At 34.6% G+C, this 60,948-nt stretch overlaps 5 protein-coding genes across 6 annotated transcripts; 2 read left to right on the top strand and 3 right to left on the bottom strand.

Annotated features, from left to right (window-relative positions):
* Positions 1–523: 523 nt before the first annotated feature.
* Positions 524–6,756, bottom strand: LOC146164662 (succinate--CoA ligase [GDP-forming] subunit beta, mitochondrial-like). The gene is made up of 9 exons (XM_083381263.1): positions 6,627–6,756; positions 5,488–5,632; positions 4,742–4,941; positions 4,159–4,311; positions 3,672–3,858; positions 2,939–3,100; positions 2,387–2,529; positions 1,278–1,398; positions 524–1,012 (listed from the first exon to the last, which is right to left on the bottom strand). Exons 1-9 carry the CDS (start codon positions 6,696–6,698, stop codon positions 900–902), a joined length of 1,296 nt encoding a protein of 431 aa, XP_083237389.1. The 5' UTR covers positions 6,699–6,756; the 3' UTR covers positions 524–899.
* Positions 6,757–7,201: 445 nt separating this feature from the next.
* LOC146164661 (protein C3orf33 homolog) lies at positions 7,202–11,090 on the top strand. 2 transcript variants are annotated; one of them, XM_083382584.1, is made up of 5 exons: positions 7,202–7,356; positions 9,637–9,696; positions 9,778–9,937; positions 10,065–10,243; positions 10,393–11,086. In XM_083382584.1, exons 1-5 carry the CDS (start codon positions 7,249–7,251, stop codon positions 10,687–10,689), a joined length of 804 nt encoding a protein of 267 aa, XP_083238710.1. In that variant the 5' UTR covers positions 7,202–7,248; the 3' UTR covers positions 10,690–11,086. The 2 variants fall into 2 exon arrangements, with proteins under 2 accessions (XP_083238710.1, XP_083238711.1); XM_083382585.1 differs by lacking the exon at positions 9,637–9,696 and having other exon boundaries at positions 7,234–7,356; positions 10,393–11,090.
* Positions 11,091–13,458: 2,368 nt separating this feature from the next.
* On the bottom strand, positions 13,459–20,154 carry LOC146164660 (cytochrome P450 2J4-like). The gene is made up of 9 exons (XM_083380786.1): positions 19,891–20,154; positions 19,666–19,820; positions 18,912–19,014; positions 16,452–16,561; positions 16,135–16,256; positions 15,714–15,829; positions 15,413–15,557; positions 14,572–14,735; positions 13,459–13,776 (listed from the first exon to the last, which is right to left on the bottom strand). Exons 1-9 carry the CDS (start codon positions 20,152–20,154, stop codon positions 13,459–13,461), a joined length of 1,497 nt encoding a protein of 498 aa, XP_083236912.1.
* An 8,934-nt stretch (positions 20,155–29,088) lies between these two features.
* On the top strand, positions 29,089–35,070 carry LOC146164659 (cytochrome P450 2J4-like). The gene is made up of 8 exons (XM_083380785.1): positions 29,089–29,361; positions 29,458–29,603; positions 30,259–30,361; positions 32,936–33,025; positions 33,492–33,605; positions 33,770–33,914; positions 34,214–34,377; positions 34,753–35,070. The coding sequence occupies exons 1-8, from the start codon at positions 29,089–29,091 to the stop codon at positions 35,068–35,070; spliced, it is 1,353 nt and encodes a 450-aa protein (XP_083236911.1).
* Positions 35,071–40,542: 5,472 nt separating this feature from the next.
* On the bottom strand, positions 40,543–50,679 carry LOC146164658 (cytochrome P450 2H1-like). The gene is made up of 9 exons (XM_083381695.1): positions 49,974–50,679; positions 49,442–49,587; positions 47,122–47,224; positions 46,868–46,977; positions 46,471–46,592; positions 45,428–45,543; positions 44,436–44,580; positions 44,197–44,360; positions 40,543–41,482 (listed from the first exon to the last, which is right to left on the bottom strand). The coding sequence occupies exons 1-9, from the start codon at positions 50,241–50,243 to the stop codon at positions 41,162–41,164; spliced, it is 1,497 nt and encodes a 498-aa protein (XP_083237821.1). The 5' UTR covers positions 50,244–50,679; the 3' UTR covers positions 40,543–41,161.
* Between the last annotated feature and the right edge of the window lie 10,269 nt (positions 50,680–60,948).

Genomic DNA, 60,948 nt, shown 5'->3' with positions numbered 1-60,948 from the left:
TTCCAAGTTAATACATTCTAAAGCTAAATTTCATATCGCTTTTAAACTATATCGTCACAGGACAATATGTACATTCGTTTTTTGAGACAAACCTTACAACCAAATACGCCGTAAGCAGAGCTTACAAAGCCACAAAATTAATTAAAAAAATCTTGATTTTTATATCACACAAAATAGCAGCTATTTGACAGAATGACCTTTCTATGCGGCCGAATCTTTAATTATTCCCTGTCACCAATTTAATTTCTACCGTGACACCATATTAAACTTTTAAAAGACAAGTTTTTAAAGTATTATGACGCAAAGATTTACCTAACACACTTCGTTACGGCAGTGCCAAAACCTATAATCCTATATATTCAATATATATATAGGATTTATATGCACTGCTTACAACACGTATGCCATAAATATTAAACCACAAATCCTCGAGTATCATCAAATTACTGCTTGTTTATAAAGTTTCCTGACGTACTTAATAAATAACAAGATTATTTTTAAAGATCAAAAACGTGTGCAAAAATACAGTCAAACGTCTTTATATTTGTGCCGCAAAAAGCAACAATACAATATAAGCATAACGATTAAGAAACTTAATATTAGCCATTGGCACAGATAAAACTGAAACTGAACGTTTGGCAACCATAATGCTAGGACTAAAATAGCGGCACGATTTTGACATTATAAACGCGTTTGCTTAAAAATTAAAATAATTCGAGAAAATAGTAAAAATCTTAGTACACATGTTGCCTTTGTTTTTGCTTTTTTAGTCGCAGTGTTTTTTTTTCAGAACATTTGCTAACCAGCACTATTTTAAGTTTTACACCAGGTTCGAAAAAGGAACATTTGTAGATAAAAAAAATACGCAGTTTAAAGAAAAAATAAACTCTAATTGTCTGTTAACTGGAAATGCTAGCCACCACTTTTTTGGCCGCGTCGCCAAAGTCATCTGCCGAGGTAATGGGAAGTTTCGATTCCTTGAGAATGTTTTTCGCGTCTTCAACGTTCATCCCTGTTAAGTATATAATAACGTATATAAACAATGTTTTAGGATTCACAGTTTCTTGTAAGTGTTCACATAACTAATGATTTATGCAGTGCGATTATTGGAAATAAACGAATTTTACATTATGTTTTATCTATCATTGACCTCATGTGTTTTTTACACAAAGGTTAAGTAAAAGATGAAATTTTGTCATTTTCAGAGTATTTTTATCGTTTTTGTGTTGCACATGAGTGCTAATCATCTTGTTGGAAAATAAAATATTATACTATACCTTCCAAGCGAACCACAAGCGGAAACTTGATGTCAAGTTCCCTTCCAGCTTTTACAATTCCATTTGCAATAGTTTTACAATCAACGATTCCTCCGAAAATGTTCACCAAAATTGCTTTTACCTAATATTTTTTAGATTTTTAGAACACACAATAACTAGTAAACAAACAAATAAATTAAAAAAACAGTAAAATTAGTACTATATTAATGTTGGACATCCCCAATTGCGATAGAACAGTGCATCCCAAACTTTTTGAATGTGACCCAAATTTAAATTTTGTAATTAGCTGCAATATAATTCCGTCATCAAATATACTTTACCAGTGTTGTAATGACTTGACTTAAGTGTACTTAAGTCACTGTTTTTAAATGATTGACTTGACTTAAGTCATTGGGGGAAAATGGCAATGACTTGACTTAAGTCTTACGGAGAAATGACTTTATTTTTCTATAAAATTGAGCTATTCATCCCAATTTTTGCACATAAAACAATTTACTTGCTATATCTTGCGTTTTTTTTCTTAATGTAAAAAAATTGTAGTATAACGTTTTACTTTTATGACAAGAACTAGACTTGGAGTTGACTTGCTATTATTATGACTTGACTTAGTCAACTGATGATTTAGACTGGGACTTGACTAGTTATTTATTCAAAAAGACTTGACTTGAACCTAAGTTATTTCACAAATGCCTTGACTTGGACTTGAAACGACTTGTTTACAACACTGTACTTTACCGGTAAACTTAAACGTGATTTATTAAAAGAGGTGACTTGTAAGCCCCCAAAACTGCTTGTGAGGTATAGTCAAGTGATGTAGGGTATAGTCAAGTGATGCTACGATTTTAGATTATGTTGGGAAGAAACGACCTTGCAAGTATTTGAACAGTCCGTTTTTCGGGAGATTAAATTTAACATTTTGCGACCCATTGTTTTTCCACTGGCGACCAATACTTTGGAAACCACTACGATAGACATTAACATGTTATTGTAAGGATACTTTTCATTATTTTGAAACTACATCAATATGCATAAAAATGGGCTGCTGGTGTACAGTACATTTATTTAAAAAAAAACTACTTAAGCAGCCAACCCGAACTAAAAAATCATACTTTAGGATCTGAAAGGACAATCTTAAAGGCGTGAAAGACTTGATCTTCCTGGACACCACCCCCAAGATCAAGGAAGTTGGCAGGAGTTCCCCCACAATGCTGGATGATGTCCATGGTTGCCATTGCCAACCCAGCCCCATTTACTGCGAAAAAAAAATATTAATCCTGTGTAACTTTTATCCATGTTAATGCTTTTTTTCACAGAAGAAACATGAATATTTAGAGTAGAGTAAGGCAGTGGTCTCCAACCTGTCGGTCGCAACCTCGTGTAGGGTGGCCTACACCTTTTATGGGGTCGACAACACTCACCAATTGCTGCAGTTTTAGTGATTTCATTGCACTTTAAACGGGTGCAATAACAAACCAAACTGAGATGGCAGGTATATTTGTATATGCTGATTTTAATTCATTCAAATATTCAAATTCAAATTCAAAAAAAGGGGGGGTTAAAAAGGTTGGAGACTACTGGAGTAAGGTATATATAAAACAATATAAATTTTTTTATAACCTTTTGTACATTTGTACAGTTATGTACCATTATAATTTATTTACCTAAACAAGCAATATTTCCATCCATTGCAATGTAGCTCAAACCATTTTCGCTGGCGTCCACCTCACGCAAGTCACTCTCACTATTGTCTTCCATGTCAAAGATTGACTTTTGGCGGAAAGAAGCATTATCGTCAAAGTTCAGCTTGGCATCAAAACAGACAACTAAAAAATAAAACATGCAGATAAAAGTCCGCCTTAAAATCTTAAGGCTCGTTCATCATAAAATAAATTATGACTTGTGATTTTAAACAGTCTAATGAATAAGACTTATATTTGTATTTAGTTGTTTTTTTCAAAGTATCTTAAATACATTACACAAATTCAAATTCTATTTTAAAACAACTACTTTGAGAAACAAAGAGTTTCAAACACAATTTAATTACTTTATCGTCTATATTCCACATTTCTAATTAGTTTGTCTTTTGTTAAAGACATTTTTAATTCTTTATTTTGATCTAAACTGTTCATCTTTTCATGCTAATTAGCAGAGCTATATGGCTCAAGGTTTACACAGATATCACATATAAAGTTTGTAGACTGTCAGTTCCAAATTTAACCCATTTTTTTTTTACAAAACCAAACAAATGAGCCTTTTTTGTTCACTTTACTTTTGTAATTTCAGCAGTTCATATATATCATTATCAGCATTTCAAAGTTTCATATATATCAGCATTTTCAAAGTTGACACGATTTGTACATTTTTTCTGTATATAAAATAGTAGAAAGTACAAACCTTTGCCCTCGCCCGTTTCTCCAAAGGGATTAATTTCCACTTGTGTGGCATCAACACTTATGAAGAGCTCATATAATTTCTTGATTTCTTCTGCCGCAGCTCTTTGCTTTTCGCCATCAAACTGTAGATTCTTTGCCATTTCCATTGCTTGTGAATCTTTAATTCCTGAGTTTATGTCAATTGGTTCCTAAGGATAATCAATTACAATTCTGTTAGAAATGTGTTAACCAATTTCTGACAAAAGTACTTTCCATTAAATTAGATTTGAAGTTTATTTGTTTGCATTTTTGAAACAACAGTATGTAAATATAAAAAATAGGACAGTTTTATTTAAATAGAGTTACATAATCTATTAAGTTTGTTTAAATAAACATTACATTTAGGTGATATTAAGTTCTAAAATAATATTTCTCTCTTTAAAAAGGTAAATCTCTGCACACCGGAGTGTAAAATCTGTGTTTAAATAGCTGACCACACACTTTTCAACCTTGAAAATTAAATGCGGTGTTTTTTCAGCAACTTCTTCAATGTCCATCCCTCCAGCTGGACTCCCCACCATCACTGGACCATTATAACCGCGGTCCATCAGGATTGCAAAGTATGTTTCCCTTGCTATGGTGTAAGCTTCAGCAATCATTACCTTGTAAAATGCAAAGTACGATACCTTAACTAATAAATTGGGTAAAACATATGTTTAATTTACCTAGTGGCCAGCATTCATTCACTAATTTTCAAAGAAGGAAGATTTATTTTTCTGTACACACAATAAATTCATGCAAAAAAACAAATATCATGTTGAAATAAAAAAAGGTCATTTGAGATTTTTCAAAACAATAAACATGGAGATTTTATGTCAGTATAACAAATCGTATACATCAAAGAAACTTTTTTGTAAATGTTTAAAAAATATGGGATGTCGGCAATTCGAAAAGCAAATGGCATTTGCAAAGTAATGGTTTACAAACTTGCCAAAGACAAAGTCAGTATTAAAAACTTGTCTGTCGTGAATTAACTTAAAGCAGTTTTAGGATTAAGTTGTAAGAAGTTAAGTACTTAATTATTAGACATACTTTATTGACTTTAACACCCTCCTTGGGGGTCTGCTTGGTGATAAGGTTATAGCCCAGCATGCCCTTTGTAAGATCCTGAACTTTTGTTGGGTCAGAAGTGAGGTGTACCCCACTTTTGAGGCCACTTGTAAAATGGCCGTGGCCCCTTCCTCCAGCTAAAATCATGGCTTTCAAGACGAGCTCCTTGGCACTGGTGTTCACTGTAAGAAAAATATTGACATTAAATGTTAGCGAAGTGGTTTCAAATTATTTCAATGTAACATTAAAAATGACCAAAAAAAGAGTAATTAGTTAGTCTTAATAGTCATGGCAAATTAGACCCATTACACAGAAAGCAAAATTAATTGCAAATAAACAAAGCTACTATTTGCATAATAAAGCTTTCACAAAAGGTTTTGATTTTATACCAAATAATGTTATTAGTATGTTTATACAAGCAAAATAGATGAAACTCAAATGTTTACTAGGTTATTACTCTAGGGTTAGAAGTTTAGTTACCCCCCAGTGCCATGTTACCCTACTTTTTTATTTTATTTTTTGATAAACCGTCCATTTAAGGTACAAATCATTGCGGGAGAATAGGACCAGTATTGAAACTACTACTTACCAATATCATGGGACATATCAAGTTGCGATAGACAATAACAATCTAACATTCCAACTCATTTTAAAAATATTTGCCAAATACATCAATATCCCTAAATATTGGTTATTAATATGACTTTTTAGTGAAAAAAAAGTCCTACTCAAGTCTTGTGCTGCGTCTAGTGCTTGACTGGGGTTGTCTGCCACATGAAACCTCTGAACATTGACATTGTAATCTTTCATCAGTTTTTTACTTTGGTATTCTTGGAGGTTCAGATGTCTGCAAGGTACGTGGCTTGCAATTGCCTGGAATGGTAGTATAAAAATATTTCTATTTCTAATTGTATACAACAGAGGATCTCAAACTTTTTTTAAAACGGTGGCCCAGCAATTTTTTGAATTGCTCAGGGTCCCTTAAAAATATTCAGTTTTGAAACTGTGACCGTACAGCCCACAGTGTCAGCGCAGTAAGCTGTAAAAATGTAATTCTTATTAGCTGCACAACGCAACACTATGACGTCACAATGGACGGTTCAACTCAAAGCGTACAATAAAGTGAATGAATAACTATTTTTTTGCACATAAAGCTTTCTTAAAAAAATAAATGTGGCAGGACCAGCACCATATCTTGTGCAATTTCACATTACGTTGTCTCCAGATTCCATTAAAGCTTTTTTCTAATTTTCAAAAATCATTTATCAAATGTTGTTTGTACTATAACAGCGGTCTTCAACCTTTATTAACAAGCGACCCCAATTTGAATAAAATGAATTACAATTTACGTTGCGACCCCATTTTGTGTCAGATACAGATACAAATATTTCATTTATTGCTGTTACAAAGAAGCTCAAGCAAAATGCGTAAATTATACATAATTCCAGAGAACTGTGGCTACACATGTGCACTATGTGCATTACTTCCAAGTGATTACGATGTTACATTTGTAATATTATGTTCATTGCGCTGAATCCAGCTTCACAAAGCCATTTGGTTAAAAACAGAATGAGTATTTTAATAATATAATTAAAATTGGGGGGTGCATGATGGGTTACATCAAATTGACTAAGCAGCTCTTCAGAGACTAAAAGAGCTAAAACACAGAAGAAACGAAAGCTTGTCTCACCTACGCAAACCCTCACGTTTATTAGTGTGACGTCATCATAAACAAAATACATTAATCGTACTAAAACAGTAGAAATATAATAAGTTATGGCGATCCCACAAAAATTTTAGGCGACCCCATTTGGAGTCGCGACCCACAGGTTGGAGACCACTGTACTATAATATGCACATTACTCACCAAATTACTACCACTTAATAAGGAACAACATTTGGAGGTAGACTTTACAACACATCTAACAGCAGCAGACATAATTATTTATTAAGTTAATCAATGTAAACTGAAATTTTAACGCAAGACTACTAAACCTAGGATGAATACAAAGCACGTTAAAACCACAAATAAATCAACCTCACATACATTTAACGAAATTGGAATCGAGTAATAAATATGCTTTAACAGCACTAGTATGAAGCTAAAATAAATATTACTTTCGTGTTGTAGTGTACGTGACATTATAGCTAACTTAAATAAAAAACGAAAGGCATGACCTAGTCTCTCATGCAAATCATTAAATGTATTGAGGCATATCGAACTAACAGACATAAAATGGAGTCGATTATACTAAAAAAATATAATATGATAAAATTTGCCCAAATTGATGGAATAGAAAATGTATTGAAGAAGGTTTTAAGCCAAAAGTTTTTATTTGTTTTATTCTTTATAACTTCATAACCAACATAATGCAACTAAAATATAAACCTCTGCGAAAGGGTGTGACATTTTTGAAATCAACGTGGGGGTTTACCCAAATCTCCTATTTTATGATTTTATTTATTACATTTCTAAAAAAAATTGGAAAATGAAAGAGGATGAGATAACTTCTATCAACCAAGAGGAATCTCTTGTTCACCAAGACAACTATTCAAGTCCAACCGCGTTTATAGACAAACATCTGCGAACTGTGCAAGTATACGCTATTTTTTGCTTTTCTGTACCCTAATTTTTAATTTACTAATTTCAAAATAGCTTTCTGATTTTTATACCTTTTCGTTTATTTAATAGATTATTACTTTGAGCTGTGTTGTAATGGCCATTCTTTAAATACCTCACATGACCTATTAATTTTATTTGATTAGACCTAAATTAATAATTATGGTATACAAAATATATATATAATACTTTTTGATTAACGACAAACAAAAATGATTTAAACTATTGCTCTTCACATTAAATATCTGCAGTCTTAAAAAGGAAACTTAATGTCATTTGGGCGCTGGTCTAGAATCCTACCACAACGCAAATTATTTTAGTTAAGGTGCAGGTTAGTGATTTGGGTTAGGGTGGGTTATGCAATAGTATTAAATATGGATATAATAATACCTGACCCACTTATACCCAAACACTTACCTACACCTTTACTAATATGGTGTGTTGATTTAATAACTGTGGTAGGATTCTAGACCAGCGCCGTCATTAGGGATGTTCAAAGTAGAATATCGAATCCAATTCTGCCGTTTATTTCGGGTAATTGGAACCGATATAATTTAATGTTTTACCGCCGATGGTTGCATTGTACCAACGCGTGTGGTAAGTTGGCCTGTTGCTACTTTAAATGTAACCTGGTAGTGCAGTGTCAGCATTTTTTCGGGCGACTAATTACTTCGCGTCTCGCGATAACGTTTGTCTAATAATCAAGTGTCAATCAAGCATTATTTAGCGAGCGACTAACGTGAAATGTCCGGGGCGGAGTTCGCAATTTCCCTACAGGCATTAAGTTGCAAAAGTAACATTAAGTTAACCCTATTTATTTATATACTAGTATTTATATATAACAGGTGGATATGTCACGTGTTTTGTTTGCTCACACTAAAAGCATGGTTGCTACTTCCTTGTAATAAAATCTATCTCAATACTAGAACGGTTTATATTTAATGTTTTACCATAAGTTTAAATATCCTACTCATTATTTATGTAATTTATTTTGCAATGAATTACTTCACATTTATTTTTTTATGGAGATTAAACTGCTGAATAATTTTATAGTAGATAGTAAGTCCCCTTTAATAGTTATATACACTTGGTTATATGTGCAGTAGAAATCGCTCAGGGTGACATCTACAGGAACTGTGAAAGTGTTCACTATAGGCAAAGTGTTACTATAGAGCAGTGGTCTCCAACCTTTTTAACAAGCAACCCCAATTTCAATAAAATTAAAACAGAATTTACATTGCGACCCCATTTTTTCAGATGGGAATAAATTATATATAGGCTATAATAATGCTGGAACTAAGTAACACAAGCGAATATGTATAAATTATACACATTTCCATAGAACAGTGGCTATATAGGTGTACCAAAATGATTTATTTTAGGTAGTTTTATTTAAATTATGAATTTATATTTAGCACACAAAATAAAGCAAAAAAAACAATTTGTTTCAACACCAAGTGCGATGGTTGCGCCAGCATATTGCCCACCAGTTTTTGAAAACGCGGCTCCACTTTGCATAAGTCATGCTATACTTCCAAGGGATTTACAACGTTTCGTTTTTAATATGCTCAGTGGGCTAAATTTTGTTTAACAAAGCCATGTGGTTGAAAACGGAAAGAGTTAACTCACAAAATTGGACAGAGTTGGGTAAGTTAGTTGCATAAAAGTCCAAAAGTAAATAGTTATTTGCTGAATTCTTTGTAACCTAGCAGCTATTAAGAGCTGAAAACACCTATTTTTTTTATTTTGCCCACTTGGGGTCACGACTCGGTTGGAGACCACTGCTATAGAGTATAAACCTGGATATAATCACTACACTGCAATGATTGGAGAAAACAGCAAGTAGCAAAGTCAAGCATTTAATAGTTTTGTAAACGACTACTCTATATTTTTAAGCCAGCAAGTCACATTTCAAATATAGACAGTAGATAAACAAATAGATATTTATATGTTTTGAGCCCAAGGGACAGAAGAGTGGGGTCATTTATACACACTGTCACTATAGGCAAAGTCATCTCTACTTTTCATAGGCAATTCATCACTCTACCCCAAATCACCATAGGCGAATTCTACTACATTTTATTTTTTATTTTATAATAGTGCACTATATGGTTTTAGTATTCCATTATCATGGTATGTTTTGAATGTAAAGTGTATTATATTTTTAAAAACAAAAATTCCCCTACAAAATTAGTACTTTATTTCCTAATTACGTATGACAAATATGTTTACTAAATGGTATCTTCTTGCAACACAGAATATTCCATATGCTCTTCTTGGTGTCGGATGTTTACTTATTGGAAGGAAGTTAAAAGTGGTAAATTAAAATGTATTTTTGCATTTAAAATCCCTATGAAGATAACTACTCTTCAAGATGATTTTTGATTTCTAAATAAAGCTGACACGTTTCAAGTCTGTTAATGGGATTCCTGATGAATTTATAAAAAGACAAGTTTCATTGCGTGGATGTATCACCAGAGTGTCAACTGACTCTACCATTTATGTGAGACATATACCAATCATTTCTTTCAAAAAATTCAAATCAATTGCTTTGGAAGGTAGTAATATACTTTTTTTTTATTTTTAAAAATCTGTTTAATTCTGGGTTTGAGTTTAATTTAGAATAATTATAACAGGTGTTAAAATAGTTCATGTTTTTATGTTAACTACATGCTTTTGTTGTAGGAAATGACACAAAGTCAATACCACTGCGACTGGCTGGGATACGAGTAGACAAAGAAAACAGTGGTAAAGTTAAAAGAGAATTGGAAAGGCAATTACATCAATTGGTTTGGTTCAAACTTTTGCACAACGAATTAAACGTTTCCAGTAAAAGCTTGCATTGTTTACTTTACAAACGCAAGGTATGTTTTTTCCATCTTTTCATTCATTAAATTTTATTTCGAGCATGTATTTTTCTTTCTTTTGTGACATGGTATAGGTAAAATTTAGATTGTTTTCCTGCCTGAAAATCCTATTTTTTTTTAATTCATTAACTGTTGATATCTTTCAGTGGCCTTTCAACAAATGCATCAACTTTGAATTATTGAAAAATGGTTTGGTGGAATACGAACCATTTAATGACAACCTAAAAACTTCATCTTCTGTAAAGCTCACACAAAGACTTGTAAAAGCACAAGAGCATGCCATGAAAAAACGTTTGGGTATTTGGTATGAACCAACCAAGCTTCAAGATTATTCTTTGTCTGCCAAGGAAAATCTAACCCATTTACACATGAAGCAATTAAGCTACCTTTCAAGCCTTAAACAATATTTTAAGATTTGTTTAAGTTGGTTTAAGCGAAAGTAACGATGTATACTTAAATTAATTATTTATCTTGTTATTTGCCCCTATCTTTAAAACTCTTGAATCACCATTGCGTCTTCAGTATATTTTAAATACAAGTCAAATACTCACGTTATTAAAAACACTGAGGTTAGATAGGGATGATTAATAAATTCATGTGCAAAATTTTTTGAAATTTTGTTCACTCATATCATGTCGAAATGTAATCTCATCAGCTGCGTTACATCATTATTTATATACGTGTACAGCACAATTTGATAAACGAGAAAGCTTTTTTGACCCCTAAGGTTGGTCAGATCAGAAAAGAAGTAGTCATGGCCCACATTTTGTAAACTAAAAGCCCAATTCTTACAAAATACGAAAATAAATTAGCGAAAGTTGTGACTAAACGATTTAAATTAAAGGAACTCGCTCTTAGTGTTCACTCGACGAAATACTCGTTGCCCAGGTTAAAAAGGATATTTTCCAGTTTTATAGTTTTGAACTGCCAATGAAAACAAATCCATTTTGACCTACTGGCGTTTTTTCGGCGATTTAAAGTTAAACTATTGCCACCCAATCCGTCAGAAATCAGTGCAGTTCTAAGCAAAAAGGTCTACGACAATCAGTGCTTTCAAAGGATCGAAAAAGTCCGACTTTTAGACTTTGAGGTCTTGGACAACGCACTAATTTGCATTAACAAATGTGCATAAGAAGATTAAGTTTAAAAATACTTGACCCAACCAAACCCAAACGCTAACCAGCGCCCTAACCCAAATAATGTGTGATAATTTAATAATTATAACGCTTCAGGTCCCAATACCTCAATTTGTGACGTAATAATCTTAAATACAATGGACGAGAAACTATCCGAGTTTGAGCTTTTTTCCCCAGCATTTAAAGAATTATTAAAATAACGCACATTATTTGGGTTAGGATTCGGGTTAGCGTTAGGGTTTAGGTGGGTCAAGTGTTATTAATCCTATCTCATATTTTTTGTTATCTTTTCTGAACTTTTGAATAAAAATAATGAATATTTTTAATTTATCTTTGCCGGGAGTTTACCTAAAGGTCCAAATCAGTGCATTGCCAGGACCTCAAGGTATAAAAGTCTAGACTTTTCTGCCATTGGATGCCCTGATTGTCGTAGACCTTTTTGCTTAGAAATGCACTGATTTCTAACGGATCGGGTGCTATTGCAATGAAGTAACATTTTCGAACACTACTGATTTTGCATGGGAGATTTTTCCTATTTACTGACTCTGAAAATTGTTAAACATTTTCCATGTAATTAGCTGAAGCCGCGTAATATTGCAGACGATTAAAAAAATATAAATGTAAAAATGTTACAGGTAGCCATAATAATTTCCTTTGAATCAAACGCGATAACTTGTATGGTTAAACAAAATGTTAAAGGGAGCTTCAAGTGACTATTTCACAATATGTTTCACAATTACGGTGAAATAAGTTTGCTTGGGCGAAACCGCGTAAAAAACATACTTAACATGCAACTAAATGGTGGTTTTACGCACAAAGTTATTATCAACTTACAGGAATAGCCTAAGATCCATGCACAGTGCTAACAGTCCAACATAATAACTTCTGTCCGTTACATTATTTTAGTTGAATGAGCCAGTATCATTTATAATTATAATATCATTGCTTAACTTAAGATGCCCTACAGATGTTTCACTACTTTGTATTGTCCAAAGAGATTTCCAGTTGGGTAAATAATCGTCTTGGTACCGTACACTCATTAAGGTAGCCTAGACCAGTGGTCTCCAACCTTTTTAATAGGCGACCCCCTTTTAAATAAAATTAAATCAAAATTTGCATTGCGAGACTATTTTGTTTTTTTAGATGCGAAAAAAATATATTTTAATAAATTCTGGAACTACTTAACAGCGAGTATGCGTAAATTATAGACAAATCTAAAGAACTGTGGCTACACATGTGCACCACAATAATTGTATTTAGGAAGTTTTACCCACACGAACGAACATTAAAAATTGCGAAAAAACGCGGTTTTCACTGAAAAAAAACGCGGTTTCACTTTGCATCAGGATTACCGCATGTCTTGATGTCATGCTCTAGTTGCGAGCGATTACGATGTTTCATTTTAATGTGTTCATTGCGCTGAATTCCTCGTCACAGAGCCATAAAACGGAAAAGAGTAGGCAACTCACAAAATTGGACAGAGTCGGGTACGTTGATGCGATCGAAAAAAGTAAACATTTGCTGTAACCTTTGAAACCTATAGCAGCTCCTAAGAGCTAAAAACAAAAGCTTTTGTCTGCACTGTACAGTCACGTTTATCCCATAAAGATACACCCCTCAGTTTGTTGCGCCCTAAAATGCATTAAAACCAAAAGCTTCGTTTCCCTCGGCTTGTATGACTCAAATGTTAACGCTATTTGCTGATATTGTAAGTTTAACACTTTTAAACACGTTTAGCTAAGCGGTGCATGTATTTCTACAATTGGTTCACTGCATTTAATAGAGATCCGGTCAACTAACACGGGATGTGTTTTTTCTGGCAAGGCTTATGCAAGAAATCTCAGTCAATCCAAGAACAATGAGCTGCAACTTCGCTAAGACAATTAAAAGCCACGTTTACACTATGGGCAAAATTGACCTAGATATAACGCTTCTTTACAAAGATATAATTGTAAGTCAAGAGGTTTCACGTACTGTAATTTATTGATTTGTCTAGAGACTTTATCAGCATAATTAGTTGCATACAGCTTTAATTCCTTTAGTAAATTTAACTGTAGTTGTTCACAAAAGAAATGTTTATCTTTCTTTTGCCACAACCAAATAAGGCAGTGGTAGAAACAAATTACCGCTGACTCCGTCAATAATTTCTGGCAAACAGTCACTGTTCGGATCGGGCTGAAATTCAAACTTCTGGACGAGAGAAACTATGAAAATAAAGATTTCCATCCGGGCAAGTTGCTCTCCGAGACAGTGACGTGGTCCAACCGAAAATGGGATCACGTGTTTTGATTTGACAAAATGACCCTTTTCGTCTAGATGGCGTCCTGGATTGAACTTGTCAGGTTCATCAAAAACCTTTGGATTGTTGTGCACCGCCCATAGGTTGGTAGCTATCTGTGAAAGCATTAGCGCACAAACATTCACTTTTTACTGTTATTTTTTCGGATATAAAGGTACAATAGGTCAGATAAATACTCACATTAGCCATTAATTAGGTAATACACTAGTGCAACTGCACTACATGCCAAATGTAAAAAGTTAAACCTCAAAGTTAATTTTAAGCATTTAAATTAGAACATTTATCAGGTTTACACCAATTGCAGTTTGTCAAAGCAAATCGCCACTTAGGCCTATTATAAATATTGAAGTGAAACATTTGGTAAACATCAGCATACTCGAATGAAACCTATGTTGCAGACATGTTTTCTATCAAGTGGATTCTTGTTTGCGGTCAAACTACATTATCAGTCTCAAACAGTGTTTCTTAACCTTTTTAGCGCTCGTAGCCTTTGAGCTTTTATCAAATTTTGTCGTACCCCATGTCTAGAACGATCGACGGAAGTAAATAAAATTGTAATGATGAGAATTAAACTTAGTGTATTTATACCTTAAGTGTTAAATGCTTGCATTAAATACAGTCTCGTAAGTTTAACAATATTTACAACACACAAACAATCAGTCAATTTACTAATGCCTTTTGTGTTGTTACTTTTAGTAAAATACGAATTCTTCACAAAAATGCCTAAATAGCGCATAATTTCACACTGCGTGTCGTTCCCCCTCCACCAAAGGGTGCACGTGCCTCTGGTTAAGAACCCTTCGTCTAAAACCTTATTACCATTTGTTCGGTAGAAACTACAAGCCTTGCATTTTTCACCAAATACACAGAGTAACACCACTAAAGTTTACCCTTGTATTTTTAGGAATAAAGTAGCCATTAATAGTTGAATCTTCGTTTGTCTTGTGAAGAAGGTTCAAGGGGGCCAATGTACGAAATCGATAAAGCTCTTCGATGAAAGCAGAAGTGTAAGGCATATTTTGTTTGTCAGCCATCGTACCATTTCTGTATAATCCTGCAAAAATACGCGTAAATTTAAAGCAACGGACAGTGAAAATAAATTGATGTGAAAATAACATAACAATTATAGGCTATAATGAAGTGCCATAGCAACACAAAATGTTTTACACACCATATTATGAAAATGCCCTTTCAAACGGTTTCCACATGAGTGTTCTGATCACTATATTTTACATTTTATCATTCTTGGTTGATAGCCTTATTTCCGTATTTGTGTTATTCAAAAACTACTTTTTTATTTTATGTTAGTATATTTTTGCTGTATAACGTATACGTTAAAACTATAGGGCTATTATTTTTTGACTTGATAAAAAAGTCAAAAAACGGTGATTTTGAATTATTTTCCAACGACAATTTAATTCAACGACATTTTAACCATATTATATCTTGTTTGGAGCAATATACGATATACGCGAGCAGACAGAAGTGTAGGCCTAAATTATCTCTGATTTGAACAATAGTATTCAGCAGTATTTGCTGTCTTTTTTCGCTTGTGATTTGCAATTGTCCCATGTCCTATTATCCTACTTCGATAACATGCGAGGTCTTTGTTAATTTTATGCATTTCTGAAATGTCAAAATTTTGTCGAAAACATATAGTTTTAGGTTAAAATTTCAATTATTTAGCTCGAAAAATGATCGCCCGATAGTTAGAATACATATGCAACGCACCGATAACCCTTGTGATTTCTTCAAATATTTTTGTTTGAGTTTCTGGATAATGCAACAAGACTAAAATCGCCCAACGAAGCGTACTTGTTGATGTTTCTGTTCCGGCAACAAACAGTTCCCGAACAAAATGCAACAGTTGCTTGTCCTGTTTACACATTTTTTGTCATATATCCTACTATCTAAGATTAAAAAATTAAGCCTGGAAATTTTTTAGATTATAAACTTAGTTAGGTTAACTACACGAAATGCATATAACAACTCTATTGGTCAACAGAAATTTGAACTTTCATGCTGTGTTTACCGTAAAATGTCCATCTCCCTTTTCACCCATATTCTCAATAAAGGCATCAATGAAATCCCTCAAATTGTTTGGATCGAAAGTAGCCTTGTGATGGGCAACAATTTTTTTTAGAACCTCTAAAATGTAAGAAATCCATCGCTACAAACTATAATTTCATTCTTTAATAATAAACATCTTAAGGCTTATGTGGAGGTTTTAAAAAAAAATTGTGAGAATAGTTATAGGCCTAATTAAATGTAAATGGTTAAAGTAACACAATTTAGAATTTATAAGATAACATACTCAAATTGGTAAAGGCATTTAAATCACTAATGCCGCAGGTTTTTCAGTAACGAAACGTAGTGTGTTCTCTATACAAAAATCTGTCCGAATGTAAAGGGTTTTTAGTTATTAAACAAACTAAGCTTGTAACTTCGGTTACCTTGTACGGTATTCAAGTCTGAAACAAATCTGTTTACTGCTGAATAAAACAGAGGAATCTTCATCAAATCAGGTTCAAATATCATCAATCTAATCATTCGACTCTGTGTGAGATCGTTAAACCTTTATTACAAAAAACAATTTGGTGAGGAATTTTTAACTTGACGTACAAAGCAGTGTGCATCGCAGTTTCTTACCTCATTTTTGTCACAGATATTTTATAAATTAATAATTACGAAAACTAAAACTATATCAATTTTGTACATGTTTTTACAGCTTAGTTTACACAGGAATAAATAAAACAACAACGTTTTATACCCAAAACCCAAATGTTTAACGACTTTGGCAAATTCCTCGTCGCTGTAATCGTAACGTTTTCCGAAGGCAACACTGCATATGTTGTTGGACACAGCGTTTGTAAGTTGATTCTGTAGGTTGTATAATTTATTACCATTCATCCACAAAAAAACAATAGGCCCTCAGATTAAAATGTGTGACCTGCGGTGAGGGGATGATCAGGGGCATGAAAAAAATAGCCTTAAAGTTACGTCAAATCGTTTCGCCAGGAGTTACTTTCAAAACGTGATGCATTTTGTATATCAAAAATACGTCAAACAATAAAAAGTGCCCTTGAATATAGTTTAAGTTGCCCGTACTTGAGAGCAGTGGTTCTTAACCTTTTTAGCCTACGGACCGGTAAAATTTAAAAACAAATTTTGCGGACCGGTGGACCTTCAAAAATCATAATCAACCCAAAATGTAATTACGACAAAAGTATGCAACTTTAAAGCATATTGGAAACTTCAATTCTATGAGCAATTTGCTGCTTTCTTTTTGATATCATACGTGTTATACGTGGTTCTATTGAAGTTTTTCACAGACAACTGGTCTTGAAGTTTAAGACTTGAACGAGTTGTAGCCTACTTTTAAACAGTTGGGCACATGTGACGTATGACAAAGTCCAAAGTAGATCGTTAACTCTAAGTTACGTCACAATCCTGCAAAGTACGGAACTGTCCAAGTTGTAAATTTGAGGTTTAAGCCTTTAACATGTTGCATTTGCAATTGAGATGTAAAATTGTAACATCTTTGGCGGACCGGCACGAAAGTTGACGCGGATCGCCGGTTGAGAACCTCTGCTTTAGAGGGTGCTATGAGACGCACGACGCCTTCATGCTATTCCGATTTAAAATGAGGTAAAACAATTTTAAAACATATATACCGTAGTTTTGAAGTAAAAAAATACAGTTTCAAGGGCTATACGTGCTTCCCTGGCAGAATTGGACAACTAGATTTATTTTAGCTTTTAAAAATTAAATTAGAATTAAAATTAGAGCATTTTAGTTTTTCTAAATTAGATTAGAATTAGAATTAGATCGTTTTGAGTTTTCTCAAATTAGATTAGAATTAGAATCACATTTAATTATTTACAAACAATTTAATTTAATCGCAATTTGTTCTTATAAGACCGTGAATGGAAGTTATGGGTGTGCTAATTTTTATGCCTTTTATTGTTTTTTAGACTGTAAAAATACATACAAGACGTTCCAACCAAAAAAAAAAAATTAATTTTGTGTTTAAGCTGAAAAACTAAAAATGCCGTTGGACAAAGTAGCATTTTTGGTAAAATCCGAATTAGATTAGAATTAGAATTAGACCATTTAAGCAATTCACAAATTAGATTAGAATTAGAATTAGCCGCATTTTGCTCTAATTTAATGAATTAGAAAACTAGAATTATCTAGTTGTCCAAGTCTGTTCCCTGGAATTGCTCCTGCCAGCGTGGATTTTGCCCCTGTCCCGCGCGACCCACAAATACTAAATAATGTGTATAAGTATAATACCGAAGCTTTTGGCGATCCTATTTTCATTGAACTTTTTGTAGGTGTACAACAGGGTAGCCAGTAAGGACTTTTTAAGCCAAATTTGAAAATTAATGTTTTTTTTTAACCTCTTTGGATTTTTTCAAAAAAAAATCCATATGAAATTTGGCTTTTTTCGTTTTGTTGAAAAATGTTATGAGTGTTATGTTAAGAAGATATCAAACTAACGCAAAAAGAGAAAAAAATTACAAAAAGAGAAAAATTGCCAAAAAAGTTTACAAAAAGAGAAAAAAATTGGCAAGAAAAATTTACAAAAAAGGAAAAAAATTAAGAAAATTTGCCACAAAAAGAGAAATTCAATGTACCAGCATTATGACCATTTATTGCATTTTTTATTTATTTAAGGAAAAACATAGGCTTGTTAGAGTTGGTAGTAGATTTGGCTTTTTTGGGCCTTTTTTAGAGTTATTTTGGCTTTTTTTATTTTTTTTTATCTTGCAACCCTGGTGTACAAACGTACGACATTGATCCTTATATGGTAATTCGTTTTAAACGATTGGTTTCCCACTTTATATAATATTTTTGTCAAGTTTATTAGGTTATGGTCAGATGATAGTTTACAGCGATCTATAATTTTGCCCACCGTCAGATGTAGGCGGTCTATTTAATTTTTTCTATAGGACACTTTTTAGGCTCTGCACCACCGGCTGATAAACGTTTTCCTAACATGGCTATACCGTGTAAACAAAAAATCTTATGCAACCTTTTCTTATTACTCTATTGTAAAAATGTACATTTGTGAGATCCATAAAATCTATTACCCTATTTTCGACACGATACACATCTTGGTTAAGCAAAAGATCACGTAGGCTACCCTCAAAATACCTAAAATAATACGGCTAGCTAAACCATTGCGACACGTGTATACGTTGTTAAAACATAAACTGTTACTTACCAGAATGTTGAATGGCTTTCCGTTTTGTTTTTGAAATTGTTGGCACAAATAGTCTACTTCTTCTATAACTCGGTCTTCCATACTCTTTTTACCGACTCCAAACCTAGAGCAATACTACAAGGTATTAATAGCCGGTAATACGATATATTATGTGTTAGCCCTCATTTTTTTAAAAACCGCTTTGCGGGTTGCCAACCTTTTGATTGTTATTTACCATTTTTTCCCTACTATCAATTCACATGAGCGGCATAAACTTTTAATCACTTTTAGTCCATGAAGTATGGTAACTTGGACGTATTTGTGAGTTATATCAAACGCGTATGACAAATTGTTGTTAAATAAACCCACACAGAACAATAAAATTAAAGCAAATTATGTTAACAATAATACTAATCCTTGTAACATTGATTTCTAGTTATCTCTGTTGCAGTATTTTTAACTATTGGTTATTATTTTTTAGAAACAGCAATGTGTTTTTTATTATCGTTGGGGTTAATGATGCTGCGGTTGGCGCATGTACCATATATTAAAAATATATATACACAATAATATGGGCAAGCCTAAATGTTGTTGTCTAACTGTGTCCTTTTTTGTACGTGTGCCTAGGACATAAAGCACCCTACCCTGGTATTAAACAAATCTGAATAAACTGCCACTTAATTAGGGTCTGGTCCTCTTTTAGGTATATAAGACAACATATCAATTGTTCGTTGACGAAATGTGAAATTAACAGATCAATTTTAAGTTAGCTTACCCACGTAAGGTCGTTATTCCAAACCTCCTTTGGGATTTCCAAGAAGAGTTGTAATCTGAAAAAACGAGACCGTGCGAATCGGTGATTTTTTCAAAGAGCGGAAATCTTGGTCGTCCTGAAAATTTCTCTTTTTGTTTCACCAAACCCTGTTGAACGTACAAATTTAAACCAATGGTATAAGTTAAGTTTAATCAAAATTTACTTGAACTAAATTACCCCGATAATAGTTTCGTAATCATTGAGAACCACCCAGTCGTTTCGCCCCATTCTGACAGAGAATATTGGGCCGTATTTCTCACTCCATTCTCGAAAGCGCCGTTCTGGAAATCTGCCCATTCGATGAAGTACTCCGAGAAAGGGAATTCCCCTCGGACCTGGTGGGAATCCACGGGGTCTCTTGTACCATTGGTACGACAACAGAAACGCTACAAGAGCGATAATAACCTGTGTAAGCGAAAATTCGGCCCAACAGAAACCGAATACATCCATTTCCGGAATATGCTGCGCCCTATACACAAAACATTCGTAGGGCATACTTCACGCGGAAAGGAATTTGTTCTCAAAATAATGGTTAACTATAATTTCATTTATGTCTGGTTTTGTAAAATGTCATAGCAGTGCCGTAAAGGCGTAAGCACTTTTACAAAAGCATAACTGTCACTATTGGTGCCGTGCTAATTTTAATTAAGGTCGTTTGCGAAAGAGTTGAAGTCTTAGTCGCCAAAAATAACAGATTAGTATTTACAAAGCAAACACTAAACCTACCAGAAAGCAAGCAAACCAAAGTCACATTCTGTTGTCAAATCTTGGCTTTGCGCAATTTGGTCAGGTTATAAACACACAACATTATAATATAAGCGAGCACAAAACATCGATTCGCCATATCAAATTTTCTGACTATAGCTGTACTGTTTGCAAGTCGAAAGTTTTTCATTGCGACATGCGGGGGTTTGACATAATTGGTTGGATTGTAAGATTTCTATACATAGTTTGTTAAATATTAACGAAGTTAGGCACAGCAGGGTTCTTTGTTTAACCTGCAACTATTTACTTTTTATACAGTTAATTCTTAAATTATGCAATAATTTGGTCAATTGTTTAGTTTATTTTTTTTTTCACATCGTTCGTAATTTTGTTGGTAAACATTATGTAAATCGTAACAATTTTGCAATAAATTAATCAACACAAGTTTTTGATCAGCCATATTTTCAAAGTCAATACTAGTCAATGGCATCTTATGGACCATAGTGTAAATACTTGATCGTTCAATAATGTATTTATGTCACATGTGCAAACACAAATCCACCCGTTCATTTCCACATAATCGTGACTTTGCAAATATTTTGAAGAATTGTAAAAAAATCTGCAAACTGCAACGACTTTAAATGATTTAGCCATCCTGTCTCTTAATTCTAAAATATCCAGCAGGTTGTTGGTCTTTAAAAATCTTGGAATCTATATATTCCAGTGTAATATAACGGCTACGCAAGTTGTTGTCTTCTGCAATATTAAATAGACCTAAATCTAAGAGGCTTCCGCATTTTGCACTGTAGAAATACTCTTGTTTTGTGATTAACGAATGATTTTTAAATACCTGATTTTTCTAAAACTGTTGCAAACGTCATGTTAGCAAATAGAACTTGAATACGCCACCCAGCAGCCAACACTGTTTGAGAGCCAATGCTCTTCAAACAGTGATTCTTAAGCCCTTTTTATGTTGCGCAGCCTTTTTTAATGGTCATGTGCCTTCAGACTACTTATGAAAAGAAGATAACCACGCAATTCGGTGTTTTTCCTTTGCAAATCAATAGGACATTTAAAGTTACGCTTTTATCGATAAAATTGGCTAAAGTTTAATTAATTTAGAAGGTTATAGCTCATTGATCGTGCTGGATTTATGGGCTTTATCAAGCTAATTATGACAAACATGTTGTAAGGGCCATTGATAGCACAACTATCAAGCTGCCATTTTACTCAAATGCTAAACCTGATTTGTGAACACTTTTTATTAATGCCAGCCGTTATTTTGCAGCGCAGCGCCAAGGTAACAAATTTTTGCGGGACATTATGAGTGGAGTGTCTAGTTATGCGTCTCAGGTCTGCACACTGCACAGACGCCCAATCGGAATACACTTAAAAAAGGTTCTTCTAGAATCTAGAGTCTAGACCAGGGGTGGGCAAATGTATTCAATGGAAGAGCCATTTGCAGAAAATACAAGCACCAAAGAGCCTCAAAATTATTTCAATACAAAAACGGTAAATAATGCCAGGCCAGCTACAACAATAACAGAATTGTAATATAACAAAACGGTAATAATCAACACAATAATAACGGTAATAGCAAAATAACGCGCACAATATTTATTAATATCAGTCTTTTGTTAACCACCTATTCGAATTCTATGCCCAGTGTTACGTCATAAACGAAATGCTGGCCTAAATGAAGAAAAGAAAAAGAGAGAAACGTTCATAAACGGTACTCTTGGTAACCTTTAAATTTTTGTGAAATTTTACGATTCGACTAGAAGAGCAACAAAAAACATGCCAGAGAGCCGCATACGGCTCGCGAGCCGCAGTCTGCCCACCCCTGGTCTAGACGGTTCTCTTCAACAAAACTTCACAAAGATATCCTTTATTTTTGGTGATGCAGTGTTCCTTCTACGAAAATTTTCTCCTCCGCGCAAATATTGTTTGTACTGCGCAAAATATTTTAAGGCTGAGTTGGCAGCGGCCCGCGGCTGATCAATGTTTTTTGTATGTGGTCGAGTCGTAAAAAATTTAGATATGATTTTACAAAGCGTGACGTCATGAAATAAATATTCTCAAGATACTTGATCTGCAACTGCAATCGGGTTTACATACGCTCAATGATATGGCAACAAAGCGGTCGCGCGAAAAAGCGTCCGAATATTTGGGTTAAATTGACAAAACGTCCAATATAGCAAGATAGGATATGTGATGGATTTAGCACACAATCACGAATCGCGAACTATTTGCTCATTTGCATTTTTCAAGATGATTTTGTCAATTTGTGAAATCACGTAAAAAATGCGGTTGTGTTAAAACGGTATCATGACATGTATATATTTTACAAATTTTTTCGACTCTTTTTCTGTAGGTTTGTTTTACTGTCAGGGTGGAACGAAGTAATAAATAAAAAGTTAGAATACTTCGTTTTTTTGATGGGGAGGAATTAGGCTTGTAAGGGAAGAATATGAAAACAAAATTGAGAAACACTCGATTAGAGTATAATCCCCTAATCCAGTGGTTCTCAAATTAGACAAAACGAATTTACAGCAAAAGATGTATTAAGTCACAAATCGTCAATGCGGATTTGATTTGTTTACTTGCTTTTAGCTACAAACTGCAACGAAAAAATGGCCAATGTGTAAAGCTCAAACTGTTGTGGCAAAAAAGTGAAGGTATTTTATTTTCAATTTGAGATTCATGTAAGTGCGCAAAAGTCAAATTTTACTGCGAAATTTGTCTGCTGTGGCAAATTGCGCACCCTTACAGGGAACATTGGTGATACGCTTTAAATGTTTCAATTAGAAGGACGAGCAAGTTTGCACTCGAGTGATAGGTTTTCTAAAATCAACGAATTTCATTTTGAATTTATACTTTACAATAGCAAACAATAATAATAGTACAATGGGATGGTTTCCACCACTAGGGGTCGCGCGGACCGACTCAGATGAAGTCGCATTTTTTTACAATGGCGATAGGTCTGAGACTGGCACTATTTGGTCGATAATTCAGTTATTAGGGCCGTTGGCGACATTTTGACCGGTTTAACTGGTAAGTTTATCCCTGTAGTCACTATCAGACCATTTTTTTTCAATTTTTATCGCAAAGAAGTATGTGAACATTGCTTTTTCCAGTCATCAAACTATCCTGGCAATAAATTGTTGTAATTTACGCCTTTCCCACTCCCCGAATCAAAGACTGAATTGTTATTTAAGTTAGTTTACGATTTTAGCTTGTTATCACACTCAGAAAATCTTTCACGAGAAATTTGTTTGGCAAGGTGGCTGTGGTATGTTTTGGGGTAAGCTTCTAGTTATTGGTCCAGAAAGTGCATTAAACTAGCATGCATTTACCAAGTGAAAGGGTTTACCATAATGAAGTTAGATATATTGGTCAATTTTTACTAATAATGTTGTTTATAATTTTCTGAAGTTAGTGAGAATTTTGTGTAAACTTCTAGAAAATACTTGTTTGGTAATATTAAACCTGCTATGCATTCTCTTCCTGGGTTAACAATTTATGGAACTAAAGAAACTGGTACTGGAATACAATTTAAGCAGATGCTGCTTTCCAAGTGATCTAACAGGTAAAAGTTTATTTTCTACCTCTAGTTCTCCCTGATTATATTAGTTTGTTATATGCAGTTTTTTTAAGTTATGGGATTCTTTAACGGTGTTTGATTTAGTTGAAATAAATAATAATCTATAATTCAAAAAATACACTTGTTTAGTTGCTATACTGTTTTATTTGTAGCAAATAATCATTATCTTATAAAAATTATTTATACCGTTTTTATAGGTTTGGAATCAAAACAGACAAATCTGGAAATATAATTTCTACAAGGGAAGATTCAAACAAGCCTGCATTAAAAAACTCTTTTAATCATGTTCTTGATGTCATATACTACAGTTCACACCTAACAAAAAGTCAACAGTTTTGCTTGTTTTATTAAACTTCATAATATGCATTTATTTTTTGTATGATACTAAGTGAAACAAAATTATACAGTTGTTTTAAACGCTGCGAATTAAATTGATGCTTTACAAACCTGAAGTACACAAAAAACCACAAGTAAAAAACATTCTACTAAATTTCATATTAAAATCAGTACAATATTATTCTAGTGATTTGACTACTATTTGAAGAATGAAAAGATTCATTGTAGTTGTGACTTGTTTGTAACATTGGAAACTGACAAACTTCTTTCATTGTCCTGGCGTTGTTCGACAAATATACGGTTTCTTTGTCAAGATGTAAGATTTCAGTTCTGTAGCTAAAATATTCTTCGGAATTCAGCAAGTGCCTGATTTTTCAGCCAAATGCACAAGCCTGCTTGATAGTGTCTGCTCTAGGGCTCCAGGCTATATTTATTCAATTTTGGTAAAACCACACGAGGTCACTTGTAAGAAAGGTTATAATAAGATAACATTTACAAAATTACACCCATTTCAAAACAGTACAAATAGTTAGTTGTTTTAAAAGGATGTGGATCACTCGAATATTTTCCTAAGATGTGAGGTATCTTGTACGAAAAGGTGTTAAATTAATGTTGAGTACAAAAGAAATATCTGGTGAAAAATTTAAGTTAATTCACAAGCAATACAATATCCTTTAGAATACTATACAGAAGATATATTTTCGAATTAAAAATGACTGTTAAAAAGTGTGAATGAACTTGCAAAATGCAAAGGTTAAAAAACAGCAGTACCACAAAAAACTACAATATTCCCTCATAAAAATGCTTATTTCAGCTTTGTTCGCAACTAGCTGGCCTTAAATATTCTAATTACATTTTATTTATAATTTAAAGTTGACGCAAATGCTTCCTGGTTTTAACCGAAACCCTATTTTAAGTACAAAATTAAAGTTGTAACAGTACATGTTTAACAACTTCTCGCTACCAGCATTTGACGAAATTGCGAATAAAAACTGATTATAGGTATTAATTAAAGTTAACTTTAAACGAATAATTAGCTTCATAATAGATTCTACAAAAACAAAGCGCGAAAACACGTAATTGAAAACCCCGGATTACCATTGTAAAAGATAGGCGCTCGCAACTGTTCATCTGACTCACGCAACGCCTCTAGTGGTGGAAACCATCCCATTCGTAGCGAAACTTTTGTTTTGCCTAGAATTCTAGATCTTTGAAGTCACAATGTAATCATAGCATTATAATTATGAAGTCACATCTTATGATAACATTATCAAGCGTGTTATTGTCGGTACAATGAAAACAATCGCCTTAACAATGAACAATAATCACTATCTTTCAAAATTATTATATTAAACGGAGTTAATGTTAGCATGTCCAATAAATCCACACAACACTTAACGAAAATGAGCTTGGGTTTATTTTACTTTTGAAAGCACAGCAAATGTAATGAGACACGCAAATTTAAACCATTATTGGTGGCGACCAAGATTCGCGAAAAAAAGTTCAGATTAAGTGGCAGTGCGCCAGCCCGAAATTACAGTGGCGCCGTGAATGTATTTGAAAAATGTCACGTTTTTGCGGTGCTCGAAGCTCGCGTATAAAGTGTTTTGTTTCCATCTATTTCAATGTTTCTGTAACTTGGGAACGCTTCTGCAATGAAAAACAAAACATGTAAAGGCTGAGACAACCATGGTTCGTACTGCTTTTCATGCAGGCATATAGTAGTCACTGCACATCACAATTGCAACTTGCTTCGCTTTGTTACGTGTTACTCTTGACCAGTGGTTTTCAACCTTTTATGCTTCGTGGCCCCCTTCTCAACCCTCGTGCCTCCCTGCTTATAAAATAACTAGCTTTGCATTTACGTGTTTTCACTTGTTTTACTTCTCCACGTCAGGAAAAAACAACAATTAAACGAAGTCTAACGAATAAACTTACTTACTTTCTAATAAATTGACAAATCAGTTAATTTACTTTAAATTAACGTAGTTAGTAGTCATTGCAATGCTCATTCTTGTACTCCGCTAAGGTTTTTTTTAATCGACTTAAGGTTTTTTTTTATTTCGACTGTTTTGTTTTGGGTCATTTCGTTTTATTCACGCAAGATCAGAAAATCCAGCATCGCAAAGGTAGTTATAGCGGCGAACAAAACGCACATTACGACGGCCTTCTTGCTGAGTAGTGAGTACGAATCTCGAATAGACACAAACAAATGGAGCTTTTACTTTTGTTATTATGTGGCAGCTTGATTGCAGTCATGAAAGTTAAAGTCTGTGTTTTATAACGCCTGACATTTTCACGCCAATCAAAGGTTTGGGTTCGAGGAGGACCACGGTTGAGGAACCCTGCTCTTGGCAGTTGACAAAGAACGCTAAGAGTAAATAACGTACTTGGTCTCTTTCTAGTTGGCTACCCAAGCTTAAACAGTAGGCTACATTTTAGAAAGTTTTAAAATATAGGCAAGCGATAAAGCGAACTGGCAGATATGAAAGACAAAAATAAATTAAAAAACGATTTTTACATTATGCTGATGGGTATTAAGCTTTGGGTTAAAAATAAAATTGTTAGTTATACTATAAAACTGCTTTTTTATTCTAAGCGTTTGCTGATACCATGGCGCATTGATTTAAGTGATTCAATAAATGAGCTTAGCAAACTTACTTTGGCACGAAGTTGCGAGATCATAAGTTCTAGGTTTTTCATAAAGTGAGAATATCTTGCAGTGAAACCTTTAGTTTTAAGGTAAATCCAAAAAAATAAAGTTTGAGTAGATATGGTGTTTAGCAAGTTTTAAAGTCAACATAACGGTTGCTACTTCTGCATGGCCACGATATCGAGATGGAAACAACACATAAGGTTCTATTATCCTGATCCTGACATTAGTTCCGCCATTGCGGAGGTGCCACTTTGCACAGAATTGCGATTTATGTTTTTTTCGGCCTTGGTTGAGATTTATGTTTTCAAAACAAAGCAGCTGTCTTGGCTTATCTGCTCGGTAAACATGGATTTCTTCATCCTAAGACCAAGGTTAAATTTTACCGAAAAAGAAAATACAGAGAGATCGCTGTATAGTTAAAAAAAATTAATTTTGTCTCTGGACTAAAATATAAGACCTTCTCCAAGAAATTGATGTTCCCCCATAAAAACCTAAAAAGTAGCTTTCGTTGATCGATAGCTCAAACAGAGTTTGTACTGCTTCATTTTGAAGTTACGAGGAGCATCGTAAAAGAAATGTTGACCAACTATCAAGCTCTTGCGTTTGGAATGTGCATACACGTAAAGTTACTCTTCAGAAATTTACATCCATGCGCGGAAAAGTTTTAGTAAAAGATCAGACATTAGTCAAGATCAAGGTAAACGGTTTATCAACACCTCAACGTATTCAAAAAAAGTACCAACTGTTTCAGAAAATCTGTGATTTGAAAATCAGTAGTTAATCACAAGTAAATTGAAGAATATTCTACAGTTCCAAGTGCGAAGTCAATTTAAAAAATTTAAGTTCATTCAAGGGAAAAAGACAAAAATTGCTCACGCGTGTTTCATTACACTGAAATAAATAGGTTTTTATTGTTTTCAAAACCACTAAAGTCGTTGCATTTTTTTTCAATTTTTACAGTATTATGCAAAGTCACGGTTATGTAGTTGAGTTGACGAATGGCTGGATTTGTGTTGGCACATATAAAATCAAGTCAGACATTATTGAACGATTAGGTATTAACATTATAGTGCATAAGAGCCAGTCACTGGTATTGGCTTTGGAAATTTTACTGATGGACAATTTATGTTGTTAAGTTTGAAAGTAAGAAAACACAATACTGAAACAGTTTATCATCTAAAAATCAATCGCATAAAACATATGCGTTTGTTTGGCAGAAAACACGGATGTAATTTGTTATAAAATTAAAATACAAATTAAATTAAATTATTGTAGTACAAGCTGGAATTGTGCAAAAGGATGGCAAAAGTATTTTCCAGAGAGCAAAATCGTTATACTAAAATTTAACGCGATTTGCATCATTTCAACGAATACCAACTAATTGCATAATATAGTCATCCAATCAATTTTTTTTGACGCGCCGCAATACAAACGTTTTAACTTGCAAACCGTCGGTCTGGAAATTTGGTATAGTGGTTTAATTATTTTATGTTTTCTGTGCGCTTATATCAAAGCTAAGACTTGAGAAAACAATGTGACTTCGTAAACTTTGTTTTTTTGATTTATTGTTTGCTTAATTTGTAATTGGTAATTTTGAACTGTTTTGCAAATAGCAAATAATAGACTTGAACTGTTTTGCACATAAATTTAGACTTAGATTAGTTTGTTAAAATCGTTTACAGAACTGCAAAATAAATTGGACTGCAAAAATATTGGCAATTATGCTTCCATAAAAGCGTTTTTCTGCAGCAAATGCTTTACTTTTTTGTAAAAGCTATAAGTAAGCTAGAGGTATAAAAAAACAATTTTTTAATTGTCGTGCGTTTCACAGCATCCTTTAAAATACGAACAACTTTAACTATTCAACAGGACTACTGAAAATTTGTTTATTGAATATTATGTACCGGTAGATAAATAAGGTGGACTGCTGTTACGATTTTACAAAACGAAACAAGCAAAAATGTGATTATGTAATAATCATTACGAGTACCAATTATTTTCCGCATGAAATAAGATACAATTACACACGGGTAATAAGACCACAAATGTTTTGTGTAGGTCATAGGGCGCAGCATATTCAGGAATGGATGTTTTCGGTTTCAGCTGGGCCGAATTTTCGCTTACACAGGTTGTTATCGCTCTTGTAGCGTTTCTGTTGTCGTACCAATGGTACAAGAGACCCCGTGGATTCCCACCCGGTCCGAGGGGAATTCCCTTTCTCGGAGTACTTCATCGAATGGGCAGATTTCCGGAACGGCGCTTTCGAGAATGGAGTGAGAAATACGGCCCAATATTTTCGGTCAGAATGGGGCGAAACGACTGGGTGGTTCTCAATGATTACGAAACTATTGTCGAGGTAATTTGGGTTGAATATATATTAGTAGTAAACTTTCTACATTACACGTAAAAGGTTTCACGTAAAAACACCAGTGTAAATTTGTACGTTCAACAGGGTTTGGTGAAGCAAAAGGATAAATTTTCAGGACGACCAAGATTTCCGCTCTTTGAAAAAATCACCGATTCGCACGGTCTCGTTTTTTCAGATTACAACTCTTCTTGGAAAACCCAAAGGAGGTTTGGAATAACAACCTTACGCCGGTAAGCCAACTTAAAATTGATCTGTAAATTGCACATTTCGTCAACGATAAACTGGAATTCTGTTCCTTCAACGATAAACTGGAATTGTGTTTACAGTATACCTAAAACAGCACCTGGTTTTAATTAAGGGAAAGTTTCTTTATTTGTTAATACCTCGGGTAAGGTGTTTTATAGCCTGCTAACCACATGTACAAAATTGTGCACAATTAGACAAGCACTTTTAGGCCTGTCCATATTACGAAAATTCATGTGTTCATATTTTTTCAATGTATGGCGCACACGTGAACAGCGGCATCACTAACCCGAAAGGTAATGAACAATCTATGGCTGCTGGTAAAGTTAATAATATGTCAACTAATTACTTAAAAAAAGCTACAACAAGAATTTATGTAACTTAGAACTAGAAAGCACTATTACTGAAATTCATATTAATCCAAACATAATTTGTTTTGTTTTGTTGTTCTGTGTGGATTTATTTAACAATTCGTCATGTGAAGTAATAGTACGGTAGGCCTAGGCTACGAATGATACATGACATTCAAAGGGTTGGCGCGGCGCCAAGCGGTTGTTAAAAAATGAGCGCTAACAGTCACATTGTAGGAATTACTGGCTGTCAATACAGTATTCAGTAGAGTATAGCCTATTCTTGTTTTAGGTTTGGATTCGGTAGAAAGATTATGGAAGAACAAGTTATAGAAGAAGGAGACAATTTGTGCGAACAATTAAAAAAACAAAACGGAAAGCCATTCAACATACTGGTAAATAACACTTTATGTTTCAAAAACATAAACAGTGTCACAATGGTCTAGCTAGCCCAGGGGTTCTTAAACTGGGGTCCATGGACCCCTTGGGGGTTCGTGAACTAGTTTTAGGGGGTCCATAAAAGCCTAATTAAAATATTGGTCTACATTTAAGGACCGGAATCAGCAGATCTATGAAGTCTATTTGTCTTGTGACGTAAATTTATGACGTAATTTTTGAATTATTTTTGGCCCACCGTGGTCCATGAGAAGCAAAAAAAATGTTTAGGGGTCCGCGGTAAAAAAAGTTTAAGAACCCCTGAGCTAGACGAATTGTTTTAAGCTTTAAGGAGTATGAAGGGTACGTGGTCTTTGGCTTAACCAAGATGTGTATCGTGTTCAAAAATATGGTAATACAGGTTCCTTAAAAACTTATTTAAGTTTAAAGTATATTTCGACAATATAATATAAAAGAAAAAGTGGCGTGATATGTTTTGTCAACACGTTAGCCATGTCAGGAAAATGTTTATCATCCAGTGATTCGGGTAGTTCTAGGAAAAATTAGGTTTGTCTCACGGTGTGCAAAATTATAAATCGCTGTTAAATATTATATGACCCTTAATTCAATGAAAATTGACAAGAATACATTTAAGGTGAGAAACTATTCGATTTGAAACGAATTACCTTATTTTGGTTAAGTACACGTTTATCGCGAGTTGTAAATGTTATAATTCTCATAGCGTTGGATAATTAAGAGTTCCTAATTTATGTGTCCGGGTAGCCTAATCTGTATGTCTTGACCTCAACCAATTTGCCTTGCTTTAATTGTATGAAAACACATTGTGTGTAATCTAATTTGTGCACAGTAAAAAAACAACAACAAAAAACATGATTGTTATTTTACAAAATATGCCTTTGAAGTATTGGACTTTGCCTGCTGCTGTTAGCTTTAAAATTCACGTAGTTATAGGTTCATTTATCCCTTTGGTTAAACTTGATGTTGTGATGCAATGCCGGAATAAGTATAAGTTCCCGCTAATAGTGGTTTTCAACCTATTGAAATGACCGGTGAAAAATCTGTAAGCAGATCAGTGTGTCCCAGTGCTTCAACTTTTTCAGGTTTGGTCACCCCTAGCCACTATCTCCAGATTTCATTCACCCCTGTCTCATGATATGATAAAACTATCTCGTCTATAAAGGCCTATAACAACACAAAAACACCCTAAATATCCGCCCTGCTCGCAAGCTATTATCCTTTTCTGACCGTTCACCCTTATTCACCCCTGCAGAAATTTTATTCACCCTGGGGTAAACCATTCATCTGATTAAGAAACACTGGTGAGTCCAACAAATGTACGCGTGTCATTTGCACGTCTCACTCGTGTCAAACAAATGTACGCGGATTACACCGCTGGACAAACTAATGCGTATCGATTAGCTTCGGCGCACCTGAAGTACAAGTCATAGTCTTCAGCTTTGTATTAACCAGTACATTAGGGCTGCGTTCAACTAACGAATATTTTTTTATTTAGGTAACAAGTAATTCAAGTAAATGTTGGGAACGACAATTAGGCTTAAAAACATCGATATTATTAAAACGTACACATATACAATCATAACCAATGAGCAAATATTTATTTCTTTTTAAAGTAACTTTGTGCAAACAGATTCTGTCAATCAAAATGAAGACCTGAGCTTAGATGTGAGCAATTCAGCTGCACTGAAGCATTAAAATTATAGGACCTCAATTTAAACTAATCCAAAAAATTATCGAAATAAAAACATTCATTCTGATATTTAAAATGTTACGTGGCTAAGCTGTCTCCCACTAAATAAACGCTTAAATTTCACGCTGACAAAAAGCCTTAATGTCATGCTAACTTTCAAATAACGCACAACTTAAATTTGCACTGGTAGTGCAATATTGCATTGAAGTTCCAAAAGTTATTATCGCCAAAATACATATATTGAAGATTTAGAAAATAGTAAATTAACATTTAAAGGTAACTAGATTTTCAACCTTGAAATATTGTCTTATGTACTTTTTAGTTTTACAGGTTTTAAATAATAGACCTTCTAATGCAATAAAAAATATTGACAAACTAACTGTGTCCCGTAGGGCATATAGCCCCTAAAACTGTATTATTTTTAAATGACAATTTAACAAATATGTATGTTATGTTTACAAAATGTTTTACCTCATTTTGTTTAACTTGGATTAACACGAACAGTTGTCGTGCATCCTTTAAAATACGGACAACTCAAACTATTCAAGAGCACTTTTTTGGTGTATTTTATAAAAAAGACGTCGCGTAAAGTAACTCACGCCCTCGCGATTTGAGGTTGCTTTATGATGTCCTTCCTGATTTTTATTCATGCCCCCCCCCAAACAAAATCCCTGATACACCCCTGGCCGTAGGCCACGTGTTTTTAATCTAAGGGCCGCGAACTATACTCGTCCCTGGCGTAACTTACAAAATACTATACTATTATTTTCTTTTCGTAGAAAAATTGTTTTAAAATATTTTTTTGTGGATGAATTGTTTTAAAACTATTTTTTGTGGATACGTTTTTATATTCAACACCTTTCAGAGTCAACTGAAAAACGCTGTGTCCAACAACACAAGCAGTGTTGTCTTCGGACAACGTTACGAGTACAGCGACAAGGAATTTGACAAAGCGGTTAAAAATTCGGATTTTGGGTACAACAAGTTATCGTTTAATTTATTTCTGTGAAAACTATGTTGTGAAAACATGTCAAAAAATGATAAAATTTTTCTTTAATAAAGGTTTAGCGATCCCAAACAGAGTCGAATAACTAGATTAATAACGTTTGAACCGGCTTTGATGAAGATTCCTCTGTTTTATTCAGCAGTAAACAGATTTGTGTCAGATTTGCATTCCGTAGAAGGTAACTATAGTTGCAAGCTTAATTTGTTTGCTTACCGAAACGCTTTACTTCGGATAAATGCTATATATATAGAGACCATACGTTTCAATACTGACAAACCTGCTGCATAAGCAATTCAAATGCCTTTATAAATTTGACTATAGTCCAACAAAGTATCAAGTTTTGTTAGTCTACCAATTACAATAATTAAAAAAAATGAACTACCATTTGTAGTGATGATTTTCTTACCTTTTAGAGGTCCTAAAAAAAATTATTGCCCAACACAAGGCTACATTTGATCCAAACAATTTGAGGGATTTCATTGATGCTTTCATTGAGAAAATGGGTGAAAAAGGAGATGAACAGTTTACGGTAAACACAGCATAAAAGTTCAAATTTCCGTTGACCCACGATGAGTTGGTTGTTATATACATTTTATGTGGTTAAACAAAAAAAGTTTATAATCGAAACAATTTGCTTTAACCTTAAATTCTTAATCTTATGTAGTAGGATATATGACAAACAATGTCTAACAGGACAAGCAAGTGCTGCATTTTGTTCGGGAACTTTTTGTTGCTGGAACAGTTGCATCATCAAGTGTGCTAGGTTGGGCGATTTTAGTCTTGTTGCATTATCCGGAAACTCAAACAACAATATTTAAAGAAATCGCAAGGGTTATTGGTGCGTTGCTTATGTATTATAAATCTTTGCATTATATCATGTTTTTAAGTGTGCCGTGTCTGTTCATTTTAAGTTACAAAATACTGAAGACAAGTGCACTGTTTTTTGAGATTGAGTTAAATAACACAAATACGCCTATAAACCAAGATTGCTAAAAGCAAAATAAAATAGTCATCATAATATAAACATTTTAACTGCTTTATTTTTGTGTATTGTGCCTTGCCAACCTATTGCTTGCCGTTTTCTCATCAACTTTATCGTTACTGCACATTACTTAATTTTACCCCTATTTTTTGCAGGATTATACAGAAATGGTACGATGGCTGACAAACAAAATATGCCTTACACTTCTGCTTTCATCGAAGAGCTTTATCGATTTCGTACATTGGCCCCTTTAAACATTCTTCACAAAACAAACGAGGACACGACTATTAATGGATACTTTATTCCTAAAAATACTAGGGTAAGCAATAAGCATCATCAATATCAAACGTACGTCTTTGTTTCTGAAATGCAAGACTTGTAAGGTTTCTCGTTGATAATGTTGTTTAAACGCAATCACCCGTGTCCTTCAAATATTCAACTTGATGCAAAATATGTCTGTAATGTTTACCCTTATTGCACTTTATTAATATTATATAAGTATCGATTGGATAGCCTGATAAAAATCTTCTGATTTAAATGGTTAAAATATAAAGGGCTTAAATTTTCAATTTGCAATGCTGTACAGTTGCACTAGCATATTACCTTAATGGCTACTGTGAGAAATTATATTACACCTAAAGCTAATTAAAAATAATATATTAAAGTGAATTTATACGCGCTAATGCTTTCACAGATATCTACCAACCTATGGGCGGTGCACAACAATCCAAAGGTTTTTGATGAACCCGGAAAATTCAACCCAGGACGCCATTTAGACGAAAAGGGTCATTTCGTCAAATCGAAACAAGTGATTCCATTTTCGGTTGGACCGCGCCACTGTATCGCAGAGCAACTTGCGCGGATGGAAATCTTTATTTTTCTAGTTTCTATCGTCCAGAAGTTTGATTTTCAGCCCGATCCTAACAGTGACTGTTTGCCGGAAATTGTTGACGGAGTTGTTGGTAATTTGTTTCTCCCGTTGCCTTATTTGGTTGTGGCAAAAGAAAGATAAACATTTCGTTGGTGAACAACTGCTGTAAAATATACTAAAATAAGCAAAGTGTATGTAAATATTTATGCTTGTAAAATCCTTAAATAAATATTATACAATACCGTAAAACTCTCCAACTTAGAATTATATTTGCACAATGTAGCGTTTTGAAAGTTTTCATAAAAATCGTATATTTTAAAGGAGCATTTCAGAAAAATAATTGGTACAAGTTCGGCCCATAGTGTTAACATGGCCTTTGCCTTACGGGGAGATTGCAAAAAAATACGTAAACTGCTTAGCGAGACGAGGTAAATTTGTTGAATTCACAATAAGAATAGCGTAAATATTTTGAGTCATTAAAAGAAAAAGGAAGGTTTGGCGTTTCCTAAATTTTAGGTCATAATAATCTGCAAAAGTATACGTTACGTAAACACATTACAGGTTGCTGTAAATGGATTTTATTACCCCATTTAAATTGAGGGTACTCCTGTAACGTCTTAAACAACATTAAATAATATCAGTCACACGGCGATGGTTTAAAAAGCAAATTGCAATAGCGATTTATCACTTTCAAGGGGGTCGAGGGTGTTCGCAACATTGAACCAAGCTTTTTGATGGACATAAACCATGCAGTTGTTTACTAGTTCGCTTAAGCAAACTTATACGGGAACTGCATAACATAGTTTCAAATACTACTTTAAAATTCCCCTTAGCATTTTGTTTAACCAAGCAAAATATCGCGTTTGATTCTAGAAAATTATTTTCCATGTAGCCACATGTAACTTTGTCACAATCACATTTCTTATAATTGTAAACTATATCACGCGGCTTCAGCTATTTCCACAGGGAATGTACAACAGCTGTGAAAGTTAACAGGACACATCATATTGTTTTACCAGGCAAAATGAGTAGTGTTCGCAAAATATTGCTTCATTGCAATAATAACCGAGAAAAATGTCAGGCATAAATGAATTTTTTAATGAATTAAAAAGTAACGAAGTGGGAAATATACTGACCTTGTCAAAGACGTAATGCCCAACGTTTTCATTATTTCAAACATTAAAGGCACATATTATCTCATGGGATATTCCTTAGATTTAATCATATGTGGTGGTAAACCATGTTTTGAATACGCTACCGGCCACATGCCGAGCGATGTATATCGCTTTGTGTCGCATTCCGCAATATTTAACCTTCACGTTTTCTTTGCGGCAAAATCGTAGAAACGGGAAATTGCATAATTTTAAACTACCGTGAAGTGGAGAAAAAAGCCATTCGATTATCATATCAAAAAAATGTATTTGGTGTACAATATCTCAAAATACATGTATTATTATAACCTTTAAAATAAAAGCAGTTGATTGACGTGGTCGGTTGAAAATTAAGCATATACGGAATTACACTAGACAGAAGGTGTTTTACAAACGCACAATTTGTTTGTGGGAAACTTGTTACACATTATGTAATGTCTTTGGAATTTCAAACTCCACTGGAGGTACTCTTTTTTGCGAGTTTGTCTATGTGCAAAATAATCCTCTGATAAAAACATTTTGGTGCTCTAACAATAGACCCAAGATTACTGACTGACAGTTTTTAGAATTTGCATTGGTCTGGTATTGACCAAGCACGTTACCAAATTGAAACTGACTGGTATATTAATCTATCCATAATCATTTTTGAGGTCGTTGTTTTACAAAACAACTGTGTATCTTATTTCTCGTTTAAATTTTTACCCCTGAACAGTACGAAACGTCGGTTTAACTTAAAAACCTATCTTACACAACAATATATTTTAACGGATTATTATGGCTGACAAAGAAATATTTTTGGGGATTTAGTGCACTGCGTTGCCTCGATTAGCTTAATAGAATCATTCTCTTGCAATAATTAGATTTCAAGCTGTAATATACTGCTGAAAAAAGCTATCTAGCTCTATCCACCAATTTGTTTTTCTCCACAAATAACCCTTTATTTGTGAATTAAAACGTTTTTACCCGCTTTCGAGTATAGCCCTAATTTTCTGTCATTGTATCAATTGTTTTGCAAAATAATTAAAGCTTATAGTCCAGCGCTTCTCAACTGGTGCGCCATGGAAGGCTGCCAGGTGCGCCGCGAGCAAAATAAAAAATAATTTAATATATATAAAACATGATTTTACTTTCCTATTAGGCTTAGCCTATTGATTCCACAGTACTTTCAAGTGGAAAACAGAATAAGACCTATAAAGCAACAATATATGACCTACAAAGCAATAATCAGCAGCGACCTAATAACGCCTATTACCACGACAGACTAAAATATAAAATAGTCTAGATAAGACCTATACATGTCGAAATAAGTCCAAAATTAATCGGAATATGACTAAACTGGACAAAATAAGACCTAGACTGTGGGAAAGGGTATGGGATGATTGGGGACACCTGTCTGGCATTTTGGGCGCCGCTGTTTTGGCCCTGGATTGTTTGCCCCTGTTTGGGCTAATGGGCGGGTAGTTTGTAGTGTTAGCAATTGGGTGAGGTTTGAAAATATTTGGGGAGTTAGTGATAGTTATGGCTGGGGTTTGGGGTTATATAAAAAGTTGTATAGGCCTTATTTTGGCCATTTAGGTCTGATTCCGATTTAGTCATTATTGCGACTATTAGGTATTAGTCCTATTTTCGCCTTATTCCTAACAGTCTTTTGTTCCGAAGTTGATATTGTTTTTATTTTGGTCTCAAGGGTGAAGTCCCTTTAAAGATATGCATCTATAAAGCCTATATAACAAAAAATGCAAGCAATTTAAAAGAAATACAGGTAAACCTAAAAAAATTCGCGCTCACTTCGCTCGAAAGTGCGGCGCCAGTTTTTCAAATGTCTCTAGATGCGCCCCAAGTGAAGAGAAAACATACATACTCCCAAAATGTTATTCAGACGCACGGAAGTTAATAGGAGGACGTTTTATAGCGGTCTCATGCCTAATAAACTTTTCCACTGCATATTTAATTATATACACTTAAAGCTTCAGCGATAGTGATGTATTGTTGACAAAAACAATACACACACATTTTATTTTGAGATTTTTGATTCTTTACATTGCCACAGACAATCTAAAAACCGATAGAAAAAAATGTTAGTGATAATAAAATTTTTAAGTTCCAAAAGTTTACGGCAGATAAATTAACTTGATTTTATTTTTATTATTTATATTACAGCAGAAAACAAAAAAGTCACTTTCGACAGGGTACTATTACTTTTCAAACATAAGCATTCGTAATATTTTTGTTTTTTACATACAAGAGGAATGCTTCACCTACTATTCTTCGTTTCCATCTAGATATTTCTCATTGAGATCTGAAACAAACACTTGTTTAACAAACTTTGAATTGCAGACAAGGTAAAGCGTGACATTGTTATTTGAGTAACATATTTGTAAATTCAATATAAAAAAAACAGAGAATACCAAAGTCATCATTTTCGGCGAAATCTTCCATTATTTCAGGAATCAGTTATTGGCTTAAAAAGTAAAAAAGGATGTTAAAAATAGGCCTAATATTGGTGCCACGCCATAATACAGCTGGTTAAGAACATTGATTGGCGAAATAAGTTGGTCAAATCAGGATTGTAGTGCAAACATGCAAGGCTTAAGTCTGTCCTGCGGTAAAATTGCAGTGAGATTTAACACAAAAACTAAATAATACATTTGTAGAGTTTCAATAAAACTAAATCTTACAACAGTATACAAAGCAGTTTCCCTTACTCGGAGCGGCGTCGATAATAATGGCGTCAGTAATAAACACGACGACGAGAGGATGGCGAGACATCGGTTTCCACCAAAAGTAAAACGGCACACAAGAGAGACAAAAGAGTCAACTTGTTCATGGTAGCTGATTTAGTTCCTAAAAAACAGGCAAGACACAGGATATCGCTCCTTATAAAAAAGTATCAAATGCAACTTAATGACTATAGAATTAAATAGAGGACTAGAACGTAGGCTAATCATTTTAAGTAACTTTAAATAATGTCAAACTAACTCTAACGAAATACCTTTTTTTATCAATCAGTAGCACTTTGCCGGGTTATTATTGTAAGACGGCTATCGATGGACTTATACTCTGTTTAAATACTATTTTGGAAGCTGGCAATTTTCAATTCACTTAGATTCGTTATAGTGGGAACGGAAACAGGTCGTGCTGCTAAGCAATCAAATGTTTCGCTGTAAAAGAAACAATTTTGGTGCATTTGCCCGATTCTATGGTGATCCCAACGCCATCAACAGTTGGGAAAATGTCGCCCCATGCACTTAAACTGCCATACGAACTGCAATCACATATTTCCTGAGATAATGGTCAGTCAAGCGATGCCCATACGGCGCAGAACAAGTTTAACGACTCTATCCCACGCTACTAACAATTGTTTGGTTGGTGTGAATTTTGCAGATTTTACGAGGCGGCTCGCAAAATTCTGCATTGTGTTTTTTGTATGGCTTAGGCAGTTTTAAAGTTTGGCAACTTAGCGTATTTTTTATGTGTGCGCGATTGTTTTCCCTGGTTTTGTTATAAAACGAAGCGGTCATTTTTTTAAACATACAAACGTTAAATAAAGGGCGTTTTTAAACTACACATTATATTAGATAATAATATTTTTATACTAACGATGCAATTTATCCAGCCTTAACTTTTTTCTCCACTTTACTGTGACCACTCCATATCCTAACGCCTAAACGTGACTCCTTCGAAATAGAAACTTCAGACAAATTTATCTGGTCAAAGCGCAAATCAATAACATTTTCACATCATTCTAATGTACCCTTTGGATAATTGTAAACAACACATATCAACCAAATAATTTAACAATTACACCGTATATGTTTTTTTTTTTTTTTTTTTTATCACCTGTTTGCTACGTCATGTTTTGACTCGTATCAAATAAAGGCACTTAAATATTTATAGTATATATAAATGCATGTGACCACTGATTAACTTTCGCAGACAAGTGCTACTTTGTGGTTCTAAAGTTTACCTTATTTACCATCAGGGCGCAACACGACAGGGTGGTGAATGTTGGGAGTAATTTCCCTAAACTTGCTTCTTTGGTGTGCTGCCTTAATATACCACTTGATTAAGATTTTGGGTAGGGGCGGGAATAAAGAAAAACCACAATGCCCAACTCGGCTATCATTTCAACTTTTTTGGCAAAGAGTATACTGGAGCAGGGTGTTCCGGTGTTTTCTTTACTTCTACTATGGCTACCTGCATTTTTCGCTAACCTATTTAAATATCCCTGCATCAGTTTTATCAGCACGAAAATATATACCGTCATATATTTTTCGATTTATGTTTACCTTACATCGTCCAATATAAACCACATTTATAACGTTCGTTATATGCGCAGAACGCTATATGAGGCTAAATTCTTGTAGCGAAACGCGGCTCCTATTTCAGCCTCTTAAACAACAACACACAGTTTGAATTTGAAACTTGTTGTTGAACTGAAGAAAGAATCAAAGAAGCTGGCACAATACGGGAAGGAGACGGTTTCAACAAACTATTTGGGGAACCGGGGAATGTGAAGCAAACAGCGTCAGTACATAACATTTCAAACGCCTAAATAAAACAAGCAATTTAACAAACAATGCTTCATTATGACGTCACACGCATACACTTACCAAGAGTTAAGGCAAATGCAGTCAACAAAGAGCAAATTTACACTCTTTTAAAGTTCACAAGAAAAGGCACTGCAAAACAAGAGCAGCGTAAATACTACATAAAGGATGTTATTATATACACAAGGCAAATAATGCTGGGCGAACTGACTACTTGTGTCATCGTAGAAACATTAGCAAAGGTTACATTTACATAATATAGACATATTACCAGGGCTGCAAACTCATATTATTCACAACGCAACTCACCAAGAATAATCTTTCGAGTGATAAATTCGTCCTGCTACACAAAAAACAGCAATACAAACTTGCGCCACGACAGTCAGGCGAAAATGAAAGACCACATGTATCAAAAAGTTAGTTCACAACGGTACAGCATCAATGTCTCATAGAAATCGGTAATTACTGGCAAATACGATGTAACAACATTGTTTAGGAATCCAAGTAAACTTGTTTAAAAAAAACAAAAAATCATGATCTTTCTTTTGCGACCACTGAATATGGATGTGGAACAAAAACCCGACTGCCAACCCCATCTACAATTTCCGGGAGCTGCTCAATGGCTGGGTCGGGATAAAAATCAAATTTCTGGACGAGAGAAACGATAAAAATAAAGATTTCCATCCGGGCAAGTTGCTCTCCGAGACAGTGACGTGGCCCCAACGAGAAGGGAATGACCTGTTTCGATTTGACGAACTGTCCATTTTCGTTCAGATAACGACCTGGATTGAACATGTCAGGTTCGGGAAATACACTGGGATCGTTATGTACGGCCCAAATGTTCGGGACAATCTGCGAGGAAAAAAGAAGTAAAGATAGACAAACGATGCCTATATGGGGCCAAATTAAATTTACTAAAGTTATGCCCCAAACAGAAAACCTGGATCCTGCAATTTTATCTGTAGAAATTTGTTAAATACAGTTCGCGAGCGTAAGCTACATCAACGATTTACGAAGATTTGCTAAAGGGCTTCTAATTTTTTTTTTTGAAAACTTACCCAACTATAGGCAGGATATAGGCTATAAAAACAGACCACGGAAAGACTTGACGCGCAAGTTTGACTTTAACAAACAAATTGCATTTGTATATTTACATTTACCTAAATCCCTATATTTACGCAATAGTTTATATATTCTTAGCAAATTTTCAGACTGCTGTGTCCGCACACACTTGTGAAAAAAGATTATAAGTGGGCCTGTGTGTAGAAAACCACCGTACATTGTAGCTTGCAAAAGTGGTTTATACTGCAAGTGTAAAGTGAAACGATTTTTTCAAGTTATCGAATATCCATTATAGATGTCGTCATTAAATCATGTTTTACCCTAATATAGGTCTGTAGCTGAGACGATATCTAACAACGTAATGTTTTTTTGAAAATGCCGAAGCGTATCCTTTTTCAGCAAGGGCTGAAAGTAAGCCGAAATGGTCCGGAACGGCGTTTCGGTAAAGTAAGTATTGTCAGGTCGCCTTACCGGGCAACAAATATAGGCACTTTTATACTATAGTTCAAGTGTCTCAAACTTAAATTGCTCTGAGGGCCAAATGAGGACGTGTAAAATGCCCACGGGCCGCAATTCACAATAAAATTTCAACCATTAAGAACCCATAATAAGAACACAATAAAATATAAACAAATGTAGGCTGATTTTAGGCTATAGTTATTTGTTCTCGTTACTTTACTGGCAGAGTTTTTCAAGGACAAGGACCTCGATATTGGGCTTCAAATTGTCAGCAGAAACAAATCTTAGAGTTGCTTACAGATGTAGACTGCCTAATATTTGCAAAGAAACTTCTTTGTTTGCAAAATGCTGGTTTCAGTTGTTTAACTTTTTATTTTCTTACTTTGCCCTGGTAAGCATCTTATTTATCGCGGTGCATTGTTTCGAAGTGCAACCCCTTGTTATGCTTCTTCATAACAGCTATTTTCTGCCGGCAAAGAAGGCAATAACTAGTATCTCTGACCGCGGTGACAAAATATAACTCTTCCCACTTATCTTGAAAAACGTTTCTTTCGTCTGTGATTTTTCTCATTTTTGAAGCAAAAGACGTAATTTAGCGTAGCTTTTTGAAGTACAGCAATTTGTTCAATACTATAGTAGCCTATAGGCTAGCCTACAACTCGACAAATCAATTTATACATTATGAGCAGGGCTGCCACTCTGATTTTCAATTTATCCCAAGGTTTCATGTCTAAAAATCCCAAGAATTGAAAAAAAATCCCAAGATTAAAAAAGTTGACTGTGGCGGACTTTGTGGTGTGCATCCATGTGTATTGAAGCTCTAACACAGGTTTTGGCAACCTTTTTTCTAGTCGCGGGCCAATACCAAACTGATAAAGGTCTCTGCGGGCCGCAAACAAAGTTAACGAAGAAGCGTGATATTAAAATGTTAGAACAACTGTGAATCAGGCGGGCCTCAATTTTTTGCACTTGAGGACGTGTTTGATTACATTCAAGGAGGCAGTAAATTGTTTTTCCGAGTTCACACCTCGTCATCATACTACTAATGAAAAGTGTAATAAACCTACTTCGAAGAAACTCAATACCTCTAGCGAAGCGAGCTTGACCTCTAGCAAAGCAAGCTTGATTTTTTTTTTAGATATACCGGTATTTTTCATAAATTTCTTGTAAGTTTTTTATTACATTGCCAAAAATACTAAAATGTTGATATTTTAGAATCCGTTTTTCGTTTGTCCGCAACGCAATTGCCAGCCTTCCACGTCGCAACGATAAAGAAGCGCTGTGTTCTATAGTTTAAAAGACAGCATCAAAGCATAAACAAACCGAATGCACAAAGATCATTCGCGCGAAGCGCGACACTTTTTTGCACTAACGTATAGTTAAAATAGTCAAAAAGTAAAATTGACTCGTGTCTAGTTTGTCAAATAGACGGCGGGACGGATGAATTACATTTGCGGGCCGGATCCGGCGGTAGGTTGCCGACCCCTTCTCTAATAGCTCTCATTATTATCGTCGATTGGGTCTGTTGCATTAACGCCGTCGCACAAGCTAGTAAATGAACAGTTTCGTCTAACAAGCAAGTAATAGCATTGTTACGTCACATAAGAAATGTATGCGTACGCCAACAAGCCAGGCAAATAGCTACTTCCTTATTTATATTAGGACATTAGTCCTTAACTACAAGCAAAAAAATATTTGTAATTTCAACCTGCTAATGAATTAAAATTCCCAAGATATGGAACAGATATCCCCAGATCCCAAGGTCTAGGCTGAAATCCCAAGATCTTGGGAAAAATCCCGAGGAGTGGCAGCCCTGATTATGAGATGACCAAATCAGCGTTATTGTGACAACTGTACAGAGTTGAATAGGCAATGTGACGTAATAGTAGATCTTTTACCGCATAAGTAGTAGCGTTTGAAAGTAATACGACAGTGGAGTTTGATGAGTAGTTCCCGCACAAAATGTTCTCGCGGGCCGCATGCGCCTGCTTGTTATAGACACGTGTAAACAGAGCCAAACTTCAAACGTCTACAAATAAATTCACCCTTGTATTTCGCGGAATGAAGTATCCGTTGAGATTGGCATCTTCAGTCGTTTTATGGTGAAGGGAAAGCGGGGACATCGTCCGAAATCGAAAGACCTCTTCAATAAACGCGGAAGTATAAGGCATATTAGCCTTGTCAGACATTGTGGCACGTCGGTCAATTCCTAAAATGAAGTGAAGAACACTAATTGGGAAAAACAAGTTTAAACTTGGAAAATGAATTTACTATAATCGCATACCGATGACCGTTCTTATTTCCTCAAATAATCTGATTTGGGTTTCAGGATAGTGTAGAAAGACTAAAATTGCCCAGCGAATCGTATTAGTTGATGTTTCTGTTCCTGCCACGAAAAGGTCACGCACGCATTGCAGAAGTTGCTTGTCCTGTTAAAATAAATCGCACTTTTACTTACTTGTGGTGTAAGCATTGACAGACATAATTAGCCGTCGGTGTAAAACCACAAATAGGAATGTTCTTTTAAAAGTACTGATTAATTTACACGGAATTAATTTTTCGGCACAAGATGGCACGAAACTGGATAAAATAAGCGTTTCGCTGTGTTAAGTTAGTACTCTGACCAGTGTTGCAAACAAGCCATTTTAAAATGACTTAAGTCCAAGTCAAGTCATTTGTAAAACAACTTAAGTCCAAGTCAAGTCTTTTTGAATAAATAACAAGTCAAGTCCCAGTCCAAGTCATCACTTTCGCAAGTCAAGTCCCTGCCAAGTCTTAATTAGAGCAGTTAACTTCAATGTCTTTGTCAAACAATAAAATGTTAAACTATATTTTTAAACTCGTTCGATTATGAACAATAACTGAACTAAAAAATAAGAAAAAACGCAACATATAGCAAGCAATTTGTTTTACGTTCAAAAATTTGGATAAATAGCTCAATTTTATAAAACAATACTTCAAGAAAACGCTTCATGTTAACCCAAGTCATTTGTCCAAATGACTTAGGCCAAGTCAAGTCATTTGTCTAAAAGACTTAAGTCAAATCAAGTCTTTTTTTCACAAATGACTTAAGTCAAGTCATTTCAAAACAGTGACTTAAGTGCACTTAAGTCAAGTCATTGACTTTAGTCGATCATTACAACACTGACTCCGACGCCTATACAACATCACTGCAATGGCCACAATATAAACATGTAAAAGAAAAAACATTAGTTAAAACAAATTAACCAACTATAGGTAAAAACCTCAACTCCTTATTTTTATAGTAGTCTTTACCGTGAAAAAATTATCTTCTTTTCCGTCCATATTTGCGATAAAGGCATCAATAAAATCTCTCAAACTGTTTGGATCAAAGCTAGTCTTATGTTTGGTTATTATCACTTTTAGAAAATCTAAAAAATAGAATGACTGTTTACTCAAAGTATTGCCATTTTCTTACATTCACAGTATTATACAGTGTACTAACACAGGGGTGTACAACCTATAGCGACGGGTTAAATATGTTTACCCTAATCGGACAGCAAGCCAAACATGTGAAACCGAAATAAACCACGAGTCAAAGGCATTTGTTATCTACCAGATTTGCCCTAAACGTCATTTTACAGATGTTTAGTTGCTTATTAATGAGGGTACTTAATTTTGGGGGAAAATGCTTTTTCACGTACGTTAAAAAATGTCAATGTACAGCACAAAAGATTTTAGACCATATACCGAAGCAATTTAAGTAAGCGGCAACAAATAAATAACAAAGTTTAGTGCTCGTATTCCCGGGATATTTGAATAAAAAAAAAAACTTTGACGAATACACTTAATATTCTGTCGCGGGTTAAAACTAAAGCGTGTCGCTGGCCACATACGTTCGCTCTTCGGGCAGCAGGTTGCATACCCCTTCTTTAACATAATAAAAGACTATTGTTTTTCAAACATTGTTAATATAAAGTTTGCGGAGAGTGATATTAATTTAGAAAAGAGTTTGTTACATGGTTATTTCTGCATGGAAACAATTTTCACCTTACTAACAATAAAATCTATTTAGTGAGCAATTTCGATAATGCTAAGACAAGAGGTTTTAATAATTTTTTTTTAGTTGTGTCCATGGACTGTCAACAAGTTGTGCCCCTTTGCTCATGTTTAGAAAAAATACGTCACGAAACGTCCGTTAAATTATAATAAGATCCAGAAACGTCTGTTTAACTTATAATATTGTTCAAATTCTATATTATTGTGCCCGTCTGAGTGACGACAACTCAATGAAATATAGTCGATTTATTTGACCCTTTATATAAATGAAAGTTTGCAGTTTTTTTATAAATACTGACCAAGCACAGCTTTTATGTCCGAGACAAATCTATCCCTTGATGAAAAAAATGGAGGTAGCTTCATCAAATTCGGTTCGAACAACATTAGTCTAATCATTCGAGCCTGGTTGGAGTCTATGAACCTTCGTTGTAATAAACATGTTTACAGGTTGATTTTTATTTCTTGTTTTTCGCTTTAGCTATTATACATAATCTAAAAAAATATACAATATCAGTTTTGCTCATGCATCTAATTTTCTTAACTTTTAAACGCAAAAACCTATTGTTATTTAAATTTAGTTTCAGTTTAACAATTTTTATAACAGTCTTTAGTATTGTTGGCATAAAACTTAAACACTTGCAAAGAGGGTTCGAAAATTTAACACCGACAAATAAATGTTATTCAAAATTAAAATACCCAAAATCCAACTTGTGGACTAATTCAGCAAATTCCTTGTCACTGTAATCGTACCGGTTTCCAAAGACGATACTACATATGTTGTTGGCTACAGCGTTTGTTAGGTCCTTCTAAAGAATTTATAATAATATTCAATTATAGCACAGTGAGGTTCTATAATTTTGAAATTTATCAAAAAAAAAAAAGCTTTCAATTTGAAGAAGAAATGTGTATTATAGCCCACACGACATATTCATGAACAGTTGGATTGTTACCAGTATGTTGAATGGCTGTTCATTTTGTTGTTGAATTTGCTTGCACAGATAGTGCACCTCTTCTGATACGCGCTCTTCCATACTCTTTTTACCAACACCAAACCTAAACCATTGTTAATATTATAAAAAAAAACAATTCTACTGTTAGGAACCAAAGATTTCCAAAAATTGGCAACTGAAAATTATTCATGCCGGGAAACTTTTGAGTGTAGATTACATGCGTCGAAGGCATTTATAGTACAAACAATACTATTTTTAACGATAATATACTCCTGAAATAATACACGTTGTATCCATTTATAAAACATCTCGTCAGATCGTGCAACATTTATTTACTTCAAGTAGAAACTATAATGTATAGTTTGAGGCAATCTGTTTTTAATTAGGATGCAGTATAATATCTTCAAAATACAGTGTTGTAAACAAGTCATTTTGAAATGACTTAAGTCCCAGTCAAGTCATTCGTACAATAATTGAAGTCCAAGTCAAGTCTTTTTAAATAAATAACAAGTCAAGTCCCAGTCAAGTCATAGTTAGAGCAAGTCAACTTCAAGTCCTGCCCTTGTCAAAAAAATGGCAAACTCCTCCGATAATTATAAGCAACTCAAGTAAAAAATAACATAAAAGCAACATATTACAAGCAAATTGTTTTATGTGCAAAGATTGGGATAAATAACACAATTTTATAAATAATTGCTTAATTAAAACAATTTATTTTAACCCAAGTCATTTGTCCAAATGACTTAAGTCAAGTCAAGTCATTTGACCAAAAGAAGTCAAGTCATTGACTTAAGTCATTACAACACTGTCAAAATAATAAACACACCTTATTCTTCTTCGTTAGACCTACGTGGTTACTTCAATTTTCGCATTTATTTATTACTTTAAACCAGTGGTCGAGACTTCTCCTATAGTCTCGGGTCAAAACTAAAATCCGAAAGACCTATAAAATGTAACTTAATTACCACGTTTTTGTTAAAACGAGTTATTTTAGCATTTTAATATAACAACTGTTAATAACAGCGCACCTAGGCCTTTCTGACAATCATTACAAACACGCGACGCGTGCAGCCCGAACAACTAAGGTTTGTTTGGATTAAAATTTGAGATAACACGGCGTCAACCACGATCAAAATGAAAGCAAACCGTTTCGAGCAGCAACTGACTGAGCGTTAACGCATATTCAAAAACCTATCAAAGAGCAAAAACTGACTAAAAGTAGTAAAACTGTACATTAATGCAGTGTTTCTTAACCTTTTTTACTTGGTGGCGCACGAATTTTTTGGTGCACCGGTATTTCTCATAAATTGCTTGCAATTTTGTGTTATATAGGCTTTATAGTTGCATATCTTTAAAGGAACTCTAGCCTTGAGACCAAAATAAGAACAACAGCAACTTCGGAATGAAAGTCAGTTAGGAATATGGCGAAGATAGGACTAATACCTAATATCCCCCCCTATAACTATCACTAACTCCCCTAATATTTTCGACCCTAACCCAATTGCTAACACCACCTACCCGCCCACAAGCCCAAACAGGGGCCAAAACAGCGGCGACCAAGAGTCGACAGCAAACGGCCAAAGCGCCCGCGGCGCACTGGTTGAGAAACGCTGCATTAATGTATAGCAAACGTTATTAACTACATCATTTGTGACGTAACAGTGCATGCCAATTGAAGGTGTGGCATGCCTGTGATCGACTGTTGTGGTGCTGCTCATCAATGTTAAAAAAACAAATAATTAGGAGGGGCATGGCCCCTGCATTCCCCCTGGCTGCGCCTACGGGGCTGTAGGAATGAAATAACTCACAAGGGTAGTTTAATGTACGTCTTTCACCGGGAGCTTTGAATAAACTAATATGGTTCTTAAATCCCATTTTCATGAATCTAAAACCTTTTTATTTATTTTTTTAGTTTTATTCATGGCTTTGCAACGCGTAATAAGTTTTTATAATCATAAAAAATACATATTTGAATTTTCGCTAAAACAATAGCAAAACAATACCAGATTGTAAAATATAGTCCAGAACGACACCGGTTAGTATCACGATTTACGACCAGCGTTTAAGGGTAGTCGTACACATTCGCGAGATATTTGTTTGTAATGGTCTACACATGGCAAACAGTAGAATTGGTGATTTGGAACCATATGAAATGTTGTGTACTTAACCTGAATTTATTTGTACTAAAACACGCATGGGTTTAAAGGCCTAGTTTGCGTTTGAAGGCGAACTTTCTGGTTAACATGCAATGGTCGCAGCTTTGTTAAATCAGTGTTTAGCACGATCGACTGATAAATATTAAAGTTATTAATTGACTTACCCTCGTAAGGTTGTGGTGCCAAACTTTCTTTGAGATTTCCAACAAGTATTGTAGTCCATAAATACTATTCCATGTCCTCCTGTGATTTGTTTAAACAACGGGTGTATCGGTCGTCCGGAAAACTTCTCTTTTTGCTTTACCAGAGCCTGTAAATATATACCATTGGCATGAAAATATAGGCTAAACATATTTTGAAAGTGCGGATCACATATTTTCAAAATAGTTAGTTTAAGTAAAATATGTTTTTAATGGTAATGCTATGTCCCAGGTTAAGTTATTTAAACTGTTGTTAAGTCACGATTAGTTTTTAATTTGAACTTATACCGACAATATTCCAATTGTGAATATTCATACTTTAAGTTAGGACATTTATAGTTTGAAATATTAGTTAAATCAGTGATTTATTTAGGTTTATGCAATAAAAAGTAAAAAATGAAAGGTAATTAAAATTGCTTAACTATAACTTCCTACAATTTAAATAAACTGCAGAAGTTGTTATTTGCCTATTAATGAGTTACTATACTAGCGGTACCTCGGAAATACTTTGGTAATCGTTAAGAACCACCCACTCGTTTCGACCGATTCTGGCCGACATTACGGGTCCGTATTTTTCGCTCCACTTTTGAAAGCGTCGTTCGGGAAATTTTCCTGTAAACGGAAGTACTCCGACGATGGGCAGACCTCTTGGGCCTGGTGGGAAATGTTGTGGTCGCCTGAACCATAGGTAGAACAAGAAAAATATCGCAAGAGGAATTCCATTTGAGGCCGAAATTTCGGGAAAATAAACGCCAAAAAATTCCATTGTATTTTTTTAAAGGGATCTAGTTTTAAAGTGAGGGTGTTTCAATAACACTTGTGTAAAGTAACATACTGAAGATGCCACTGTATGATCGAAAAAACATATTTAAAGTCTTATTTTTTGGGATAAGGTTTAACAGCAGGTTGTCAACAAAATGCCATTATACTATCGAACTTACTGTATTGTTCATTATGCCAAATTTATCTTTGATTAAGTATATTTTGTTTGGCAACAACTTTCTATTATTTTGTTGCATTTTACAATTAAAACTGATATTGGCATTAAATTTTAGCACGCTTGATAAAAGTGTCTTGATCTCGGTGTATTTGCTCTTGCAGTTTTAAAGCGTATATTGCTTTATTTAAAGTGACTACCAAAGGTTCTTTTTGGATTATGAAACACCAGATTTCAAAGATAATAGTTCTAATATTTCATGAAATATTTAGTATCTATATGAACCATAAACATCGCCTTGAATGGATGTGAGATCATAGTCTTTAGGGAAAACCAAAGATAAAGCACATGAAAATCTATAGAATGCGCAAATTTGCCTTTTTGAATTTTCAACCACGCGTTGACATGTAGAGCAAATATAAGTTTATGCTGACCCATTTTTCTTAACAATAGCAAGACAAAAATTCAATAAATACCATCAAACGTATATAAACTCACATCAAGGGTGGTCCTAGGGTAAGCGGTCATAAGGCATGGCCAAGCACACTATATTTCTGCCAACTAACTATTTCAATAATAAGAACCTTATTCCGCATTGACTCTATATTTTACAGTTGTTTAGCTTTGGCATTACATATAGACAACGTTAAGATAATAACTTCTTAGTAGAATCATTGCTAAATCTCTACAGCAGTGGTCGGCAACCGCCCGTCCGCGGACCGGTACCGGTTCGCGAGATGTTTGCTACCGGTCCGCAGCAGGGTTGTCAAATTAAAATTTTAATTTGAAGCAAGCGGGTTAATTTTGAGAATCATTAATGTCTTACTGCCTCGTGAATTAACTTTACTTGTTCAAGGTAAAATCTTATTCAAATAGGATTGTTCATCTTCTGCTTCGTATTAAGCCTTAATAGCTCAGAAAACAACCACTCGACTTTTTGCTTCTGGGTTACTGGACGTACTGGGCTATATTGATATAAGCTTTCGCACATACAAGTTGAAGTTTGCATGAAAGAGAAAAGGCGACACGAAAAAGCGGAAATGAATCATAACCCGGAGCATTTCTGGCTGGCGGGAACAGTGACAGTCACGCCTATGGAACACGTCTTGCCAGAAAAACGTTTTATTTTGGATTAGAACTTGAAATCACGTTTTCGGTTTGAATTTGACGTCTTTAAAACGTCTTGTGTCGTCTTTAAAAATGCAGAAAATTTGCAATATTGCTTGGTCTTAAGAAGATGTCTACAAGTTGTATAATATTCGTTTATCTACAAAACGTTTTTTATAAAACCGATGAAAAACGAGTAAATGCAACCTAAATAAAGATGTTTCCTTATTGCATCGAAAAAAGGTTTATTAAACGTTAAAAAACAACGTCTCAAAAACGTTTTGTTTGAACTAATTTTAAAACGTATTTGTTTGGAGAAAAATAAGAGGGTTTTCGCTCTGCCTTTCTTAAACGTTATTTAAGCGTATTGAAATCGAAATCTTAAAAACGTATAAATTTAAACGACTACAAACGTAGTTTGGAAACCCTAAGTAGACGTCTATATATTTAATAAATGTTCCAAGACAAATAGTTTAAAACGTTCGTTTTCAAACTAATGTAAAATGAATGATAAAAAAAAAATTAATTGTTTTTATTTTATTTTGACAATCGTAGGCCTATAGCAAAAAAAAAAACTACGGTCAGGCAATGGGGCGGTTTTTGACATTGCGACGAAACTTAGTTTTAAACTACTGGCCTGTAAAATAGCCATTTTTGAAAATTTTAACTTGGTAAAAATGTAAAGATTTTTTATAAACTAAAAAATAAAGTATATATAAAAAAAAATAAAAGTTTAAAATAATATCCTGAAAAAATCTTGACAAGAGGCGTACACATTGGCAATATGAAGTAATATAATAACAGCCTATCTTTTGTTAAAGGTTTTGTGAAACTTTAGTCCTTAAAATAATAAAATCCGTCACGCCACACGTAATTTGTTATGACGGATTTTGCGCTTTTATTCAAAAAAATCAGTCAGTTTTTCTAAAAAAAAACATTCAGCGTTTGGGTTTTAATGGGTTAAGCATATTATTATAATTAAATAATTAATACTAGGGCACTGGTCTAGAATCCTACCACATTTTCGTCTGGGGGTTTATATTGTTAGCAATATTTGGGTGAGGGTGCGAGTTACGGAGTTAGCGCTTGGGTTTGGGTGGGTCAAGTGTTATTGTTATATTTATTCTTATACATATTTATGCCTTTTTTTAAATTTCAACGTTGACAATTCGTTTGGTTACTTTAAAAATGAATGTGTTAGGATTGTAGACAAGCGCAACGAAGAGTTACAAAACAAGATAGTCAAAATTAAAAACTGGGAGAACAAATTTATTGAAACTTCACCCATACCCGAACCAAAATAATGTTTGGTAGGATTGTAGACCAGCGCCCGAATTATGATTTTCTCAGTCGAGTTATGCTATGTTGGAAATTAAAAAAAAAAAAATATGCATTGAATAAACTATTGTTTTTCTTTTTTTAGCTAATCCAACAAAGAGTTGCTTGTGGTTTAATAAGTCATGAAAATTAAATTAAATTAGATGTTACTTTTATAATTTTTCTATACATTGTTAACGCAACAATTGTTACGGACCATAACTTCATAAACCATAAATTTAGTCAAACTGACAAAAATTCAATAAATACCATCAAACCTATATAAACTCACATCAAGGGTGGTCCTAGGGTAAGCGGTCATAAGGCATGGCCAAGCACAATATATTTCTGCCAACTAACTATTTCAATAATAAGAACCCTATTCCACATTGTCTCTATATTTTACAGTTGTTTAGCTTTGGCATTACATATAGACAACGTTAAGATAATAACTTCTTAGTAGAATCATTGCTAAATATCTACAGCAGTGGTCGGCAACCGCCCGTCCGCGGACCGGTACCGGTTCGCGAGATGTTTGCCACCGGTCCGCAGCAGGGTTGTCTAATTAAAATTTTAATTTGAAGCAAGCGGGTTAATTTTGAGAATCATTTCTTACTGCCTCGTGAATTAACTTTACTTGTTCAAGGTAAAATCTTATTCAAATAGGATTGTTCATCTTCTGCTTCGTATTAAGCCTTTATAGCTCAGAAAACAACCACTCGACTTTTTGCTTCAGGGTTACTGGACGTACTGGGCTATATTGATATAAGCTTTCGCACATACAAGTTGAAGTTTGCATGAAAGAGAAAAGGCGACACGAAAAAGTGGAAATGATTCATAACCCGGAGCCTTTCTGGCTGGCGGGAACAGTGACATTCACGCCCATGGAACACGTCTTGGCAGAAAAACGTTTTATTTTGGACTAGAACTTAAAATCACGTTTTCGATTTGAATTTGACGTCTTTAAAACGTCTAGTGTCGTCTTTAAAAATGCAGAAAATTTGCAATATTGCTTGGTCTTAAGAAGATGTCTACAAGTTGTATAATATTCGTTTATCTACAAAACGTTTTTTATAAAACCGATGAAAAACGAGTAAATGCAACCTAAATAAAGATGTTTCCATATTGCATCGAAAAAAGGTTTATTAAACGTTAAAAAACAACGTCTCAAAAACGTTTTGTTTTAACTAATTTTAAAAACGTATTTGTTTGGAGAAAAATAAGATGGTTTTCGCTCTGCCTTTCTAAAACGTTATTTAAGATTTTTTTTTTAAGATTTTTTATAAACCAAAAAAAAAATATATATATATAAAAAAAATAAAAGTTTAAAATAATATCCTGAAAAAATCTTGACAAGAGGCGTACACATTGGCAATATGAAGTAATATAATAACAGTAGTAGCCTATCTTTTGTAAAAGGTTTTGTGAAACTTTAGTCGTTAAAATAATAAAATCCGTCACGCAACACGTAATTTGTTATGACGGATTTTGCTCTTTTATTCAAAAAAATCAGTCAGTTTTTATTAAAAAACAGTCAGCGTTTGGGTTTTAATGGATTAAGCATATTATTATAATTAAATAATTAATACTAGGGCACTGGTCTAGAATCATACCACATTTTCGTCTGGGGGTTTATATTGTTAGCAATATTTGGGTGAGGGTGCGAGTTACGGAGTTAGCGCTTGGGTTTGGGTGGGTCAAGTGTTATTGTTATATTTATTCATTTACATATTTATGCCTTTTTTGAAACTTCAACGTTGACGATTCGTTTGGTTACTTTAAAAATGAATGTGTTAGGATTGTAGACAAGCGCAACGAAGAGTTACAAAACAAGATAGTCAAAATTAAAAACTGGGAGAACAAATTTATTGAAACTTCACCCATACCCGAACCAAAATAATGTTTGGTAGGATTGTAGACCAGCGCCCGAATTATGATTTTCTCAGTCAAGTTATGCTATGTTCGAAATAAAAATAAAAAAAATATGCGTTGAATAAACTATTGTTTTTATTTTTTTAGCTAATCCAACAAAGAGTTTGTTATGTATTATTATTTATCGTCGTTTACCACGTACTTTTACGCTTCAGTGATTACGTGTTATCGCGCCATTGATTCTTGTTTTGCATTCGTGGCGCTATCTAAAAACGTGCTCGCTTCAACTTGCTACTTGTTAGACTTGTACTCGAAAGTAAACGCACTCAGTTAATCTGAGAACACAACAAATTGGCGACGAGGATGGGATCCATGCGATCTGCATATTTATTTTAATCTCCGCGATCAAAATAATAGTTTACTGAAGAAAAAGAGTACAAAAGAAAATGGCTACTAAAGAACTAGTGGAACTGTTCAAGCACCAGCTCGAAGAGCAGAAGAAACACATAAGTAGGCAAGCTGCTCAATTGGAGGAACAAAAGGCACATTCTGCTGCTCAGCTCGAAGAGCAGAAGATACACATAAGTAGACACATGGAGGAACAAAAGGCACGTCACAGAAAAGAACTGGATGAACAATATTCCAGAAACAACGAGCAAATGGCAAGCTTCATGGAAACTCTCCAAAAATTTGCAGCTGGCAAAGGTGTTTCCCAGCCTGAAGCTTCATTTCCAATCAGCACGGTGCCAAATTTTGCCCAGTTTGAACCAACCATGGAACTGTGGACAGATTATTACAACCGGTTTTTGACATTTGTAGGTGCACATTCTGTTCCTGGTAATAAAATACCACAAGTGTTTTTGACTAACCAGTCTGCAGTTGTGTATAAGCTTCTACAGAATCTTGCAACCCAACAACAACCATCAAAAGATATCAATGAGCTCACTATGGATAATATCATAACCTTTATGGCAGAGCAATTTGACCCAAAAAGGTTTGTTGTTAGAGAACGGTTCAAGTTCTGGAGTGAAATGCATCGGAAACCCGGCGAAAGTGTAAATGAATTGGCAGCAAGAATTCGCCAAGATGCTATTACATGCGATTTTGCTTCAATTAAGAATCCACAAGATGATGCCATGTGTACAAGGTTTATCTGTTCAATAAAAAATGAAGCAGTTTTAAAAGGCTATTTTCAAGGTGCAACAAGGGCTGACATTTTCCAAGGCAATACAAATAGCTCTTGAGACTGAAGATGCAGCCAAAGTGGCAAAAGAGACCGCTATGGGCAACATATTTACCCCTTCCATTGAAGCAAATGTTATAAGGGAAAAGAAAAATGTGGAAGTGAAGACCTCTCGTAATTTTGTCAAAGGTCCACCATGTGGTAGATGTGGTCGAAAGGGTCATTCAGGTACAACCTGCTTTCACAAAAACTCTATATGTCATTTTTGTAAAAATAAAGGTGATCTTGAATCTGTCTGTTTCAAAAAGAAGAAGAGCCAAGTGAAATCCATCACCAAGCGCAGTGTTTTGCAAACCGTCAAAGCTATTAATTCAACTGGCAAACTGCAACAAGAAGTGAATATTGATGGTCGTACATTTAGATTTGAAGTTGGCACTGGAGCTGGTGGGAATTTTATTTCCAAAGAAAGATGGCAAGAGCTTGGCAAACCCACACTATATCAAAGCAACTTGTATTTTGAGTCTGCATCTGGACACAAGTTACCTACACTTGGTGTATTCGAACCAAGGCAAGTAAGTGCTAATAGCAAGGTAATTGATGTTCCAGTTAAATTTATCGTCACCCATATTTCTAATCTTAATCTTTTGGGTCGGAGTGGAATTTCAAAATTAGGGATATCTATTGATGCGCTGATGCAACTGAATGGCTGTAAATCTAAAATTAGTAATGTTACGCCAGCTAGTATCAGTGGTTCACATAAATCTTTACAACTTGCATGTGAACAGCTCTGTAATGAATTTCCGAATTTATTTACACCTGGATTGGGTTGTTTGAAAGATTTTGAACTTGATATTAGGTTTAAAACTAATGCAAAGCCTATTTTTTGTAAACCTCGACCAGTGCCCTTTGCATTACAAGAACATCTGGCACAAGCCTATGAGGCAGGTATAGCAAAAGGTGTTTGGGAGAAATCTCAATTTAATGATTATGGGACTCCTGTGGTGCCTGTGTGGAAAAAGCGATTACCGGGACAGGAAAATCGACCTATTCGTGTTTGTGGGGATTATTCTGTTACTGTAAATCCACAATTAGAAATCCATCGGCAACCACTTCCCTTACCTGAAGATTTAATGCGCCAACTTGGGGGTGGACATGGTTTTAGTAAAATTGATTTGGCCGATGCCTATAACCAGATTTTACTTAGTCCACGGAGCCAAAAGAGGCTTGCATTAAGTACGCATAAAGGGGTATTACTTCAAAAGCGACTTCCTTTTGGAATAAGTTCTGCGCCTGGATATTTTCAAGAAATTATGGGACAGCTAACCTCTGACTTAACAGGTGTAGCTGTTTATTTAGATGATATTTTGGTAAGTGGGTCAACTGCTGAAGAACACCTGCAAAACCTCCGCGCACTTTTGCAGCGACTTCAAGACAGAGGATTGAAATGCAAACAACAAAAGTGTGTGTTTGCGCAACCCAGTGTTGAATATCTTGGACATACGTTGTCACAAGTAGGAATTAGAAAAGGACAAAAGGTGAGTGCAGTATTGAAAATGCCTGCACCAAAAGACTTAGCTACTCTACGTTCTTTTCTTGGTTGTGTTCAGTTTTATAACAAGTTTTTGCCAAACTTAGCTACTGTGTCTGAACCTCTTTACAGGCTTACCCGTAAAGGAACTAAGTGGGATTGGGGTAAAAGCCAAGAGGCTGCTTTCAACAATTTGAAAGAAATGTTATGTGCAGATACTGTTCTGGCACATTTTGACCCTTCATTAAAAATAGGGGTTTCTTGTGATGCATCTAACGTAGGGATCGGTGCAGTTTTGTTCCACAGATTCCCAGATAGCAGCGAACGTCCCATCGTGACCGCATCTAAGACGCTGACAAAGACACAGAGAAACTACAGCCAAATCCAAAAAGAGGCACTCTCCATTGTTTTTGGGCTGCAAAAGTTTCACCAATTCCTCTATGGAAGGAAATCTATATTGGTAACTGATCACAAACCTCTATTAGCTATTTTTGGACCGACTAAAGCTACTCCAGCTTTAGCAGCCAATCGTTTGGCCAGGTGGGCATTATTACTTGGTCAATATAATTATTCTATTGAATATCGTAAAACAGGTCATCATGGAAACGCTGATGCACTCAGTAGGATGCCTGTTGGACCGGATCTGGACTTTGACAAAGAAGAAGAGGAGGAGAATACCCATGTGGTAAATGCAATTAAAGAGGCCAGCATGCAACTGAACCCCACAGATCCCGGCGTTTTGGTGAGAGAATCATCAAAAGATCCTGTTATATCCACAGTGATGAGATATACAAGAGAAGGATGGCCTGAGAAGGTAGTTCCAGGATCAGGTAAAAATAGTAGTTATACTGTGGAAAGTTTTAGAAAAATATTATCTTCGCTTTCAACATGTAATGGGTGTCTACTCTACGGAGCTAGATTGGTAATCCCGCACAGTATACAAACGCCTGTTCTAAAGTTGTTACATTTGGGTCACTTTGGGATTCAAAGAATGAAACAGTTGGCTCGCACAGCTGTATATTGGCCCAGAATTGATTATGATATTATGGAAACATGTCATAATTGTCATACTTGTCGTGTGTTTCAAAATAAACCACAGAAAGTGACAAATCACCCTTGGATGCTTCCAGAAAAGCCCTGGAGCAGAGTCCATATAGATCATGCTATTAATTTTTTGGGTAGTAATTGGTTAGTGCTAGTGGATGCTTATTCTAAATATCCATGTATTCATCTAACAAGCTCAGTTTCAACACGTAGTACTACAGAGCTTTTAGAACAAGATTTCGCGCACTTTGGTTATCCTCATACCATCGTGTCTGACAACGCCACTTCATTCAAATCGGAGTAATTTCAAAGTTGGTGTAGAGAGAGAGGGATCATTCACCTCACAGGAGCTCCCTACCACCCAGCAACAAACGGAGCAGCAGAACGGCTTGTACAAAGTTTCAAGCAGGCTTTAAAGAAATCCGACTTGCCACCACGAGCGGCACTGCAAGAGTTCTTAATGCAATATAGGCGAACGCCACTGGCAAGTGGTTATTCACCCAGCGAATTGCTGACAGGACGTCTTATCCGTACCAGGATTGATGTTCTTCTACCTTCTCCAGCACATGTGGCTCAGGGAAGGCAAACCAAGAGCAACAACAGAGACCGACGTCCCGGCTTTAATACGTTTAAAGTTGGAACACAGTGTTACGCACTTTGCGTTGCGCCTCGGCACACACAGGAACCTAAATGGGTACCTGCTGTTGTTGTTAAGGTTTTCGGCGAAAGAAGTTTCAATGTCAAGGTCATCCCCAGCGGTCCTACATGGAGACGGCATTTGGATCAACTTCAGCCAAGGTTTTCATCGGATACCGATGATGTTCTTCGAGGTGCGTTGGAGCCCATACGTGCTCCAAAGGGGTATTACCTTCGCAACCCCAAAGAGACTCCCCAGTGTCAATAATATGTTTTACTCTTTTTAAAGAGTAAAGGGGGAGGTGTTATGTATTATTATTTATCGTCGTTTACCACGTACTTTTACGCTTCAGTGATTACGTGTTATCGCGCCATTGATTCTTGTTTTGCATTCGTGGCTCTATCTAAAAACGTGCTCGCTTTAACTTGCTACTTGTTAGACTTGTACTCGAAAGTAAACGCACTCAGTTAATCTGAGAACACAACAGAGTTGCTTGTGGTTTAATAAGTCATGAAAATTAAATTATATCAGATGTTACTTTTATAATTTTTCTATACATTGTTAACGCAACAATTGTTACGAACCATAATTTCATAAACCTGTTATGAAAATAAGTTTAGTCAAAGTGGAGCTGATGGAGATTTTTTAAATTGCCCGAACCAAAACTGGAACTAAACTGAATTGCAAAATATTTCGAACTACAATAAACTGATCTAAATTCCTTCTTAAAATTGTGAAAGTACGCAATATTTTCAAGATTTTTGTCATGATTATTTACCGGTTTTCTTATATTTATTTATTATACTTCTTAGCTGAAGATTCCACTCGTCAAACTGTGTTCAATATATGTATGTCTAAATTAGTTTTAGTTTTCTACTAAAAAGATTTAGTTGAAAAAAAACATAGTGTAGTTCATATATAACTTGGTGCGTGCGTAGGGTATGCCAATTATAAACAATGGAGAAGCGGTGTGAATAAAAACATTGGCGCTTGTCTAGAATCCTACCACATTATTTAATCAATGCACAATATTTGTGTTAGGGTGAGAGGTAGTGTTTGGGTGTGGGTGGGTCAAGTATTATTATATTCATTATTTATTAATAATACTTGACCCACCCTAACTCAAACGCTAACCCGGACCCAAACCAAAATATTGTTTGTGGTGGTAGGATTCTAGACCAGTGCCAAAACATTATCTGTGTTATGTGTGGAAGCTAATTAATGTATACATGAAGCCAGTGTCGATGAATATATGATGTACGGTATAATTACTTCATAGTTAACATTGGAAAGCTAAGAAGGGAGAAAAACTTCATGATAGAGTATTAAATATCTCTTGTAGGTTTATTTTGCAAACTCTAGGTTTTTATATCTCAAACTGTGGGAGGAAAAATCCAAATCCTTGTTCAAAACAACTTTAACAAAAAACGTAAGTTATTATTAATTTAATGTAGTCTAACTTAAAATGATTTATTTTTTCTCATAATGGATTATGTTTTTTTAGAAATGTTGTTCATCTGTTAATTTGCCAAAAGGAATACTTTCAGAAACCATTACTGGTAAGTTACATGTGTTTTCTATGGCCGTTATAAAGCTTTATTATGTTTAATTTTAGGGTACTGGGCTAGGATGCTACCACATTTTTAGGTACTATTACAAAACTAGTCATTAAAATTGAAATTGCAAACTGAGAAAATAAATCTTATAACACTTGACCTACTTTACCGAAATGCTATAGTTTCCGAATAAGGTTAGTTGATTTAATTATTATTTTAATGTGGTAGGATTCTAGCCAATTTTGTTCCTTATTAGGAGAGTTCAAAGTGGAATCACAGGGGATTTTAGA

This window comes from Ascidiella aspersa, chromosome 2, assembly GCF_963924565.1.
Source record: "Ascidiella aspersa chromosome 2, kaAscAspe10.2, whole genome shotgun sequence".
Classification (NCBI taxonomy): domain Eukaryota; kingdom Metazoa; phylum Chordata; class Ascidiacea; order Phlebobranchia; family Ascidiidae; genus Ascidiella; species Ascidiella aspersa.
Note: the sequence above shows the minus strand (reverse complement) of the source record. Positions and strands in the feature narration are given on the sequence as shown.

What these genes read in the sequence shown, in the direction of transcription:
- LOC146164662 (XM_083381263.1), bottom strand. Translation starts at nt 6,698, where the DNA reads ATGTCTGCTGCTGTTAGATGTGTTGTAAAGTCTACCTCCAAATGTTGT. An exon ending in AGACGCAGCACAAGACTTGA is followed by an intron (nt 4,942 to 5,487) that starts GTAGGACTTTTT and finishes TTTTTCTTACAG; the next exon opens with TGAACACCAGTGCCAAGGAG. An exon ending in TGGAAATATTGCTTGTTTAG is followed by an intron (nt 2,530 to 2,938) that starts GTAAATAAATTA and finishes TTTTTTTCGCAG; the next exon opens with TAAATGGGGCTGGGTTGGCA.
- LOC146164661 (XM_083382584.1), top strand. Translation starts at nt 7,249, where the DNA reads ATGAAAGAGGATGAGATAACTTCTATCAACCAAGAGGAATCTCTTGTT. An exon ending in TTGGAAGGAAGTTAAAAGTG is followed by an intron (nt 9,697 to 9,777) that starts GTAAATTAAAAT and finishes TTCTAAATAAAG; the next exon opens with CTGACACGTTTCAAGTCTGT. An exon ending in CAAATCAATTGCTTTGGAAG is followed by an intron (nt 9,938 to 10,064) that starts GTAGTAATATAC and finishes CTTTTGTTGTAG; the next exon opens with GAAATGACACAAAGTCAATA.
- LOC146164660 (XM_083380786.1), bottom strand. Translation starts at nt 20,154, where the DNA reads ATGGATGTATTCGGTTTCTGTTGGGCCGAATTTTCGCTTACACAGGTT. An exon ending in TTCTCAATGATTACGAAACT is followed by an intron (nt 19,821 to 19,890) that starts ATTATCGGGGTA and finishes TTAAATTTGTAC; the next exon opens with GTTCAACAGGGTTTGGTGAA. An exon ending in TTATTCCTAAAAATACAAGG is followed by an intron (nt 13,777 to 14,571) that starts GTAAACTTTAGT and finishes ATGCTTTCACAG; the next exon opens with ATAGCTACCAACCTATGGGC.
- LOC146164659 (XM_083380785.1), top strand. Translation starts at nt 29,089, where the DNA reads ATGGATGTTTTCGGTTTCAGCTGGGCCGAATTTTCGCTTACACAGGTT. An exon ending in ATTACGAAACTATTGTCGAG is followed by an intron (nt 29,362 to 29,457) that starts GTAATTTGGGTT and finishes TACGTTCAACAG; the next exon opens with GGTTTGGTGAAGCAAAAGGA. An exon ending in ACAAGGAATTTGACAAAGCG is followed by an intron (nt 33,026 to 33,491) that starts GTTAAAAATTCG and finishes TACCTTTTAGAG; the next exon opens with GTCCTAAAAAAAATTATTGC.
- LOC146164658 (XM_083381695.1), bottom strand. Translation starts at nt 50,243, where the DNA reads ATGGAATTTTTTGGCGTTTATTTTCCCGAAATTTCGGCCTCAAATGGA. An exon ending in AACAGCCATTCAACATACTG is followed by an intron (nt 46,978 to 47,121) that starts GTAACAATCCAA and finishes TAAATTCTTTAG; the next exon opens with AAGGACCTAACAAACGCTGT. An exon ending in GGACATAAAAGCTGTGCTTG is followed by an intron (nt 45,544 to 46,470) that starts GTCAGTATTTAT and finishes TCTATTTTTTAG; the next exon opens with ATTTTCTAAAAGTGATAATA.